The 72,089-nt window shown below is 33.4% G+C and overlaps 1 protein-coding gene and 1 pseudogene across 1 annotated transcript; both read right to left on the reverse strand.

Annotated features, from left to right (window-relative positions):
* Nucleotides 1-496: 496 nt before the first annotated feature.
* Nucleotides 497-25,732, reverse strand: LOC118051689 (GDSL esterase/lipase At1g29660-like; annotated as a pseudogene).
* Nucleotides 25,733-32,111: 6,379 nt separating this feature from the next.
* Nucleotides 32,112-33,935, reverse strand: LOC118051687 (GDSL esterase/lipase At1g29660). Its single transcript, XM_035062416.2, has 5 exons — nucleotides 33,601-33,935; nucleotides 33,371-33,495; nucleotides 33,012-33,254; nucleotides 32,652-32,904; nucleotides 32,112-32,578 (listed from the first exon to the last, which is right to left on the reverse strand). Exons 1-5 carry the CDS (start codon nucleotides 33,851-33,853, stop codon nucleotides 32,316-32,318), a joined length of 1,137 nt encoding a protein of 378 aa, XP_034918307.1. The 5' UTR covers nucleotides 33,854-33,935; the 3' UTR covers nucleotides 32,112-32,315.
* Nucleotides 33,936-72,089: the final 38,154 nt, after the last annotated feature.

A 72,089-nucleotide genomic window follows, 5' to 3' on the forward strand; every position in this document is an offset into this window, starting at 1 on the left:
AAAAAATCATGAGGAAAAGGAGTTAAGAAGGGCTTAAAATACATCAAAGTCATGCAGCACACGATCAGTTTAGAAATTTGTTGAGATAGACTTCACATCAAGTTGGAGACCTTGATTTTGTGTTATCAGTATAGGAATTTGTAGAGACATTAATTAAAGCTAGCAGCAGAAGCCATGATCTTTAAACCTATCATGACCACATACGAGATTTCACAGATATAAATATAAAAATGAAGTTGTTTTGGTTTATGCAAGTACGTATGCATCCTTCTTTCAATTTTAAGGGCAAGAGTATCTCCGAATCGACTTCTATACTTTAAGAATAAATCCTTCTATGAATGGAGTTTAAGTATGATATCCAAATGATTTAGTCATTATTATTGCTTCTTGGGACTAATGCCTAAAGGCAAATTTTATTGGAATTATATTGTGAAAGGCTATAAAAAGACAGTGGATATGTCTTTCCATTGTTCTTACAGTCACAATATTTTATTCTCTAAGAACTTATTGGACAATCATCTTCTCCATCCCAGTACACATGGTCACTCCTGTTGCTACATGGGACGGAGAGAGATGCACATGGGACTGAACCAGATGCTACCTCACAACAGCTCTCACGGGTATATGTAAAACCTGCAAGCAAGAAAAAGTAATATTGGTATCGGAGGCGTAACAAAAAAGTCGTCTTAAACCGAGAGAGAGAGAGAGAGAGAGAGAGAGAGGGAGGGAGGGAGAGGTAGAGAGGGGATTCGTACCTGTATTTGGCTGATCATCAGAATCAATTTCATAAGAGTTTATGTAGGTAAACACAGCATCAGCATGCTTTTCATTAAGTTTATGTAGCAGTGTTGGAAGCTAGCTTGTCGTTGAAAATGTGAACATCACTGTTGAACTTTTCTACACATGAAGAAGATGCATCTACGTCATCGGGATGGTTTTGTATTTTGTGCGGCATACATCCTACCCGAATAAGTCCGAACACAGCTATCTTTCTTGCTCCTGAGCAATACAATTTCTGGCAGCAAGGAAAAAAAAAAAACGGAATGAAGTGACATTAAGTAGAGATTAAGTAGGGCTAATTATTGTTTCCACTCACGTCTTTGTTTGTTTCCAATCACGTCAAACATTAATTGTTGTTTTACAAGAGACATTAATTAGGGCTAACCTCCAGCTGAGTTTCATAATTTTCAATGACAAGTTGAGCAAATTCTTCAGGAGTATGTAGCTTGCTGCTATTGTAGTCGTCCAAGAAATAATTGTTGAGGTAGTCGTTATGGCCCATATCAGACACATAGATGCATTGGCTCAAGTACTTCCTAGCAACTTCCTCGCTTCCCAAGATCTTGGAAATTCGTGAAACCGTGATATTGTGATTAAATAACTGAGCATTCATTGTAAATAGTTCTCCCTTCACATACTCAAAAGAAACATATGAATAGTTAGCGTTGCCGAAGCAAACAAGATTACGCAAAATTCATACGGAATAATACAAGGTTTTAGTTATGAGAGGCATATGATCAGTAATCACCGCAAGAGAGCCAGTAGAATCAAGGATGCCAGCTCCATTAGATCCATAATTTACACCATCTAGAAAATTAGTGCAACCTCCGACACCAAAATCCGTAATGTAACTGTCGAAACCTAATTGCTCAGCTGAAACAAAAGAATAATAATTAAGATCATAACTGCCCACATTACTAAACTCGGTTATGTTCAGACCGTCGTAAATTTATGTTTCAAGGTATACAAGAAACAAAAGAACAAACCTAATCATCCTTCTTCTAATAAATTATGTAAATTTCAGCAACAAAAACATTAGTACCAGACTTAGCAAGATTTCTAATTGTAATTTAATAAAACGATCACAACTATCTAGTTAGAACATATTTATTTTATATATTATAGAAAAGGAAATTAATATAGGATGTTGTAATCATTACAATTACTCATGTATCTATCAGAACAGGAAATTAATATAGGATGTTGTAATCATTACAGTTACTGCAGTGTTTTGCTGCCTCTATGTAAATAGAAAGGTTTGTTAAGGCACAACCCAACACATTCCATTATTCTTAATTTGGTATCAGAGCCACGAAACCCTAAAAAAAATTAAACCTACTTTTCTCACAGCCTCCCAGCCTCCCTTCTTCAATCGAACAGCCGCTACATACATCTTAAAATTCTGCAGCACCAGCAATCTAGCTTTCTTCTTCTCCGGCAATGCAGCCCTCTTCTCTTGTAGCGCCTCCTCTGCCATGGCTGGTGAACGCCTCCTCTTGCAGCCCACGTTTGCTGCCTTTACTGCCTCTACTACTGCAAGCATTATCTCCCTTTCTCACACTCATCAAGTCATCTCCCTCAAATTAACAAACACCAATTATTTATATTGGCGTATGCAGATGTTGCCTTATCTCCTAGGCCAAGGAGTTTTTGATTTTGTTGATGGCTACAACATATGTTCTTGCCTATGATGGTATCTCTCTTCAAGTATGTCATAACCTAATTTTTGACCATTTTTATTTTAATTATTATTATTATTTTATTTACTAAAAAAACGATAAAAATGATGATAAAAAAAATAATAATAATGATGAAAAAAACAAGTAAAATGAAATAAATAAAGAATGAATTAAAATTTGGGCTAAGGGCAACATGATTGGAAGTTTTAGGGTTTAATTAAACTTTGGAATTAATCTAATTAAGTTTGGAATTAATTTGTTTCATCCAATCAAGGATTTAATTGGAGAATTGATAAGTTTTCAGACTTAATTAAGCTTGGAATTAATTTAATTCATCCAATCAAGGGTTTAATTGGAGAATTGATAAGTTTTGAGACTTAATTAAGCTTGGAATTAATTTAATTCATCCAATCAAGGGTTTCATTGGAGAATTGATAAGTTTTGAGACTTAATTAAGCTTGGAATTAATTTAATTCATCCAATCAAGGATTTAATTGGAGAATTGATAAGTTTTGAGACTTAATTAAGCTTGGAATTAATTTAATTAATCCAATTAAGGGTTTAATTGGAGAATTGATAAGTTTTGATACTTAATTGGACTTGGATTTAATTAAATTAAGGAAATCAGGGACTTAATTGAAGAAATATTAACGATTGGGGTCCAAATTGCGAAATTAAAATCCAAGGATTACATTGAAAAAGGCGCGCAAATGCAGGGGGCTAATTACCGTTTAAACCAGGGGCTTAATTACAACAGTTTTGAAACTTCGAGGGTCAAAGTAAAAATGGCCACTGCTGTCTCCAAAACGGCATCGTTTTGAAGACGCTGTTCATCTTCTTCTTTAAACCAGCAACCGTTTTCCACAGTAAAGGAGGCCGAACGTTGCAGCAGTAATGGTCGTCCGTTGGCCTCAGTTATGAGCGTTTAATGGTGGCCGTTCTTCAGCCTACGACCCGTTACCAACCCACCAAGTCCTATATAAACCGAGCTGCACCAAAGAGCAAGGGGCTGGTTGCAGAGTTGTAGAGAGAGAGGAAACCAAAACCAAAAACGATACCAATACAAATAAACCAGAGAGGCTCCTAAGTTTTTTGGTTAAACCCCAGACCAGGAGTAAACCTTTTCCCAACCTATACCAGCTTAAAACAGGAACACATAAACGAACCGAGAGGGACTAGAGAGAATTTTAAAAAAACAGAGCACGGGTGAACTTTTCGGACGAGGGCAGAGGAAACAGAGGGCAGTTAGGCAGAGGTAGAAGGAGGAATTCTGGCTTACTATTGACGGGCGCCACCGCTGATCATCGCCCGACACGCTGACACTCCGGCGAAGCAACCTGCAACAAGGTAAGCTTCCTCTGTTTTCTTCGTTCTTTAACTTTGGAGATTTCAGTGTCTTTTGCTTACCAAAGAAAGAGATTTCAGTGCATTTTGGCACGGTGCGAAGGTAATTAATTACCTTCGCACGGTGCCATGCACGCATGACGTTGGGTCATGCGTGCTGTAGCCCAGCCGGGTCACTGGCTTGGGCCAGTGACTGGGCTGGGCTGGCTGGGTCTAGCCCAGCCCATGTGGGCTGAGCTGAGCCAACAAAAAACAAAATAATAAAAAATAGGAAAATATAGAAAAAATAAAAAATAATAAAAATAGGAGAAATAAAAAATAAAAAAAAATATTTGTATGCATGAATAAAAATAATATAAAACTTACTGGTTTATTCACCAACGCCAGAGTCGGGAATAAAATACTGGTTGAGTTTATCTTATTTTTATTCATTATTTTTTTTATTTAGCAAAAAAATATATGTGCATGTATAAAAAAAAAATATAAATTTTTTTTTTTTACTTATTTATTCACTGACGCCAGAGTCGGGAATAAAATAAAAACACTGATTTTATTTTATTTTATTTTATTTTTGTCCTTTTCTATTTAATTATATAAACAAAAATAAAAAAATATGTGAATGTGTAATTTTAGTTTATTCACTAGTTTTAGAGCCAAAATCTAAAAATATTAATCTAAATTTATTTTATTAACTACGTAATAATTATCAACGCCAGAGTTGGAATTATCCGTAGTTAGATATTCACTAACGCCAGAGTCAGGAATATTGTGAATAAATCGTCAAAACATAAACCAATAAAAATTTAGCAATTTAAGACAAAAACAACAATGCAGTTTGCCTTAGGCAGAACGTTTAAGGGGTGATAATATCTTCCCTTTTACGTAACCAGTCCCGAACCATAGAATCTCTGTTGACCAGTTAGGGTTTCTAGTGACCATAATACTAGGTGGCGACTCCTTAAACAAGTTTTTTTCCCAAAAGAACCAGATGCCAGAAATCTGTTCTTTTTAATAATTTAGAGAATTATTTTTTGTGGTCGCCGTGATGTCGGGTGTGACAGAATGGCGACTCCGCTGGGGACTTTAGGACTAAGCTTTGTTTCTTTGTTTCTTTTATTGCTAAAAATTTTTTATTTTTTATTTGTTTTTTTGTTGGTGCTTATCAAGTTATCTATCTATTTATTTATTTATTGTTTATTATGTATTTTTTGTGTATTTTATTTTATTTTTTGTTTTTATTTTTATTTTGTTTATTTTATTTTATTTTATTTTATTTTTTATTATTATTTTTACTGTTTTAGCACGTGTAATTATTCATATTTATCATGCATATATAAGGATATCATTCAAGCTCATTTTATATATATATATATATATATATATATATATATATATATATATATATATACACGTGTGGTACCAACTTTAAGATAAGTGGAGAAGTAACGGCACCCCAATGGCTTTAGCCTGGGTAAGGCTCGTGAAACTATCCAACTCTCGCATGATTTGTTTGCTCGACAGTGGTTGATATGCCAAACTGATTTTACTCAGGGCCTCTATCTTCACGCTGCTTGTAAAACTCATATCAACCTTTCGAGGATGATCACTGAGCATGCGAAAGACCTTTGAGACTAGATAGCAAAACTACCCAGATGTATTTAATGACTAGAACCTATTCTTTAGGTTGGTCCCTATATAATTTCATTGAGATGAGCATAACATTTAAGCATTTTCATTACAGGACTTTCGGGTGACATAATGACCGTCATTCGTGAGGTAACCACTGTTGAGTATGGACTCGAATATGAATCTTTGCAAATGACCGAGGGAGACTGCCCTAGACCAAATGCCAGTGGGACACCGCTACTCAAAGATGTCAGGTGCATAATAAATGACACTAGCAGATTGTTTTCACTCACGAAGTATCAGATAGATGAAGCAGAATTTGCTGTGAAGTATGGGAGGATTTTGCACCTTTTGAAAGTGCCAGTTTTACCATCAGCTATAAAAGCCATGATACATTTTTGGGATCCTGATTACCGACGCTTCACTTTCTGAAATGTTGACATGACACCTACCATCGAAGAGTATAGTGTGTTGACTGAATTCCCCGAAGATGCCTACAAAGTGTACTTCCGCCAGAGAATCGACGACACCATGGATGAGCTTGCCAAATTGCTAGGGATCCCTCAACTAATACCGTATAGAGAAAAAGATAACTCTGGGGGTCTTAGATGGAAACGACTAGAGGAGTTGCTGGTTGCTAAAAAAGCTAACCCGGATGCTAAATTAGAGAAACATAGAATATTGGCTTTGGGAATATTTGGTTTGGTTCTATGTCCCTCTACTACGGGAATTATCAGTTTGGAAGCTGCCAATTTGTTTATGGAATATGAAAAGACAAAGATCAACCCGTGTGCCGCGATTTTGGCGGAAACCTTCCTATCTCTTAGTCATTGCAAGAAAACGGGTAAAGGTTCCATGAGGTGTTGTGTCTCTTTACTATTCATCTGGTTGTTAAGTCATATAGAAACGGAGACACCAATATTCAATAATTTCTGGTGGTTTGACCAAAAGCCACTCGAGTTGTTCGTATCAAAAGAATGGGAGAGCTTTTCGGAAGATGATTGGAGGGTAAAATTGCAAAGGCTTCCATTAAGCACTTTTAATTGGAAAGCTCCTTGGATGAGGAATATGACAAGCTTGATGAGTTGTGGAGAAAAGCCTTGGGTACCATTAATTGGAGTAACGGGATACATCAGTTCTGCACCTGCTTTAGTTGCAAGGCAGCTTGGGGGCATACAAAGTGTTCCAAGGACAATTGACATAGCTCAATTTACCGGGGTCTATAAAGGGGCCGCCATGGAAATGTTAGAAAGCATTAAGCAGGATTGGAACTTTTTGTTGTTGATAAAGAAGGAGAATGGATCAAGAAATCCCACAGTTAGTGAAAAGTATCCTGAATGGCGTGACAGAAGAGTCTCCGACATGGTAGAAATTTCAGAATTCGTGGGCACCCGAAGAAAGAGGGTGAGTTGCGAAGAAGAACTAAGAGAGCAAGTACAACGATTGCAAGCCGAGCTTAAAACAAAGGAGGATTTGAGACTATCATTAGAGCATCAGTTGGGCAAAGAAAAAGCTATGAGGAAATTGGCTGAGGAAGAAAGGGACTTGTTGGGCCGAGATCGGATGAAAGCAATGAATGACTTAGAATCCATAAAAGTCATCAATGAGGAGAAGATGCTTCAGGTGGAAAAGGCCCAGTATTGGGAGGAATTGGCCGTCAAAAATCAAGCTGTGTCAAGCAAGCGTTTAACAGATCTGAAAGAACTCAAGAGCCAGTTAAAAGATGTTGAATTGGAATTGGCTAAATCTAAGAAGATAGTCAAAGCCACGCAGAATTTGAGAACTGAACTCAATAGTAGTAAAATTGAAGCGAAGGCATTGAAGACTAAATTAGCAAAGGGAGAAGCAAAGATCGAACAAATGCTAGAAAGTCAGAAAATGTTGGAGAGTCATGTTCAAATACTAGATACGGCTAATAATTCTCTATCCAGAAACAACTTGATCAATACTGAAAGAATAAGGGAGTTTCAAGAGCAAATTGATCGAGCTGCGACCGAGGCTCATTGGCTAAGGGTAGAGGCTCGTCAAGTTGGAGGGGACATCGCGAAGTATCGAGGGAGCATGAACAACACTGATATGTTTCTAAAAGCTATATCTAATAGAGGCAGTGCCTTTCCCCCTGTAATAGATTAAGATGAATAATTTGTTGTAATGAAAGTTTTATGGGTTAAATAAAAAAGGTGAAGACCTTTATTTACTTTTATTCAAATAAGTGTATAAGGCTGAAAGCTCAGATGGTAAAAGGTTAAACAGATCTCCTCTCGGCATTGCAATAAGTATCGGATGTAGATCTAACCAAGCATCCGAAGAATAACAGTTGTTATGTCACCCTCCCATGAAATAATCCATGTCCAATATGTTGCATTCACATTCATGCATTTTGAACATACACTTATGAATTGTCATAATACTTCACACAGGTGAAATATAGGTCCCCCATTAAAACACACTCATAATACACGGTTGCGGAAAAAAATGGAAAATGAAGAAAGAACTCAATTGGATGCCCAACATCAAAAGGAGTTGAACAGTCTGAAGGAAGATGTCGCTAGGCTTACTAGCCTACTCGAACAAGCTCTGAGATCTAAGTCGGGAGAAGGGACATCCTCTCAACCAACATTTACCACTCAGCTACCACCGACGCCTCCGGTGTTCTTCAACCTACCAAACATGGGGGCAAGTGGATCTTCGCCGGAGCCTCAATATGCTACGCATTTCCCAGCTCAACCTATATACCCAATGAGGATTCCTCATGCTGATGAGTTAACCTTGGAGGGGTCTCATAAGGACAAAATGATAGGAGCTGAAGGTTTAGAGAAGTGGGCTGCCCTAGAAGAGAGGGTAAGGGCAGTTGAAGGAAATCATTTGTATGACCTGGTGAAAGCTACTGAGATGTGTTTGGTACCTAACATAGTCATTCCTAAGAAGTTTAGGGTGCCAGAATTCATCAAATACACCGGAAATCAATGTCCAATAACCCACCTTAAGTCGTATTGCAATAAGATGGCCGAGGTGGTGCAAGATGAGAAATTGTTGATCCATTTCTTCCAGGATAGTTTGAGTGATGTCGCGCTCACTTGGTACATGCGTTTGGACAACACCAAGATAAGGGGATGGAAAGACCTAGTTGATGCCTTTATTAAGCACTATAAGTTCAACATAGACATAGACCCTGATAGATCAAGCTTGCATTCATTGGAGAAAGGTTATAAGGAATCTATAAGGGAATATGCACAAAGGTGGCGTGAAACGGCAGCACAAGTTAATCCGCCACTGTTGGAGAAAGAAATGATCGGTTTATTTTCCAACACCTTCAAAGCTCCATACTTTGAATACTTGGTTGGAAGTTCTGCACAAAGCTTCTCTGATTTGGTTGTTATAGCTGAACGAATTGAAAAAGCCATTCGAACGGGTAAGATCACAGACCCTAGTGAAAAAAGGGGTTTTGTTGGACACAAGAAGGAGGCTGACGTCCACAATGTCGAAGGTGAAGGTAAGGGAAGAAAGCACAATTTCAGGCCAACCATGACCATCCCCCCCACATCTAACATAAAATTCACCTCACCTTATCTAAATAACCCCACAAATAACCCAAGCAACAATACCTACCGCCCAAGAAGAAATTTCTCAGAGGAACAAGTACAACTTCCACCATTGCCTCTAACTCTCGCCGAAATGCATAAAAGGCTTCTGAGCATCGGCCAAATAGCACTTGTTCCTTTACCCCCTTTACAACCACCATTCCCCGCTTGGTATAAACCTGATCAAAAATGTGAATACCATGCTGGAGCCCTTGGTCATAACATCGATGGATGTATTGCATTCAAAAGGAAAATACTCCAACTTATCAAAGCGGGGTGGATTTCCTTTGATGATTCCCCGAATGTGAAATCCAACCCTTTACCAAACCACGCTTCAGGAAGTGGGGGAGTCAATAGCTTGGAGGTGGGAAAAGAGGGTAAAACAATACTGAAAGTCACAATGGATAGTTTGTATAAGATGTTAAAACAAGCTGGGTATCTCAAAATACCAGTCAATGTGCAAGCTGTTGGAGGCATGAGCGAATACTGCAAATATCATCAGCAATTTGGGCACAATATAGACTCTTGCGAGGAGTTTAATTATGAGGTGGAAAGTATGATGACGCTAGGGGTGTTGAGATTAATGAAACATGAAGAAGATGATTTGGTAGGAACATTGACTGGTTATGACAATAAGGAGGAAGTTTGTCGATACCAACCAACTGAAGGGGGTCCACCTAAAATGATCCTAACTAAGCCTCTGAATACTTCTAGCGGAAATTATAATGCTTTGCCCTATAATTATGGTTATTCCTTTTGTAGGCCGAGTCCTACTCCAGTTTTCAATACCGAGGTAGGAGGACTCACCAGAAGTGGGAGATGCTTTACTCCCGAAGAGTTAGAAAACCATAAAAAGGATAAAGGGAAGAATGTGGTAGAGGCGAAGGAAGTTAATAAGCCAGTAAGTGATGAAGAAGCTAATGAGTTTTTGAAATTGATGAGGCATAGTGAATATAGCATGGTGGAACAACTTAAAAAGACGCCAGCTAGGATTTCCTTGTTATCACTGATATTAAGTTCAGAACTCCATCGGAATGCCCTTCAAAAGGTTCTCAACGAGGCATATATTCCTCAAGACATCACATACGATTCTATAGAGCATTTGGTGGGCAGAATTCAAGCCACCAACTATCTTTACTTCACCGATGATGAGCTTGATCCTGAGGGGGCCGGCCATAATAAGCCATTATACATCACCGTAAAGTGCAAGGATTGTGTTATTGCGAAGGTGCTCATAGATAATGGCTCTGCCTTAAATGTGTTGCCAAGGCATGTGTTTGATAAAATGCCAGTTGATGTCTCTCATATGAAGCCAGGTACATTGACAGCTAGAGCATATGATGGTTCGCCAAGGCCGATTATGGGAAATATTGATGTTGAGCTTGTAATCGGCCCCCAACCATTCCAAGTAACTTTACAAGTGATGGATATTCATCCCACATACAACATGTTGTTAGGAAGACCTTGGATCCACACAGCACGAGCTGTTGCATCCTCATTACACCAACGGGTTAAGTTTATCATCAATGGAAACCTGGTGACAGTAAGGGCTGAAGAGGCTTTAGCTATGGTGAGAAACGTGTTGATTCCTTATATAGAGGCTGAAGAGAGTAAAGATGGAAACCTACACGCATTTGAGGTAGTAAATGTTGAATGGGTACCTGAGAATACAGTGCGAAGGAAACCAGAGGTTTCTGAGGCTGCAAGGATGGCTGCTAAATATTTTCTGAAGCATGGATTGCCATTCCAATATGACCCTATCACAGGAATGCCCGAGAGGATCAATGTAATAAAGATGAAATGCGCAGATCAGAGGTTTGGTTTAGGTTTTAAACCTAGAAAGGAAGATTTCAAGAGAGCGGCTGAGTTTAAAAGAGAAAGGAGGTTAGCCCGAATCGAAGGAAGGGAGCCTAATGAAGGTCGAATCCAGATCCCTCCAATTCACGTAACATTCCCTCGACCTGCACAAGTGATCAATGCTGGGGGTGAAATTGAGAGGATGAGTAAAGAATTTAGCGGTGCTACCATCCACTATCTGGAAGAGATCAACAAACAAGAACCCCAAGGGGGTTTTGAAGACGAAGAGAGCCCTTATGAAGAACTACCCCAACTGACTGTGAGTGCTCTGGAGGATGGTTTACCCGAGTTTGTGAGAAGATTAACTGAAGGGGAAGAGTTGAACAATTGGGAAATTCAAGAAGTCCCAGTTATCTTTAAAAAGTAAACATTTGTTGCTTGCTTGCTTTTTATTATTGCTGCATTTTGTTTGAATAAATTTGCGTTGCCAGTAATCGTGGCTCAAGATATTGGCAACAAGATTTTGTTTTGAGCCCTTCTATCATTTCAAGTTTTAATGAGATCATGCTTTGTTTTTCCCTTCATCATACCTTCTAGTTTCACCTTTTCATTATGCACTCATAACAAAGGCACTTTCCGCTTTCAGGGAATCTGAAAGCGGGACAACGATAAACTTACAAACCCATTGCATTGAGAATAATTGGCCTAATTTTGATAAAACTATAACTTCAATGGATGAGGAAGAAGATGGTGAAGATGACATTGAGGAGTTCAAGAAGATTATGAAGCAATCTGAACATGCATGGGAGCCTGCAAAAGAGGAATTAGAATTAATAAATGTAAGTACCGAGGATGACAAAAAGGAGTTAAAAATAGGGATGTTGATCACTACAGCTATGAGGAGTGAATTGGTCGCCCTTTTGCGGGAGTATGTGGATATTTTTGCCTGGTCATACGCTGACATGCCCGGTTTGGATACTAAAATAGTAGTGCACAGGTTACCTTTGATTGAGGGTTGTCGTCCAGTCAAACAGAAGCTAAGAAGAACAAGACCTGATGTATTGCTTAAGGTCAAAGAAGAGATAACAAGACAGTGGGATGCAGGTTTCTTGGAGGTAGTAGAATATTCTGAATGGGTGTCTAACATTGTTGCGGTTCCCAAGAAGGACAACAAAATCAGGGTGTACGTGGATTTCCAGGATTTGAATAAGGCAAGCCCGAAAGATGATTTTCCGCTACCATATATAGACGTATTGGTGGACAATGCTGCTAAGAGTTCCACTTACTCTTTCATGGATGGTTTCTCCGGCTATAATCAGATTAAAATGTTTGAAGCAGATAAGAGAAAAACGACATTTATCACCCCATGGGGAACTTATTGTTACAAAGTAATGCCATTCGGATTAAAGAATGCTGGAGCAACGTACCAAAGGGAAATGGTAGCACTTTTTCATGATATGATGCACAAGGAAATTGAGGTCTATGTGGACGACATGATCGCGAAGTCCAAAGATGAAGAAAGTCATATCCCAGCTCTGAGGAAATTGTTCGAGAGGTTGAGAAAATATCAATTGAAATTGAATCCTGCAAAGTGTACATTCGGGGTGAAATCAGGCAAATTATTAGGATTTGTGGTGAGTAATAAAGGCATAGAAGTGGACCCTGACAAAGTAAAAGCCATACAAAACATGCCCGCTCCAAAGACCGAAAAGGAAGTTCGAGGTTTTTTGGGGCGCTTGAACTATATTGCTCGTTTTATCTCACAACTTACAGTGACATGTGAACCGATTTTTCAATTACTCCGAAAGAAGAATCCTGGAACATGGGATGAAGATTGCCAAAAAGCTTTTGATAAAATCAAACAGTACTTACAAAAACCACCATTGTTGGTTCCGCCTGTACACGGAAAGCCACTCATCCTGTATTTAACTGTGACCGAATCAGCTATGGGTTGTGTGTTGGGGCAACAGAATGAGTCAGGAAGAAAGGAGCAAGCCATCTACTATTTGAGTAAGAAGTTCACCGAGTGCGAATCTTGTTACAGTATGGTTGAGAAGTTATGTTGTAGTCTGGCGTGGAGTGCGAAGAGGTTGCGACAATATATGTTATACTACACTACCTGGTTGATCTCAAGAATGGACCCATTAAAGTATATCTTTGAAAAGCCATACATGTCGAGTAGAATAGCCAGATGGCAAGTACTGCTAGCTGAGTATGACATCATCTACATGACCAGAAAATCAGTAAAAGGAAGCGCAATTGCGGATCATTTAGCCGATAATGCTATTGAGGATTATGAGCCATTGAACTTTGACTTTCCTGATGAAGATGTGCTAGTAACAGAAAAGGAGGAGAAGAGTGGTTGGTGGTCTATGTATTTTGACGGCGCGGTAAATGTATCGGGCAATGGGGTAGGTGCTGTAATAATTTCCCCAGAAGGAAAGCAATATCCTATCTCAGTAAAACTGCACTTTAGTTGTACAAACAACACAGCTGAGTATGAATCTTGCATCCACGGATTGAAAGTTGCGTTAGAGATGAATGTAGGGAAATTAGAAGTATATGGAGACTCAATGCTAATAATCTGTCAGGTAAAAGGTGAATGACAGACAAGGGATGAAAAATTGAGACGATACCAGGAATACCTCTCCAAATTGGCTGAAAGCTTTGATGAAATAGAATTTACTCATTTGGGGAGAGACAAAAATCAGTTTGCCGATGCGTTAGCTACCTTAGCTTCTATGGCTATAATTGATTGTGGTGCCAAAATTCAGCTTGTAAGCATCGAGATCAGAAATTCTCCCTCGCATTGTTGTTTAATAGAAGAAGAAATAGATAAAGACCCATGGTACATGGATATAAAAAGATTCATCCAGCATCAAGAGTACCCGTCGGGAGCCTCGAAGGTAGATAAAAGGACCTTGAGAAGAATGGCCATGGAATACTATATAGATGGGGAGATTTTGTATAAAAGGTCGTTTGATGGGACTTTACTGAGATGTTTGAGTGATCTGGAAGCCAACAAGGCCCTACAAGAATTGCACGGAGGAATTTGTGCTACCCATGCAAACAGACACATGATGGTTAGACAGATGCAAAGGGCAGGTTATTTTTGGTTGACCATGGAGAAGGATCGCATAAATCATGTTCGAAGGTGCCACAAATGTCAAGTGTATAGCGACAAAGTCAATGCGCCTCCTACACCCTTATTTAACATGGTGTCTCCTTGGCCATTTGCAATGTGGGGAATAGATGTGATTGGGCCTATTAATCCAAAAGCCAGTAACGAACATCGTTTTATCCTTGTAGCGATTGATTACTTCACCAAATGGGTAGAGGCTTGCTCATATGCCCATGTGACTCAGAAAGTGGTCAAGCGGTTCATCGAGAAAGATCTAATCTGCAGATATGGTGTACCTGAGAGAGTGGTGACTGATAATGCTCAAAACTTTAATGGAAAGATGATAGCGGAGCTATGCACAAAGTGGAAGATCAAGCATTCCAACTCGTCCCCTTACAGACCCAAGAAGAACGGCGCTGTAGAAGCTGCTAATAAAAATATAAAGAAGATTGTTCAAAAAATGGTGATTACTTACAAGGATTGGCATGAATGGCTTCCTTATGCTCTCCATGCGTATCGAATAACAGTGAGGACATCAACCGGGGCTACACCATACTCTTTAGTATATGGAATGGAGGCAGTGGTACCATTGGAAGTAGAAATTCCTTCTTTAAGGGTCCTCATGGAATCTGGACTCGAGGAATCTGATTGGGTCAGGCTACGATACGAACAGCTAAATATGATCAGCGAGAGAAGGTTAGCAGCAATTTGTCACCACCAGTTGTATCAAAGAAGGATGGCTAAGGCGTATGACCGAAAAGTTCGGCCAAGAGAACTCAAAGAGGGAGATTTAGTATTGAGGAAAGTTCTATCACTACCAGGTGAAGATCGCAGTAAATGGGCGCCCAATTATGAAGGACCCTATGTAATGAAGAATGCATTTTCAGGAGGGGCATTGATACTAACAAGAATGGATGGGGAGGACGTAGTTAGGCCTGTGAACTCTGATTCTGTAAAGAAATATTATCCATGATGTATAAGTCTTTATCAAATCAATAAATAAGATTGGGCCAATTATTTCTCTTTGCAAATTTTTCATAAGGGGTGCCTGCAAAAAAAAAAAAAAAAACCAAAAATATGCCCTTACAAACTTCGCATGATCTCATAGACATAATTGATCTCTTTTACCAAAATCCACTTCCCTATTGGAGTTTTTGAAATAATTGATCTGGCATTTTGATTTCAAAAATAATTTGATGTTCATTCAAAAATGATATTTTTAACATTCTACTTATAGAATGACAATTGAATCAAGCAACTCCATCATTGAGGTGACTAAATTATAAACAAAAAAAAAAGAAAAGAAAAGAAAAAACAAATAAATAAACACCCTTACCCATGGCTCTTGAATCATTTGTTTTTAAATGTATGAATAATGGTATGTAGTACGCTCGTTGCTCATGATCCATGAAATGCATCTTTGCAAAGACCAAACCATCACATTAAATGAGGTCAAAGTTTATTGATCTTAACTGCTTGCGCTTGAAATGAGGAAAGGCCATCTTTGTTATTCCTTTCACATTCTAAAATAAGTACATCCCTTGCTATCCCTTTTTGAGCCTGAATAATTCTTCTTTCATGAAAAAAATCCCGACTAAGATCACACCTTACACTGGGGGCAAGTGAAATTTCAATGATCAAGAAAGATGATAAAACCGTGAGAAAGCCAAGAGGCAAAAGAGTCCAAGAAACTCAAATGCTAGGGGGCATGCCCAAATCACAAGAAAAAGTGATAATCAAGATAAAATGAGTATGCTCTAGCAAAGCAATGAAAAATAAAAAGGGAGCAAATCAAAGAAGAGCGGCAAAAGAAAATATGAATGACGCCAAAAGTCAAACTATTGATCGTGATCTTCAGTCTTTGAAACCTTGAAACACTCTTTGAGCCTTATGAATCCATTTCTTTCATAGCCAAAAACCACAGCCTACGTTACGTGCCTGTAGAAGTCCTTTCTAATCAAGCAAGCAAGCAACCTAGAACAATAAACAATGCTCTCAAAATGCAAAGAACACTTTTTCATAAGATTCATGACATCAAGAATAAGCTACTAATTATTATTCATGCTAATAAAAATAAATGTTCAAAAAGAGACAAGTTTTTCTCATATAAAACCTCGAGCTTTTTTCTCGAGCCCTTCACTTTGAAACAAAAGGTCATCTCATGACTGAAGATCTCATTGCCAAACACAAGAGCAAATAACCTTTTTTTTCCAAGAAAGAAAATAACCAAGGAGTTGCAAAGATTTCAAAAGCAAATTGTTTTAGATTCACATCGAAATAATTTTTGTTTTCAAAATGCAAGATCAAGATTTCAAGATTCATTCTAGACCCATATTCCTTCACCAAACTGAAAATGAGAGAATGGCCTTCTAAAACCATTATTTGTCTAAGTCGCTGACATAGCAAACTTAAGGGCAATAACTAGTACAAGGGGGCAACATTGTGTTTAAGGAAAATCTATCATTCCTTACAACAAGACAAAGGGGCATTTTGGTTTATGAAAGACAGTTTGATCCTTTCAACAAGTGATACCAAATGTTTTTAGCAGTGAGACGAGGGGTAATGAATGATCCTCTCAAATTATTTGACGAGTCAAAAAAATCTTTAGCAAGCAAGTGGGTCACGATGGGCACCACAAAGGCTGAGTTGTGCAAACAAATCTAGAAATAGATTTACATGGGCTAACTCGAATGGGCTAGAAGCCAAGTGACAAAGATGACCCGAATTAGAGGTAGCAAGTCCTCATCAGTCAAGCAACAAGAAGACTAAGAAGAAATGGGGGCCTATATTTCAAAACAGGTAAAGATGCATGCATATCATCTAAACTTCGAGACATTGAACAATGAGTTTTGCAAATTTCATATGAGAAAGTTCCAACGAAATCCATCAAATGGAAGGCCAACTTGAAATGGGCAAGATTGAATTTGCTTTTGAAAATTTTTCATTTTTTGAGAATTTTTCATCCTGGGCAGGCCGCCTATGAGAATTAGGCCACTTGAAAAATCTCTGTGTTTTTCCACCTTTTTCGAGCGCGCATTCGAGCCCTCGACCATCAAAGGTAGTGCATTTCCTATCCTACCTCCTTTTGAGTGAGCCTTCGAGCCCTCACCTCATTTCTTTTCGAGCGCGCCTTCAAGCCCTCGACCATCAAAGGTAGTGCATTTCCTATCCTACCTCCTTTTGAGTGCGTTTTCGAGCCCTCATTCCCTTTCGAGCGTACCTCTGAGCCCTCATTTCCTTCGAGCTTCCATCTTTTGGAATAGTGCGCCTTCGAGCCCTATCATGTCATTTTTTCCACCTCCTTCAAATCTATGTGAATTAGACCATTTTTGAAAAATCCTCGTATTTTTTCTCACTAGGCAGGTAACCCATTACAATGTGACCAACTGGGCTGGTAACCCATTATAATATACCAACTGGGCAGGTAACCCATTACAATGTGACCATCTGGGCTGGTAACCCATTACAATATACCAACTGGACAGGTAACCCATTACAATGTGACCAACTGGGCTGGTAACCCATTAGAATATACCAACTGGACAGGTAACCCATTACAATGTGACCAACTGGGTTGGTAACCCATTACAATATACCAACTGGGCAGGTAACCCATTACAATATGACCAACTGGCAGGTAACCCATTACAATGTGACCATCTGGGTTGGTAACCCATTACAATATACCAACTGGGCAGGTAACCCATTACAATGTGACCAACTGGGGTGGTAACCCATTACAATATACCAACTGGGCAAGTAACCCATTACAATGTGACCACCTGGGCAGGTAACCCATTACAATGTGACCAACTGGGGTGGTAACCCATTACAATATACCAACTGGGCAGGTAACCCATTATAATGTGACCAACTGGGTTGGTAACCCATTACAATATACCAACTGGGCAGGTAACCCATTACAATGTGACCATCTGGGCTGGTAACACATTACAATGTGACCATCTTAAAAAATAAAAAAATAAAAATAAATAAAAAATCATCCTCGTATTTTTTTTTCAATCATTGGGAAGGTCGTCTGGAACAATTAGACCATTCGCGAAATTCTTCGCGTTTCTTTTATCATCGGGCAGGTTGCCCAAAATAATTTGATCCATTTTAAAAAAAAACAAACAAAAAGAAAAGAAAAAAAAAACAAAAAAAAAGGTGGGTCGTCTTCCAAATGACTTGTTTTTTAATTTCGATATCTCTCTATAAAGGTCGTGTGTCAATTTATTTTTTTTGAAGTTTTCAAGTAAAAAGAAAAAAGAAAAAGTTCTCTCTGTATCTACTTTTCTTTATAAATTTACTACACAAAGCTAAAATAAAATAAAATTTTCTAATTATCTTTGTATAGTAAATATTATAAAGAGGGGGCAACTGTCATAACCCAATTTTTGACCATTTTTATTTTAATTATTATTATTATTTTATTTACTAAAAAAAACGATAAAAATGATGATAAAAAAATAATAATAATGATGAAAAAAACAAGTAAAATGAAATAAATAAAGAATAAATTAAAATTTGGGCTAAGGGCAACATGATTAGAAGTTTTAGGGTTTAATTAAACTTTGGAATTAATCTAATTAAGTTTGGAATTAATTTGTTTCATCCAATCAAGGATTTAATTGGAGAATTGATAAGTTTTGAGACTTAATTAAGCTTGGAATTAATTTAATTCATCCAATCAAGGATTTAATTGGAGAATTGATAAGTTTTGAGACTTAATTAAGCTTGGAATTAATTTAATTCATCCAATCAAGGATTTAATTGGAGAATTGATAAGTTTTGAGACTTAATTAAGCTTGGAATTAATTTAATTCATCCAATCAAGGATTTAATTGGAGAATTGATAAGTTTTGAGACTTAATTAAGCTTGGAATTAATTTAATTAATCCAATTAAGGGTTTAATTGGAGAATTGATAAGTTTTGATACTTAATTGGACTTGGATTTAATTAAATTAATGAAATCAGGGACTTAATTGAAGAAATATTAACGATTGGGGTCCAAATTGCGAAATTAAAATCCAAGGATTACATTGAAAAAGGCGCGCAAATGCAGGGGGCTAATTACCGTTTAAACCAGGGGCTTAATTACAACAGTTTTGAAACTTTGAGGGTCAAAGTAAAAATGGCCACTGCTGTCTCCAAAATGGCGTCGTTTTGAAGACGCTGTTCATCTTCTTCTTTAAACCAGCAACCGTTTTCCACAGTAAAGGAGGCCGAACATTGCAGCAGTAATGGTCGTCCGTTGGCCTCAGTTATGAGCGTTTAATGGTGGCCGTTCTTCAGCCTACGACCCGTTACCAACCCACCAAGTCCTATATAAACCGAGCTGCACCAAAGAGCAAGGGGCTGGTTGCAGAGTTGTAGAGAGAGAGGAAACCAAAACCGAAAACGATACCAATACAAATAAACCAGAGAGGCTCCTAAGTTTTTTGGTTAAACCCCAGACCAGGAGTAAACCTTTTCCCAACCAATACCAGCTTAAAACAGGAACACAGAAACGAACCGAGAGGGACTAGAGAGAATTTTAAAAAAACAGAGCACGGGTGAACTTTTCGGACGAGGGCAGAGGAAACAGAGGGCAGTTAGGCAGAGGTAGAAGGAGGAATTCTGGCTTACTATTGACGGGCGCCACCGCTGATCATCGCCCGACACGCTGACACTCCGGCGAAGCAACCTGCAACAAGGTAAGCTTCCTCTGTTTTCTTCGTTCTTTAACTTTGGAGATTTCAGTGTCTTTTGCTTACCAAAGAAAGAGATTTCAGTGCATTTTGGCACTGTGCGAAGGTAATTAATTACCTTCGCACGGTGCCATGCACGCATGACGTTGGGTCATGCGTGCTGTAGCCCAGCCGGGTCACTGGCTTGGGCCAGTGACTGGGCTGGGCTAGCTGGGTCTAGCCCAGCCCCTGTGGGCTGAGCTGAGCCCAGCAAAAAACAAATAATAAAAAATAGGAAAATATAGAAAAAATAAAAAAATAATAAAAATAGGAGAAATAAAAAATAAAATAAAAATATTTGTATGCATGAATAAAAATAATATAAACTTACTGGTTTATTCACCAACGCCAGAGTCGGGAATAAAATACTGGTTTGAGTTTATCTTATTTTTATTCGTTATTTTTTTTTATTTAGCAAAAAAATTTATGTGCATGTATAAAAAAAATATAAATTTTTTTTTTTACTTATTTATTCACTGACGCCAGAGTCGGGAATAAAATAAAAACACTGATTTTATTTTATTTTATTTTATTTTTTTCCTTTTCTATTTAATTATATAAACAAAAATAAAAAAAATATGTGAATGTGTAATTTTAGTTTATTCACTAGTTTTAGAGCCAAAATCTAAAAATATTAATCTAAATTTATTTTATTAACTACGTAATAATTATCAACGCCAGAGTTGGAATTATCCGTAGTTAGATATTCACTGACGCCAGAGTCAGGAATATTGTGAATAAATCGTCAAAACATAAACCAATAAAAATTTAGCAATTTAAGACAAAAACAACAATGCAGTTTGCCTTAGGCAGAACGTTTAAGGGGTGATAATATCTTCCCTTCTACGTAACCAGTCCCGAACCATAGAATCTCTGTTGACCAGTTAGGGTTGCTAGTGACCATAATACTAGGTGGCGACTCCTTAAACAAGTTTTTTCCCAAAAGAACCAGATGCCAGAAATCTGTTCTCTTTAATAATTTAGAGAATTATTTTTTGTGGTCGCCGTGATGTCGGGTGTGACAAAGTAAATCCATTTTTTCAAACCTGGAAACAACAGGACCAACTCATTCTAAGTGCTTTTCTTTCCTCCCTATCTATGGAAGTTTTGCATCTTGTTGTTGGCTGTTAAAGTTCTTGTTCAGCTTGGGGCACTCTTGAGTGAGCTCTCGCTTCCACCTCCAACTCTCGTATTATGCAACTTCACGACTCTCTTCAGGATCTTCGACAGTTTATGCAAAAAGCAAAGGCCTTATTTGATGAATTGATCACTGCTGGTCGGCTAGTTTCGCTTGAAGATTTCAATTTATATGTGTTTCGTGGTCTTCGGGGAGAGTTTAAAGACTTAGTTACCAGTCTTATTACCAAGGTTGAACCTTTATCATATGCAGATCTTCACAACCATCTCCTCACACATGAATTTCTTCACAAATCTTCTGCTGCCATACATGCTCCTCTGCTGCCCATCTTCTGCTCTTGTTGCGCAACGCCAGACTTTTGGCAATTATGGCCGCAGCAGGGGCCGCTTCAATGGTGGCTAGTGTCCTAACCAGTCCAATAGTAGAGGCAACTGATTTGCTGACTGCAAACCTGATCACCGCAGCTTTCAAAACTCCTTCTTTGGTGACAATAGGCAGGGCTCTTGGCAACGCAATAGGGGGCAGAATCCACGCTGCTAACTGTGTCAAAATTTTGGCCATACAGCTCCCCATTGTCCTCAATTCCAGTACCGAGGTTATGGCCAACAACCTACTGCCAATCTGGTGCAGCGCAATCTCTCCTCAACCAGTTTTGTTGATTAGTTTCCAGATATCGGTGCCAATCAACACGTCACACCTGATCTTGCCACCTTAATCGCTTCAGAACCGTATCTTAGTAATGATAATTTGCATGTTGGTGATGGTAAGGGCCTTCCTATATCTCATCTTGGTCATACAAAAATATATACACCACATCGTTCTTTCACCTTATCTAATGTTCTTCATGTTCCTGCAATCACGAAACCTCTGCTCTCTGTTTAGAAATTGTCTTGATAATAATGTTTATTTTGAATTTCACCCTCGTGTATTTTATGTCAAGGATTTCAAGACCCATGAAGTCCTTCTCTCAAGTCAAAGTAAAGATGGTCTCTATGCCCTGACCAAGTCTTTCGTCACGTCAGTTCCTCCAGCCTATTGGTCTCCCTGCACTTCTGCCTCTACAGATTTATGGCATTGTCGACTAGGTCATCCTACTTCATGTATTTTTCAATTGTTAATCTCGAAAAAGAAGATCATTTGTAACAACAAATGTCTTAATTTTCAATGGCAAAGTTGTCCTTTAGGAAAATCATAGCGTTTGTCTTTAGGACCTACGAGTCACAAAACTTCTACTCTATTTTAATTAATTTTTAGTAATGTATAGGGCCCTGCTCCTCTTTTTTCTTCAGATGGCTATCGTTATTTTGTTATATTTGTTGATGCTTATACTAAATATGTATGGTATTATCCTCTCGTTGCCAAGTCTGATATTTACTCTATTTTTCATCAATTTCAGACTGTTATCAAACGTCAATTTTCATTAAAAATAAAATTGTTCAAATTGATTGGGGCGGTGAATACCGAAAACTATCCATATTTTTTCAGACCATTGGTATTCATTATCGTCTAATTTGTCCCCATACTCATGAACAAAATGGAACAATAGAGCGTCGTCGTAGGCATATTGTGGAAACAGGTCTTACTCTTTTAGGGCAATGTAAAACACCTTTTCGATTCTAGAATTATGCTTTTGAAACCTCTGTTTATCTTATAAATCGCATGCCTACTCCTGTTCTTGCTCATCTCTCTCCATTTGATTGTTTATTTCAATGGTCTCCTGATTATCATTTTTTACGAACCTTTGGGTGTCTCTGTTTTTCTTTTTTACGTCCATGTAATAATCATAAATTGAATTTTCATTCCTCTCCATGTGTGTTTTTTGGATATAGTTCCTCGCATCTTGGTTATCGATGTCTTGACATTGCATCTCACCGTATTTATTTGCTAAACCACCCACCGCCACCCACTTTCACCAACCACCCAAACAACCCACAACACTTCGTTCTGCCAGTCCAAACAGCCACCCGACAATAGCCTCCACCCATCCCTTGGCCATCATCCCATGCTTGTTTATCTAACCCTTATGATGCAGGTTCAGATCGTCAATTGGTCTCTCTCCTCATGGTCTTGGGGCACTTTCTAGTCCCTCCTCTGCTTCGCCCTCCCTAGCCAGTACTCTTACAGCTTTAGTCTCTGCTTCCAGCCCCTCCTTTGCTGACAGTCCTGTGCTTAAGGCTGAGCTTTTTTATCATCCTCTCCCGCTGGTCTGCAACTTATGGTTGATTTGTCTTCTTATCAGCTGCCACAGGTCTCCTCGCTACAACCGTCTTCCCCTGCGTCTCCACCAGCACACAGCAGACATCCTATGACTCTTAGACCGCGGCAGCCGAAAACAACTAATGTGGTTGCTTCCACTGCCGCTACTTCTACCTCCACACGGGTACTGTATTCTCCCTCTTTTGAGCCTTTTGCATTCTCTGATGCTGACCAGTATGCAGTTTAGCATAATGTTATGTGTGATGAGATCGCCGCTTTATGCGAAAATTGCACTTGTTCCATTTTATCCTTCGATGAATGTTGTTGGCAGTAGATTGGTATATCAGATCAAACGTCGTGTTGATGGTAGTATTGAGTGCTATAAAGCGCACCTTGTTGCTAGAGGTTTTACCCAGCAGGAAGGTATTGATTATTCTGAAACCTTCAGTCCAATTATTAAGTGGGCCACTGTCCAATTGGTTTTCTGTATCACCGTTTCGCGAAATTGAAAGATTCGTCAGTTTGGTATTTATAATGCCTTCCTCAATGGTGTTCTTACTGAAGAGGTCTACATAAAACAACCTCAAGGTTTTGTTGACTCTTCTCTTCCATCTCATGTGTGCAGATTGCACAAATCAATGTATGGTTTGAAACAAGCACCGAGAGTATGGTACACTAGTCTAAGTGATTTTTTGCTTTCCATCGGTTTCCGAGCTTCCAAGATTGACACCTTCCTGTATATATTATCTGATGGTACTAATATCTTTTATCTCCTGGTGTATGTTGATGATATTCTGCTCACGAGTAGTAACTCTGCTATGCTCCATCACCTTATATAGTTACTCAGCTCTGAGTTCAAGCTTCATGACTTTGGTGTTGCTCACTACTTTTTGGGTATTGAAATTCAGTCTACCAGTATAGGTTTAATGTTGTGTCAGCATATATATATTCTTGACATCCTCACCCGAGCTGGTATGATTTCCTGCAAACCAGTTGATACTCCAGTCTCCCCTTCGAAAGTCATTTTATTATCGGATCATTCATTCTCTGATCCTACACGATTTCGTCAAATCATGGGTGCTCTTCAATATCTTACCTTCACCCGTCCAGATATATGCTTTGCTGTTAACAGAGTCTATCAATTTATACATGCTCCTATAGATTCTCATTGGGCCGCTGTCAAACGTATTTTACACTATCTTAAAGGTACGACATCTTATGGTTTCCATATCACTCGAGGCTCCTCTTTTTCTCTATATAGCTTTACAGATGCAGATTGGGCTGGTAGTATTGATGATTGCAAGTCTACGGGCAGCTATCTTGTCTTTTTTGGTTAGACGTGATTTCTTGGAAATCCGGCAAGCAACGTACTGTTGCTCACTCCTCTACTGAGACTGAGTATAAAGCCCTTGCTGATGGTACCCTGAAGTCATTTGGCTTCAATACTTGTTAACAGATTTGCAAGTTCCCTCAGTCTCTGCTCCTACCATTTGATACTCCAGTTGATACTCCAGTCTCCCCTTCGAAAGTCATTTTATTATCGGATCATTCATTCTCTGATCCTACACGATTTCGTCAAATCATGGGTGCTCTTCAATATCTTACCTTCACCCGTCCAGATATATGCTTTGCTGTTAACAGAGTCTATCAATTTATACATGCTCCTATAGATTCTCATTGGGCCGCTGTCAAACGTATTTTACACTATCTTAAAGGTACGACATCTTATGGTTTCCATATCACTTGAGGCTCCTCTTTTTCTCTATATAGCTTTACAGATGCAGATTGGGCTGGTAGTATTGATGATTGCAAGTCTACGGGCAGCTATCTTGTCTTTTTTGGTTAGACGTGATTTCTTGGAAATCCGGCAAGCAACGTACTGTTGCTCACTCCTCTACTGAGACTGAGTATAAAGCCCTTGCTGATGGTACCCTGAAGTCATTTGGCTTCAATACTTGTTAACAGATTTGCAAGTTCCCTCAGTCTCTGCTCCTACCATTTGGTGTGATAATCTTGGTGCTACCTATCTCTTAGCAAATCCTATCTTCCATGCTCGTACTAAGCATGTTGAAGTGGATTATCACTTTGTCCGTGACCGTGTTGGCAAGAAAGAAATTTAGATTCGTTTTGTTCCCTCTCGGGATCAACTTGCCGATATCTTTACTAAACTGCTTCCTGTTGCATCCTTTACTGCTTTTCGGTTCAAGCTTCGGGTTGATCCCCCACTTAGCTTGAGGGGGCATATTATAGAATAGAAAATTAATATAGGATGTTATAATCATTACAGTTAATCATGTATCTATTAAAATAGAAAATTAATATAGGATGTTGTAATCATTATATTTACTACAGTGCTCTGCCGCCTATATATAAATAGGAAAATTGGTTAAGGCATAACTCAACACATTCCATTATTCTCAACTTTATATGTTAAAGAAAACTAAAACACTATATTTTGTATTATAAGATAGGAGAGAAAATAGCAGACCAATGGTGTCAGCTATGTTGAGACCATTGCTGCACTTTCCTGAAGCCTAGTGTCAAAGTCTATCCCATAAGGAAGGTAATTAACTTTAGCTGATTTGTCAAGGTAGTTATTGTTTTCGTTATCAAAGAGAGAATCTCCAAAGACGAAGTAGCAAGGAACTTGAGGTACGACCTTTCCATAAGTCTAGTGTTGCCAGTTTGACACCAACAACACCGAGGACAGCACCCACAATGCCTTCAGCCCATTTTCCATTGACAAGTAAAATGAAAAAAGGAAACATATACAATAAATATAGAAGGAAGAAGTGCGTAGCCAGGGAAGAGTGGTTTGAAGTAGAACAAACCAGGTCTATTTATAGAGTGGAGATCTAGCTATCCGGTGCTTCTTGTGTTGCGAACATCATAGTCACGCAACCCACACACAAAAACATTAATTTTCATAAAGCAAAGTAACTTGTACTTAGGCACCAGTACTTTTAGAAACGGAAACCTACACCTAACAAATATTGATTCGTGAACGAGAAGTATAAGAATGACACCACGAAGACAATTGTTCTTAAATAAGTTGTTTTTTAATTTTTTAAAGAACCATAAAAGAGAAGTATTTTGTTGCGCTAATTCATTGCATGAGCTCATGACTCTTCAATTTTGGTCAATCATGAGGGTGAAATTACATGGAGTTAAAGAGAAACATAGGTCTTTAAATTTACTTGAAATATAACTTCCACACTAACCCTTCAACTACCCTATAATCCATTAGCCCTTCAAGTCTTAAAATATGCGAACCATTAGAGAGAAGGAATGAAGGGACAGAGTTGATTTCATATGAAAAATAAAATAAAATTATGAAACAAGGTATACAGAGGATGTCCCACATTTTTAAAATATTTTTCCATAACTTACCCCCCTTCATGTAAACATAAACTTCGCCAAGTCTTAGCTTCAAGACAATATATCCTATGAAGGTGAGGGTGGTAAGAACATAATTAAGGAATAGATAGAGAGGCGTTATGAGAGGTAACTCGACATTCTCAATAATGATTGCCATTCTTTATTATTTTTGTGAAATAATTTCTTAGAGAAACTTCATTCTGCAATCTTCATTCTTCATATGGTAATTAACGTAATAGAAATTCCAACATTGTCACTTATATCAAAATAATCTAAAAACATATAAAAAATTATTTTAAATAAAAAAATATTTAAAATTTTAGTTAATATGATTTGCATTGTGTTTTGAAACTGGATCTAAATAAGAGGGCACGTGCAGTATTATGCCATTTAGCTTTTTACAAACCTTAATTTTCACAATATCTTGTAAGATCACAACAAAAATCATAATTCAAAAAAACTAAAAATATAAAATATAAAGCGATCAATACAAAGGAAAAAGGGCATGGAATTTGATATTTTTGTTATTATTTCTTAAGAGAAACTTTATTCATTAGCTGTATGGGCATAATTATAAGTGGTGTTTATCAATCACTTATAAGGCGTCAAGGCCCTCATGAAACACACCATACATGCATAGTATGCCACATAAGAAGAAATTTTTCATAAATATAGCATGGTGGTCGAACTCCGGTTTTCTTTTTTTAGAGTTCTCATGTTTTGAGATAGTTGTTGAGAGAGGTGTAATTAATAATTAAAAAAATTTAATCATTATTGTGCCCAAGAACAGAGCAAGAAAATAAAATTAAAAGGGATCAAATTAGATGAATTATTTTAGAAAGGCCAAGATTTTAGTTGTTTCACTACTAAAACTATAAATATTATTAAGGAAGGGGTTGGAAAAAAAAACATTTTCCTGCAAAGACCGGGGCTCTTGCCAAACCTACTGTCTCCGCCACTGATTGTACCCCACATATTTTTCAATCATTGCTATCACTATTTAATGCATATTTTTAATCCTTCTTTTTTATTTTAAGAGATAGGTTACTAATTCTAAAAAATAAATAAAAATAAAAAAAACTTATTTTGAATTTAAATTTTTTCTCATAAATGTTTCGATTTTCTATTAAATACATCTCTAAAATCATATCATTTTTTTTAAATAGTATGCCAATAATACTATATACATAAAATTTGAAATTAAATGCTTAACTTCTTTTGTTTTTTATCTTAAATAATTGACACAAGAAATTTATAGAAACAATAAAGTAATTTTTTGAAAACAAATTAGTTTAGATGTCAATAATATGTGTTAAAACCTAATTATAAAAGAGGCATTGTTTTTATTTTTTTTTAAAATGATGTAGATCTAAAGACAAATAACTTACTAGTTTGCCATTAATTTAATGTGTGATGGCGATAACTACTATGTTAGATGACAATAATTTTACCGAGGGTTATGATGTAAAAGATGGGTGGCTTTTCTGAAGTAGTTGATATCTCTGCATGGTAGTGAAACTTTTTATTTTCTATTGGAAAAAAATTATTTTGTGATACTGAATTAGCCCTTTTACTCCAAATCTAGAAGATTATGTCATTTAAATAAGGGTTTAGAAATTGAGTTTTGTTATCATATACGAATGGACTGATCGTATTATTTCAAGGACGATCAATTTAATTTGATAATTGAATATACTATAAGGCTGAACCGAAAGGACTGTTGGCAGTAAGAAAAATAGTATATGATTGAATTATTTTGGATTCTTGAGCATAATGAAGCAATTCGGTTTTAAACCTTCGGCTACCATAAGTACTGCGGACTTGCAGGCATGTGGCGGAGGTGTAAGAGCCGTTCGAAGAAAAGCACCTTGTGTGCTCAATTTCATATCATTGGTATGAAAAACGTTCCAGAAAATGAAAAAAATTAGGCAATTATCATACAAATTAAATAAAAAATAATGAATTAATATAACATCAATTTTTTTTATATATAATATAACACATTTTTAAACATCATTGTTGATAAAAATAATATATAATTAATATCATATTTTTGAAACATGATATCAATTTAATTAAAATTTTATCATCAATAATTTAACTTTAATAAAAAAAAATTAATTAAATTCTTGTCATTTTTTATTATATAATAAAGTATATTTATTGAATTCAGTCTTAATAGTTTAAGTTTAATAAACATAGCATAGCATGACTGAAAAACATGAAAGGATATCACTCTAATTAATATTTGAAAGGCATGCATTTTTTATTCGCATAGACCACTCCCCTTTTATTTCACAAGCCTCAACTTTTCTCGAGTAGAAGTTTCGATTTATGAGGTCATTAAACAACATCTAACCAAGGTTGTCAATTCCGTTCCGTTCTGTTCGGAATGGCCGAAACATTCCATATCAATTCAAAAAACAGAACAAAACGGAACAAATTTCATCTCATTTTAAATCTCGGTCCGTTCCGGATTTTTCGGCTAAATTCCGCTCGAAACGTTCCGGTTTCATTCCACATGTTCCGTTCCGCTCTTGAAAAACCATTGAATCAAATTGAACCTTGCTTAATTTCATTAATTAAACCACCCGATTATAAAAAGCTATTTTTCATTACTATTTTCAATAGAAATGATATTAATAATAATATTGAAAATTATTATTACTATTTTCATTAACAATGATATTAATTTTTTAAAATTAGATTTATTACTAATGTATATGGTTTATATTCATGTTGTTTTTTTTTTTCATTTTTATACTTTGTAGGAATTTGAGCAAAACAATGGATGCTTTAGATTTCATTAGCCACTTGATAACATTGACCTAACTTTATATTAAAAATATTTTTGTTAAAACATTTTACTTTCATAATATTTTGATATTTTGTTTAAGTTAAATTACTTTAAGTTAAAGATCTATTTAATCTTGACTATTTAGAAATATTTTAAATTTTGAACTTATATTTGTTTGACATTGTGCTTGTATTGCATAATTTATAATTAATTTATCTTGAATTTAAATTATGTTTGTTGAATATATATATATATATATATATATATATATATATATGAACAGTACAACCTCGAAACGGCATGCCGAAATACTCCGAAACTGAAACATTTTATTTTAATTGAAAAAACGAAACACTCACCGAAACGAAATTGACAACCTTGCATCCAACACCTCATTAACCAATGTAATTATTCATTAAGGTGTGGTTTGACCACCTAATTTTGAATTTCTAAAGTCAACAATCCTAAAGAAATTGTTTGTTCTCTTTTTTTTTTTAATTAGTTATTTTTTAAATTCAAATCTAAGGACTAGGATCCAGGAAATTTTATTCATCAATTTTATTTCCCTGCATGTTTTCCACATTTCAAGTATTATTATTATACTTTACATATTCAAGCATTCTGAATTAGGTTATCTTAATAATGAATAGGTATTTATTCTTTGTTATAAAATTGAACACTCTTACAGGGTGTTTATTTTGCATAATATTTTATATAAAAAAATATTTTCCTGGTTTTCCAATAATTATTTTTCATAAAATATTTCATGGTTAACTTTTAAATTTAGTTCATGTGTTGTAAATATTTTCAGCTTATGAGGTTTTTTAAAATATTTTATAGATAACAATTAAAATATCATGTAATAACACCATTATTATCATGTGACCTCTACCAACCTCTTACCCTTATCCTTACACTAGCCATCAATACTGCTACGAGTGTGTTTGTTTTTTATATAGTTTTTGTGGTTGTGATTTTTAAAAAAATAAGTTTTTTTAAAATATATATATAATTAGACATGATTAGTTGTATTTAGATACGTGTTTGGTAAAAATTATGGTTAAGATGTATGTGCAACAAAAAAACATATATAAAATGTTTGGATGTTGTTGCTTTTTAAAAGTGTTTTTTTACTTGGAAATGCATCAAAATAATCTGAAAATACAAAAAAAATTAAGTAAAGAAAAAAAAAACTTCAAATTTTGAAAAAAAAATGCTTTTGAAACGCAAAAAACAAACATAATTTTACAAAACTCGGTTAAAAAAACATGTAAAAAATGCTTCACAAAAACTGTGTTTCAAACTCAATTTTTTGATGGCCCCCACAATATAAAATATAATTTGGTGTATTACCAAACAACTAACTATGTTTTTTACTCCGCAAACACAAAAACTAAGACTAAACAAACACACCCTTACAACTATTGCTATCATTATTTTATCACCTAAATATATCATTATCATTTTACTACCACTATATTTTTGTCACATCATTATTTATAAAAAAATATTATGAAAATACTATCCATATAAAATGTTTTATATGTAAAATATTTTATATTGGCAAAAACAATTCTCTCTTCTATCAAAAATTAAAAGTCACAATTACATAACTACATTGATAAAAAAAAATTCACAATTGCAAATTTAATTTATATTAACTACTTGGATAAATGATTTTTTTCATATATAATTCAAATAAATTAAAACACCAAGTTACCAGAACAGCAGTAACAAGATGAAAACAGTGCACACGTAGAAAAAAAAAATGATAAAATACATGAAAAGAGAACCAACATTAAAACACCAAGAGCCTTTCTATTTGCAACCAATTCAGCTTGATTTGAATACATTACTCGGATCATGATTGAAAATAGTTATTTCACAATACAAATTCCAAAACTAATTTTTCATTTAATTATATGTAATTAAAAAGTATTTTTTTTTAAGGGATTTAGATTTTGAAGAAGAAAATATATTTTTTAAATTGAAGTCCCCATTCCTTATTTATAATCTTTTTTTTATGAAAAAGATCTTTTTATTAATTATATTATTTTTTAAATAAAAGTCAAAGTAATTAAAATAAATATTCATAACAATCTCAATACTTTAAGAAGGGAAAAAATTATTTCTTGGGGAAAAACTTTCATTTCCTTATTGTTTTTTTCTTACAAAAACATGTCGTTTTAGGAGCATATTTTTTAAAATAATAACTTATTTTAATCTAAAGAGCAAGTTTCAAAAAAAAAAAAAAAAACTCATGTCTTCATTGAATATTCATATACAATTTTTTTACAGTATTGTGCATATTACTCTCATAAATAATTATTAACAAAGTTATTACAAATGTAACTATAAAAAGCTATCATTTTATTTAAAAAAAAAATATGGCATAATCAGAATTTTTTTTAAATATCATTGTAAATAATAATTTAAAGCAAATTTTTTTAAATAAAAACAAAAGTATTTCTTGGCTCAGAAGGTCAGGCTAGCATGGCATTTTTTCTTTTAAATTAAAAAAAAAAAAAAAACTTTAAGAATTCATCGATAACATTGCTACTGCTGAACCAACTGTCATTTGCACAGCATGATGGCCAACACTTTTAAGTTTCTCCTAACCTGTATAGTATCCTTGTATCTGAGCTACCACGTCTTGCTTGACTGCGTTCAAACACACTGTATATAAGGCGTTCACATATACAAAGGAAAAAATAATTCTTTTGGTTTATGTACTTACATATGTATCCTTCTTTTGATTTCAATGGCAAGTGTATCTCCGAATAGACTTCCATACGTTAAGAATAAATCTCTCTATGAATGGATTTTATGTGTGATATCCACATGATTAAGGAATTAAGTAATTGTTATTGTCTTCTTGAGGCGAATTCCCTTCTAGCAGGCATCATTATGAATTCATTAATTAAAATCATAACAACTTTCGGAATGCGTAAATGCAAATTTTATTGGAATTATATTGTGCAAGGCTATTGAAAGACAGTAAATATGTCTTTCAATTGTTCTTACAGGCACAATATCTTATTCTCTGACTTGTGCAAGGCTATTGAAAGACAGTAAATATGTCTTTCAATTGTTCTTACAGTCACAATATCTTATTCTCTGACTGCTTATTAGACAATCGTCTTCTCCATCAGAGCTGGGCATGGTTGATATCGTAAACATCAGAATCATCAAACTTCAGCTTAACTAGTTCGCTGATATCATATGGATAGGCGTCCTTTGGTGACTGACGTTTATATGCTCTTTTTCCGAAGGCCCAAGCTTTAGCTTCAGTAAAATGGGCTCCATCCCAGTACACGTAGTCACTCCTGTTGCTACATGGGAAGGAGAGAGATTTACATGGGACTGAACCAGATTCTACCTCGCAACAGCTCTCACGGGTATATGTAAAACCTGCAAGCAAGAAAAAGTAATATTGGTAGGAGTAACAAAAAAGTAGTCCTCAACCGAGAGAGGGGATTCGTACCTGTATTTGTCTGATCATCAGAATCAATTTCATAAGAGTTTATGTAGGTAAACACAGCATCAGAATGCCTATTATTAAGTTTTCTGAGCAGTTCTTGAAGCTTGTGGTTGAAAATTTGAACATCATCATTGAGCCTGTATGCACATGAAGATGCATCTAGCTCATTGGGATGTTTTTGTATGTTGGACGGCATACATCCTACCCGAATAAGTCCGAACACAGCTATCTTTCTTGCTCCTGAGCAATACAGTTTCTGGCAGCAAGAGAAAAAAAAAACGGAATGAAGTGGGGGTCTTTGTTAGTTTCCAATCGCGTCAAACATTATTTGTTGTTTTACAAGAGACATTAAGTAGGGCTAACCTCCAGCTGAGTTTCGTAAGTTTCAATGAGAAGTTGAGCAAATTCTTCAGGAGTATATAACTGGCTGCTATTGTAGCCGTCCAAGAAATAATTGTTGAGGTAGTCGTTATGACCCATATCAGAAACATAGATGCATTGGCTCAAGTACTTCCTAGCAACTTCCTCGCTTCCCAAGATCTTGGCAACTCGTGAAACCGTGATATTGTGATTATATAACTGAATATTCATGGTAAATAGTTCTCCCTTCACATACACAAAAGAATCATATGAATAGTAATTAGCGTTGCCAAAGCATACAAGATTCATAGTACTGAATAGTATAAGGTTTTAGCTATGAGAGGCATATGATCAGCAATCACCGTAAGATAGCCAGTTAAATCAAGGATGCCAGCTCCATTCGATCCATAATTTACACCATCTAGGAAATTGGTGCAACTTCCGATACCAAAGTCCGAAATGTAACTGTCGAAACCTAATTGTTCAGCTGAAACAAAAAACAAGCTAGTGAGAACATGTATATTTTCTTTTAAAGAAAACTAAAACACTATATTTAATTTTGTAATACAAGGGAGGAGAGCAAACTGCAGACCAATGGTGTCAGCTATGTTGAGACCATTGCTGCACCTTCCTGAAGCCCCAGTATCAAAGTCTATCCCATAAGGAAGGTAATTAACTTTAGCTGGAGTGTTAAGGTAGTTATTGTTTCCGTTATCAAAGAGAGAATCTCCAAAGACGAAGTAGCAAGGAACTTGAGGTACGGCCTTTCCATAAGTCCAGTGTTGCCAGTTTGACACCAGCAACACCGCGGACAGCACCCACAATGCCTTAAGCCCACTTTCCATTGACAAATAAAATGAAAGAAGGAAACAGAAACAATAAATATAGAAAGAAGAAGTGCGTAGCTAGGGATGAGTGCTTTGAAGTAGAACGAACCAGGCCAATTTATAGAGTGGAGATCTAGCAATCAACTTGTAAGCCACCTGTTCTACGGCAAGCCACCTGTTTTTTTGCAATCTAATTATTTACTTGCTTTAATAATTTTTTCAATCTATTGTAAGCCACCTTATAGATCTGATAGTACTTATCATGTCTCCTTAGACTTGTCACTTGCAGTATTTATTTACCTTTATTTTTGGGAGTTTGCTTTCTCCTTCAAATTGATCAAATATCTCTATATTTAATATTAAATGAGTACTCTTTATTCTCTGTACCTGCTTTAATAATTTTCGCTTCTTTGATAGTAGCCTTACGAGCTCTTTTCAAATTTCTTAATGTAGTAATTTCAAACCATTTTTCCTTTTTTAGTTCTATGACAAGTATAAGTTATTGTTTTTTTTTTTCAAACTTTTCTTCAAAGTTAGAATTGGTAATTGAATAGGCAATTACACTTTCTTCAAATAGCCAACTAGGTATATCCCTTTATGTGGTTTTTTTTGTTTATTTTGTAAAAATATATTTATATCAGGTAACATCATCTATAATAATGTAAATATCTGAATACCTGATTTTAAAAATGTTTTCTAAAGGTTCAAATATATCACTTTCAAAATTAACTTAATACCTTCTTGTTTTGCTATGGTTATAGTGCATTTTGTTTAGAAAGTCTTAAAATGAATGTCATAACTTCTATGCACTCACTAGGATCTTTGACTATCCTAGCCAAAATAGTTAGTGTTACTTATGGTTTTGTTCTATAAAGGGGTTCGTGAAAATAACCCCCCATCTCTTTCTGCTTATTAATGGAGTTAGATGGTAGTACAGAGGAACTAATGAGAGGTAGCTTCACAAAAGGATTAGCAACATCATTATCATACTAATTAGTGTGTTTGGCGATATGTTCCCTTGTTGGTTGGTTATGCTTTTTTAAAAACTATTTAAAATTAATTATCTTGATTTTCTATAAATTGGTTGCAACTTATCAATCTACTTAGAATATGAAATGATTATATGAAGGTATGGTTGTGTATCCAACTTCTAAACCCATCTATCTTAAGTTTTGGGCTAATTATATGACTATTGAGTTTACCTTATTGAAAGGTAGCTTATAGGGGATTAAACAACCTTTTTAAAGGTTGTGGTGGCTATAGATAAAATTCTTAAACAATGTACGCTTCGAGGGTAAGCCATACTTCATAAGTAATCATGTCCAAATTGGGTTAAGCTTGTTGTGGTGCCTTGTGTGTAGGAATGTAATATTCAAAATGAGTTTGAGAATTTTTAAATATTCCTATTGGAGTTCTTATTATTGCAGAATATCCTAAGACTTAACCTTAGGTGACCAAATAAACAACGTGCCCAATTGACTCTTTCTTAGTTCATTTAAATTTTATTGGCTATGACTTGTATGGTTTTGCTGACTACCATAATATTATTATGATAAGTTGTATTAATTGTATTTACCATACAAACCAAATAGTCCTCAAATCAATGTTAGATATGTTTAAAATATGATAAAAGGTTTTTCCTTTAAGATTGCCCTCAAATAGGTGTTAAATAGATTTGATTAAGTGATTCTTTCTTTTTCTTCTCTAATTGATATTGCAGTCCACCACCACCTAATAAAAGAGATAGGGATGAAGGCTTTTTCATTGCTATTGTATACTATTGTTGCTATAAGAAAAGATTGCTGACATAGATATTTGATTTCTTACTTTACATGATCAATCATTTTTTAGTTATTTTTCTTAGAGGCTAATGGTTTAAATACAAACTTGATTAATAATTGATGTTTAACTAAACTTTTTGTCTAGATATGGCATCTCATCAAAGTTCTAAGTGAAACAATCCTTTTAAGTATGCAATAATGATACTATAAATTCATGATGATTATTAAAAAAATTCCTACTTATATAGGCTGGTTTAAGGTTATCTTTGGTTCTTATGTTGACTTTAATTAATGGATCCTAAACCTTAGTCTTTCTATCATCCATCTCTGATGGTGCCAAATAAAGATTTGTTATATCAGGCATTGTAGTTGATCGAACATCTTCGCTTAATTTTGTTAAACAAATTATGTTTCTATACTTGATCTTGTTATAGGCCTTTATATAGGTAAATATATCATTGTCTCTCATTTAATCTCGTGTTTCAAATTATTGTCAAACATTTTCTAATTGTAAAGAACTTGGCGTAGAAAAATTGATTGTTTGTCAGCTTATTCAGAAATTTTCTTACTCATTAAAAGATTGGTTGTTAGTCACCTATATGGTAGATGCCTATGAACTAGACTAGACCAACATTGTTCTTGTAGAGCTATATTTGTGCTATATTGAATTCACCATAAATAACTTGTTAATAGCTTTGATGATCTTAATGGATCCATTTAGTAGCCCATATATCAATGTTTGATTTAATAAGGATGACATACATATATTAATATGTACCCCATCTTGCCCAAGTAAGGCTTTATAGCTTCTATTTGTTTTGACTAGAAAGACTTTATATAGAACTTGGACCAAACTGCTAAATCCACTTGCATCATCCAATAAAGTATCATTTACTCTACCGATAAAATCTAACATTACTACTTTAAAAGGAAATATGACAATATTATTGTGACTAATATTTTTTATCAATGTCAAAACTATGGAATTATATGGAGCATTATACCATTATCAACTAACACCATTTGTACTAGTACTCCATTAAAACTAGTTATTATTTACAAGAGCTTAATGTACCAACTTATAGCCCTTATTTTCTTAAAGAATGACAAGCTTAATCCCTACTTGATTATAGGTGATAACTAGTTGATCTATATAATTTTTACCTTCTCTTCCATACTATCTCAATAGCCATTATCAAGATTATCGCACGTCACCCGCGTGACTTCGGCGGTGATTTTTTTTGTTATGCATTTGCTTGATTCGTTCGTTGGGAGTCATCACCTGGTATTTCATTAAGGGCTACTAAGAAACCCGAGTGTGCTAGTCTTGTCAAAGATTCATGGGTAAGGGACTGGTTGTAGTTAGGGAAGGTAATAGCACCCCTAATGCACCCTACCTAAGGTAAGCTGCTTCGTGGCTTTGATGTATTAAAGTTTTAAAATTTTTGATTTTTCATCAAATATTAGAAATACGACTTACGTATAAGTTCGTAATTCTTTATCGTGAGCAAATCAAAATATTAAATTCTTTTTTCACCTTTGCAATTTTATCATGCAAAAAAAAAATCCATAGATAAATAAATAAAAATTCAAAACACACACACATTCACTTTTACTATATATTTTTTTCTTGGTTTTTTTTGTTTTTTTGCATCCACATTTACAAAATACAAATTATAAAAACTAAAAACTAAAAAAATATTACATTAAACAATTTGAAAATTACAAAATAACCCAAAACAACCCAGAACAGTGTTAGACCGACTTCTGGAGTTACCGGAATAGTGATGGTGCATTGGCCTCACGCATCGCCGCTAGATGACAGGGGAAACAGGGGGGGCTGGTCTGCTTTCTTCTTCTTTTCCCTCCCCTATTGGCGGTGAGGATCCCAGTCACCTACAAATCCATGAAAACGCAACAAATGAAAGTTAATTTTAGTTTTTTCTTTCCTTTGTTTTCAGATCTGCTTCTCTCTTGGTTTCGCCTTCTTCTCCATTTTAGGCAGCCGACTTTAAGGTCAAGGCGTCTGTGGCTGTGGTGCTTAGACTGCTTCTAGAGGTCAGTGAGACGACGTTGTTACGATTGAAGGTGAAAATCACGAGTCTGTGGTTGTTGAAGTTGTGGTGGAGATGGGAACAACTGTTGAGCAGGGAAGCTAAGATGTGGTTGCCAGTCTATACTAATGAGGGAAGATCCATTATGGTTGACGGTGAGGGAAGAGACAATGATATATGGTCTAGAAGGCGGCGTCCTCAGTGGTAAAGAAGAGCAACAAGGAAATAAGGGGAGGATAAGATGTAGGCGGCCTCTATGGTCGGTTGGTTCTCTGTAGGGGGGAAGGTTGAGAGAGGAGAGGATGTTGGCTTTGTGAGATGGGAGGCTGTGTTTGGGAGAAGACGCTGGAGGTGAGGGCTTTGTGTTGATGATTGTTAAGAGGGAGATCAAATGTCGTTGGGCAAGGGGGGAGTGGCCTGTTGGCTAAGGGAGAAGGAACGGTTGGGGATGGTAGTAGGCTAATGGAGAGTGGGAGGAAGAGGATGATGAGCAGCGAATTCGGAGAGAAAACCAAAACCATGGGGGGCGGCTCTTTTGTTAGAGATAGGTTTAGGTTTAAGTTTAGGGTTGTGTTTTTTTTATGTGTTTTTTCTTTCAAAATTGCCCCCTCCCACCTTTTTGTGTGTGTTGAAGGCTACTATATATAGGTAAAATATTGTTTGGGCCTCAAAATTGGTCCCTCAAGTTTCATTTTTTATAAATTTGACTTTTCTTATTTTTTTGTATTTTTTTAAAAACAAGCAATATCAACGTCGATCAAAGAGGAAAATTAATGATTTTAAAAATGATGCGTGAAAAGTCAAACGTGTTCGAAAGATTTGTAAAAAATAGAAATTATTTTTTTAGACGACGTTGAAATTGCTTAAAACGATGCAAATATATTTTTTTGGATTTTTGTTGTTTTTGTTTTGCTATTTTTGGATTTTCCAAAAATTTTATCAAAAAGATGGGTCAAAATTTGGGTAACAACATATGCCCACTCTTTACAATGCTTACGAAGCAAAACTCCTCAATGTTTTGCATAGTAAGCTTTGTAAAGAAAAACTTGTCTTCTTATCTTCCTAACTTGCTCAACAGCCACTCATCTAAAGACCTTACTTTTTTTTTTGTTTCTTTCTCTCTTCATTCTCTTTTCTTCCTCTTCTTTCTTTCTTTCTTTCTTTCTTTCTCTTTGTTTTTTCTCTTTTTTTTTATTAACCTAAAATCCCATCTAGCGACCTCCTTTAACCAAAACCAAAGAATGTGTGTAGCTCGGTCAACCTGAAATTCCATCTGGCTATTCCCTTTAACCAAAGCTACCTAAGATCCCATCTAGCGACCTTCTTTAACTAAAACAAAAGAGCATATGTAGCTCAGTCAACTTGAAATCTCATCTTGCGATTCCCTTTAACCAAAGCTACCCGAGATCCCATTTGGCGACCTCCTTTAACAAAAACCAAAGAATATGTGTAGCTTAGTTAACCTGAAATCCCATCTAGCAATTCCCTTTAACCAAAGCTACCTGAGATCCCATCTGGCGACCTCATTTAACTAAAACCAAATAATGTGTGTAGCTTAGTCAACCTAAAATCCCATCTGGTGATTCCCTTTAACCAAAGAAAGTGAGGGCTCAAAGGCGCACTCGAAATGAGGTAGGGTTAGAAAACAGACTACCTAAAAGGTGATGATGAAACACCGATCTAACATTGTTGACAACCATGTATTATGATCAATATGCATGTACACGTATCTAAGAAATATAGTTCCCCATTTCTTTATGGTGTCTTTTTTTCCTCAAAAGTTGAAGTGTTGATAGTAAACATTGATGGTTTTGTCCCTCTTACTTACTTAAGTCATATCCTGTGATCTTGACCTTTAGGACGGACTTGATATCATCATACTTCTTTTTCCTCCACCCATGATCTCAAGGGTTGTCAATTTTTCCCAACACTTTTCTTAGGAAGGGAATCCTGGAGCTAGCCCTATCATGCATTTTTTTTATTGCCCCCTAGCTTAATCATGCCCCCAAGTATTCAAATCAGGTTTGGGCATAAAGCTTTGCGAAGAAATGTTTGAGAATGAGTTGTTTTCATGTAGAAATTTTTGGAATTTCAAAGCTATTCCAGACACAAAAATCATTTTGACATCGATTCAAAGCGAACTCATTCTGAAGAAATTCAAGTGATTCCTATTAAGAGGTTTTCAGAAGTGATGAAAACTTCTATATTTTGTTTTTGGTGAACAATGTGAAGTGACACTTGGTTGGTCAAATATGGTTCAAATTTCAATTTGAGGGTTATAGAGAACCGATTTTCAAAGCATTTATTTTATTTGCATGAATAATGATTCAATTCGCAAGAGAAAGCACTGCCTATCGATCCAAATCGCTTGCCTTTGATTAGAAAAGGCTTGATTAGGCACATAATGTAGGCTTGGGCTATTGGTTATGAAGAAAAAGGATATTTACAAGCTTAAAAAATGTTTAAGGGATTTCAAGACTTAGGATCACTTGTGCTTGTTTCTTGACCATTTGTCTTTTGAATTGTCTTTTCAAAATGGTATATCGTGCCCTTTATTGTTGGGCTTGGGTTCTTTCTCTTTGCTTTTGTTTTCTTCATATGGTTTTGAACATCATCATATTGTTTTTTTTTATGCTCAAATTTTTTTTGATCCTTTGGATTTTTCTTCATGCCCTTTAGATTTGTTCGAGCACCTTTGATGATTGAAAATTTTCTTTTATGCCCTCTAGTGTTGCTTAGGCACTTTCAATCATTGAGGTTTTTTTTTTATTATGTCTCTTGCAGTTGCCCTAAGTGTGAGGTGTGATCCTAGCCAAGGTTATTTTCTCAAGAAAAGCATTAGGCTCAAAAGGGAAACACACCCAAAGATTCTTGGTGTAATGGTTTCATGCTTAAAGGTTATGTTCAATGTGTTATTTGCATGAAATAGCAACAAAAATGAAGGCATGTTATAAGCACATGATCTTATTAACAATAAAGGCTCATTTGACAAGGAAAGTCTTGTGGAATTTTGAGCCAAATTACCAACAAAAACTGGAATAGGTTGAAATAAAATCAAGAAGTTTTATAGGGATGATCAAACAGAGGTAGTTTTTTTTTTTTTTTTTGTAGAACAAGAATAGGCTCCAATATGCACCGGTGGTGTAATTCCCCTTTGACTAGCCTTCCCATAAAAGCTTTTTGCAGAAATGCTGGATTGTGTCAAGGCTCTTGACCACGTTTGCCCCCAATTTCTTCGGGTTGAGTCGTTGTTGGGTTTTGAACAAAGATGTTAGGTCAGTTGGAAGGAACTTCCCTAGAGTTATTTTTCAGTATTTGCTCGAGTAAGCAAAAGGCGAGTCACACTTGTCTTGAAAAACTCCAACTCTTCTTAAAAATAGATGTTATGATGAGCACACACTTCATCTTCCATGTTTTTTTCTCAAAGTTGGTTGTTGTAGACTCGTATTGGACCTATTTTTCATTCTAGTGCATGCATGACAAATGCATGAACATGTAATCTATATGATGAACTTGCCCTTCGAGGGGTGACGATCATTATGTCACCTACAAGTCTTGAGTTCAAGATGCTTCAAGAAGCGTTTGCCCTTATGCAAATAACGATAGCACATACAACCTAAGGACATGTTCTATTCATTATGTGAACATGGGTAGGTTTTCTACCTAGTCTCAAAGGGTCTCATATATGCCTAGTGATGATCTTTGTAAAGACAATATAGGAGCGTTGCGAGAAATGGTTAAGGCATGAATACCCACCATTACCAAGTAGGCACTTAGCTATAAATTGGGTGTTTCACGCACTTGAACCCTGACCAATAGTCTTAGGTAGATCACTAGTTCCCCACCTAACCTAGAAACTTGTGTGTGCTTTTAAAATTAAAACAAGTGATGCATGAAACAATTCTAAAAAATGCATGGAAACAAAAACATTAAAAAAATAGATAAAATTACAAAAAATTAAACACATCAAATACACAAAGCCTAGTCCAATATTGTCAAAAACAATACCTCTCCTTAGTGGAGTCGTTATTCTGTCGCACGTCACCCGCACGACTTCGGTGATGATTTTTTTTGTTATGCATTTGCTTGATTCATTCCTTGGGAGTCGCCACCTAGTATTTCATTGAGGGCTACTAGGAAACCCTGGTGTACTAGTCATGTCAGAGATTCACAGGTAAGGGACTGGTTGTGGTTAGGGAAGGTATTACCACCCCTAACGTACCCTACTTGAGGTAAGCTGCTTCATGGCTTTTATGTATTAAATAAGTTTTAATTTTTTTGTTTTTTCATCGAATATTAGAAATATGACTTACATATAAGTTCATAATTCTTTATTGTGAGCAAATCAAAATATTAAATTCTTCTTTTACCTTTGTAATTTTATCATTGTAAAAAAAAATCCATAGATAAATAAATAAAAATTCAAAACACACACACATTCACTTTTACTATATATTATTTCTTTTCTTTTCTTTTTAATCCATATTTACAAAATAAAAATTATAAAAACTCAAAACTAAATAAATATTACATTAAACAATTTGAAAATTACAAAATAACTCAAAACAACCTGGAACAGTGTCAAGCCGACTTTTGAAGATGCTAGAACAGTGGCGGCGCATGGGCCTTAGCACCACCACCACTAGCGGTGCGTGGATCCACACGTCGCTGATAGATGATAGGGGAAACAGGGGGGCTGCCTTGCTTTTTTCTTCTCTTCCCTCCCCCGCTGGCGGTGAGGACCCAATCACTTGCAAATCCAAGAAAACACAAAAATGGCAGTTTATTTTAGTTTTTTCTTTCCTTTGTTTTCAGATATGCTTCTCTCTTGGTTTTTCCTTCTTCTCCATTTCAAGCGGTTGACTCTGAGGTCAAGGTGTTTGTGGCTTGTGGTGCTTGGACTGCTGCTGGAGGCCGGTGAGGATGGCGCTACTGCGACTAACAATGAAAACCGTGGGTTTGTGCTTGTTGAAGCTACGGTGGAGATGGGAATAGCTATTAAGAAGGGAGGTTGAGATGTGGTTGGCGGTCTGTACTGATGAGGGAATATCTGTTGTGGTCGATGGTGAGGGAAGAGACGGTGATTTGTGGTCTGGAAGGCGGTGTCCTCGATGGCGAAGAAGAGCAACAGGGAAATGAGGGGAGGCTAAGGTATGGGCGGCCTCTATGGTCGAATGGTTCTCTATAGGGGTAGGTTAAAAGAGGAGAGGATGCTGGATTTGTGAGATGGTAGGTTGTGTTTAGGAGAAGACGCTGGAGATAAGGGTTGTGTGTTGATGACTGTCAAGAGGGAGATCAAATGTCGTTGGGCAAGGGGGGAGCGGCCTGTTGGCTAAGGGAGAAGGAACGGTTAGGGATAGCAGTAGGCCAAGGTAGAGTAGGAGGAAGACGATGATGAGTAGCGGCTTCAGAGACAAAACCAAAACCATGGGGAGCGACTCTTTTGTTAGAGATAAGTTTAGGTTTAGGTTTAGGGTTGTGTTTTTTTTCTTTCTTTCTTTCAAAATTACCCCCTCCCTTTTTTGTGTGTTGAAGGCTACTATATATAGGTAAAATATTGTTTGGCCCTCAAAATTGGTCCCTCAAGGTTTTTTTTTGTAAATTTGATTTTTCTTAATTATTTTGTATTTTTTTAAAAATGAGCAATATCAACATCGACTCAAAGAGAAAAATCAATGATTTTAAAAATGATGCATGAAAAGTCGAAGGCTTTCAAAAGACCTATAAAAAATTGAAATTTTTTTTAGACGACGTTGAAAATGCTAAAAATGATGTAAATATATTAAAAACATATTTTTTTTGGATTTTTGTTGTTATTTTTTTTTCTCCCTATTTTTGGATTTTTCAAAAATTTTATCAAAAAGGTGGGTCAAAAATTAGGTAACAACAAAGATAATGCAATTGTCTAGGTTAGGCCTTAAATGAATATGGTAGAGCTAAAACTATATTTCCATCATGGTCACTCATATTTATCTCAAAAAGGATTTATACCATGTCAACTTCCTTTATTGCATCATAATGATTTCTTTATTAGATTAAAATTACAAATTCATTAACTTCCTTTTCTTTATACCATATTTTAGCAAATATAATTTGTGCTTATAATTGCTCGATCATATCTACAAAAGAACTAGTTTTTTATGATCCTAAAACATGTTCTCTTGATATGATATATAGTTTAGCTTCATATTTCCTCACTTATTTGTTTAGATGTTGCATCTTAAAATTGACCATTACACTATATTATTAGTATGCTATAGTGCACGATTAGGCTTAATCCTATCTGGCACTTATTGTGTGTGTGGTTGATCTTTAGCACCATGTGGTAGCAAATATAATAAATGTTTATAATTGTTGATTGTTTACCAAAGAACCAGTCTTTTCTGATCCTCAAACATGTTCTCTTTATGTGTTCTGCAATCTAGCTTCATCGTTCCTCATATGTTTATTTAAATGTTGTTTCCTTTTAAACTAGGTCTTGGTAAGTTAACCTTATTTTTACCTTCTTTCCAAGTATAAGACATGTTGGTGATCACTTGATAATTTTTCATCCTTATTATTTTGTTGGGATGACTTATGTTGTAGCTAATGTTTATATCATTATTTATTAGCAAAAATTTTAGGTCTAAAGGTCTTGGACCTTTATTGCTTGATTTTTTAGCTTTGACCCTAATTGTTCTCCTTTAGTATGAATTGTTCGAATTGCAATGTAAAAATCAATGAAAGCTAGTCTTATTCAATAACAAACCAAATAGTCTTGATTTCAAAGATAGATTAACAAAATTGTATTAATCAATACTTGGTGATGTATTCCCTTATTAAATGGATATTCTACCTAGAAAACTATTTGAAATTAGTTATTTTTATTCTTTTAGGAGTTGAATGTAGCTTATCAATCCATTCAAGATTATGTAAGCCAAGTTATATGTCTAATATTTAACCCCTTTTTACTTAACTATTATTATAATCCAACCTTAGCAACTCTTCTCTTTGCTTGTTGGTCTATAAAAAGTTCTTAAAGTATAGGAATATTGAGATTGTCTTACTAAGAAAAACTTAAAGGGCACTAAACTATCTAAGTATAGGCTAAACTAGTTATAGATAAGATTGTTGGACCATGTAACTAGCCTAAAGGTACCTATTTATTAGGTTAGTGGTACCTTATAGGAGATCATGCTTAAATTAGGTTGAACTTATTGTTGTGCATTTTGTGTGGGCATGTGGTACCTAGAAAGTGAGCTAATAACTTCTAAATATTTCTATTAAAGTACTTGTTATCAAAATATACCATTAGACTTGATCCAAGATGATCGATTTTTTTTAGCTCATTATGCATTTGATTAAATAGTTTAGCTATAGCTTGCACAGTCTTAGATATACACACACACACACAGGTTCTAATAAAATGATGTACCTTCAAACTAGTTATGATAATCTGATCATGTTATCAAACTTCTAAAATGGATAACCATGAGTTTGTTTTAAAGGTATATAATCAATAGTATACCTGGTAAAGAAAATGACATTGAAAAAGATAGTAGTATTGTGGACTATACAAAGACAATGTTGTTTTATCTAGTTACAGTAATTTAATGATATAGAAAATTAGATAATGAAGAGCCATTATGTTGTGCATGTTATTAAGACTACTTAATTGGCCTATGTGTTTGAGTTATGCTTGAACTTTTTATGGTCAGGGAAATGACCTCTATAAGTTGCATGGAGTGATTGATCATCAATCATTATATTTTTTTATATGAGTACTACTTTGTTAATCGATTCAATAATCTAACTATGATAAAAGAAAAAATATTGGTTTCATCAGGCATGTTAATATGTTGATCAATCAAATGATTTTTTTCATTTATATATTACCTGTTATTCATTCATTTTTTCAAATGAGGAGAAACTATACTAAAGAACTTAATCTTGAATAACAATACGTAAAAAATTTACAAATCAAATGGAATGTGCATGTTTTTTTTTTTTTTTTTTTAATATCAGGTTAAGGGATGAAGAGGTGTAATGCCATAAAATCTACAAATTAGGTAAAAAAAAAAAAAAAAAACAATAAGGATAAAAGAATAGCTATAAATTGTCATAAATAATAGAAAGTTATAAATTACATAAGGTTTTTTTTTAATCAAATTATGGAGATCTAAAACAAATCACTTACTAGTTTGACGTACAAGATACAATCAGAAAGATTTTTTTTATTAATAAAAATGCATTAATGCAGTAGAGGAATTTTAATCTTTTTAAAAACAAATCACCAACGAGTACGTTTAAAATCCAATTAAAAAAAGACCTAGACTCGTATTCAAAAAACTATATCAGAAATTTTAATATTTTTAAATCTAATTTGTAGGTATGATTCTTCTTTTATATTGTAAATTTTTAACTAAAAAATATTGAAGATTATGTCATTTAAATAAAGGTTATTAATAAAGTTTTAGAAATTGAGTTTTGTTATTCAAAAGAGATAAACTTTTATCGTAATGTTTGATTATTAAATCTTTCAACAATGAGATCTCGTAACGGGATTTGTTTGATTAATTTATGGTAATGAGAAACTCATTTGTGTTTGAATTGAAAGAAAAATCTTCTCTTAAAAAATCCTGATAAAAAAAGTTCAGAGAACTTTATTTATCATCTATGAAAAGACTAGATTTTATCTGGAAGATCATATTTTATCAGTAAAATTAAATATTTTTCTATAACTATTCTCTTGTAACAAATAAATCATATTTTTATTTAACTTTTGTAAAAATAATAATTTATTTTGTATCAATTTAATATTAATAAAACTATTTATATTTTTTTTTAAAGAATAACTAGTCCTATTAACTGTAAATAATTATATGAATATTGTAAATACGTATCATATACTAAAAGTATTATTTCAAGGGCTAGCCATGTCAAGGAATACATCATTTTGATAATTATTATTATAAATAGCTAAAAGAGCTCAGTCTTTTACTGTGGACTGCACTGTGCAGTCCATAGTTATTATAAATAGCTAAAAGAGCTCAGTCTTTTACTGTGGACTGCACTGTGCAGTCCATAGTAAAAGACGAGCTGCCATTTTTGTTTTTTTTTTTTTTACTTTTTGCTTTTTGTTAGGTTGTTTTTTCTTTATTTTTCTGACTCCTTAAACACTGATTCTTTAGGTGGTTTTTTTTTTAATTGTATTATTTTTTTTAACTATTTTTTTATGTCTTTTGGGATTTTTTTTGCTTTTTTCTTTCTTTTTTTTTCTTTTAACAAATTTTTTTTATTAATTTAGTTTATTAATGTTAAATTTTTTTATTTAGTTATCAGACTTTTATGACATGTTTTTTGGATTTAACGGGTTAACCTAGTTTGACAAATTAACCTAGAATTTTTTTTTTGCTTTTTATTCTTTTTAATTATTATTTTTTTGTTTATTTTAGTTTGTTAATGTTAAATTTCTTTCTATTTAGTTATTAGACTTTCATGACACATATCCTAGGTTTAACGGGTTAACATGGTTTGACGAGTTAACTCGAAATTTTTTTTCTTTTTAATTAATTTTATTTATTTAGTTCAGTTTGTTAATGTTTATTTTTTTTTTTATTTAGTTACCAGACATTCATGACACAGATCTCGGGTTTAATGGTTAACTTGGTTTGACGAGTTAACCTGAAATTTTTTTTTGGCTTTTTTTTTTCTTTTTAATTATTTTTTTCATTTAGTTTGGTTTGTTAATGTTAAATTTCTATCTATTTAGTTTTTTTTCTTCTTTGAGGTTTTTTTTTCTTTTCTTTTTTATTTTTACTTAATTTTATTTAATTAATTTAGTTTATTAATATTAAATTTTTTTCCAAGTAGTTCTCGGCTGATACCTTTAGTTTTTCTTTTTGTTTTTATGCCTTTGACTATGGATTGCACAGTGCAGACCACAATGAAAAGGCTAATGCCTTTTGTTTTTTTTCTTTTTTAATTAATTTTTTTTTAATTTCAATTATTAATGTTAAATTTTTTTCTATTTAGTTATCAAATTTTTATGACACGAATTCCAGGTTTGACAGGTTAACCTGTTTTGACGAGTTAGCCTAGTTAATTCTAGGTTAACCCAATATTTTTTTTTTCTTTTTTAATTATCAAACTTTCACGATGCGAATTCAAAGTATGACGGGTTAACTTGGTTTGAAGGATTAACCCAATTAATTCATATATTTTTTTCTTTTTCTTCATTAGTTTTTTTCTTCCTGTTGGTTTTTTTCTTTTGTTTTTGTTTCTTTTTAACTAATTTATTTAATTATCACACTTTATGACACGACCTTGCAGCCAGACCCACGTCCAATGCTATTGGATCTGGTATTGCAGTCCAAACACTTTTATGCTAAGGGTTAACCCAAGTTTAATGTTATTATTAATATTATAAATATTACTCTTGGGTCAGGCGTTGCAACCAAACATAAGACTTTTGGGTATAATTTGCAAAAAAAACCTAACACTTTTAGATCTTGGCTTTTTTTTAAAATGCAAAAAATAATTGACCCGTGGCATCGCGTGGAGCATGTAACTAGTACATATACTAAAAATAAATAGTTTTTACTGTAGAAATGACATAGCTGAATTTTGTTTTAGCTTTTCACAGTAGTGGGTACTGTAATGAAATGATGATAAATTGAATTTAAAAAAAAAAAAAAATTTTTTTCTCTAACTTTTTTTATCATTTTATACTTGACATATTTATCATTATTTTTTTTAATCTTCACTTTTTTAAATATTTTTTTTTTTTTTTTTTTTAGAAAAAAAATATTTTGTTCACTCTTTACAATTGAAATATTTATTATTTTACACTTTATCTATTTATGCTATTTATTATTATTATTATTATTATTATTATTATTATTATTATTATTATCATCTTCATTCTTCTATAGTTTTTCCTTTTTTTCTACTTTACATTCTTTTGAAAAATTATTATACAAAGAAGAAATTTTTTTTCAATGTAGAAATTGCAATATTATTCTATTTTTTTTACTACGTTAAAAATGAACTTGAAATCTTACATATTTTTATTAATGTATGTAATTTTCATTATATTTTATATAAATATCAATTTTTTTATTGATAATTATATTTTTTTTTATCTATTATCAAAAAACACATAAATAATACATATACATTAATTCACTTGCATTTAAAATAAATTATTAGCAATGTTAATATTTTATTATATGTAAGTGAATATAAGCATTAATGTTTTTAAGATTTTTATTTATTGGTATAAATAGTTTTTGATTTATTTAATTAAATGCATATACAAATATTTTGATTTATAATTAAAATTTTTATTATAAAAAAACACATTTAAAAAAATTTTATATTACGTTTTTTACTAAAAAAGCTATCCCATTTGTATCAAAACATGAGTAGAGTAGGAGTAAAATAGCTAGTTTATTATAATACTATAAAACCGAACCGAAAGGGAATGGGGGCACACAATCATTTAATATTCTGGTTGGCAGTAGGAAAAATAATAAATGCTACATTATGGCACTTTCTGAAATTGAAACGATTGAATTATTTTGGATTCTTGCGCATGATGAAGTAATTCGCTTTTATTTCTTCATCTACCATAATTACTTGCTGGTCGGGGTAAGAGCCGTGCTCAATTTCATCATTGTTGTTAACAACGTTTGAAGATAAGAGATAAATTGGGCAGACAAATTAGAAAGAAATGACGAATTAACACGGTAAAAAAAAATTATGAAATAATATATTTTAAATACCATGGTTTAGAAATGTTACATATATTTGATATCATGGTATTGAATCAATGTTTTATTGCTGAACTGTAATATCAAGTCATTTTCTTAATGTCTCTGCTTGAGTCAATAGTTACTATTACATCTATATAATATTAATTGCACTAGAGCAGAAATAATTAAATAGTTACTATTACATCTATATAATATTGCATGAACACCCTTTAAAATATAATTAAATGATTCTTTGAATTTTAATTGAAGTTATTTATAAAATATTAGGCATAATATCAATGATATCCTATAAGTTCACACTAAATTTCTTCTACTCCATTCTTTATTGCTAAATGTTTATGTAATATTATACAAATACATGTTCAATCACTAGTAACATGTAAACAAAGAAAATACAATCTCTAATTAAAATTATTTTCTTCAATAATTGCAAAAATCAATGGAAATATCCTATTATTTGCATAAAAAACAACTACAATAAAAAACTTTTCATCATATCATCCCTACAGTATTTGAAACTTTCAATATAATATCTAAATGACCAAAATACTCTAAAATAAAATAAAATAAAAAAGGATCGTTTGTAGGTAGAGTTGAAAGGGATGTTGCTTCACCTAGTACCATCGGGTGAAGAATTGTATGATATGGTCTCACAATACGAGAGCATTGTATTTGGTTTTTATTATGGTAAGAACAAATTTCCTGGTTTTGTTGTGACCGATAATTAGATAAAGCAAAACATTTTTTGAAGCTTTCTTATTAAAAAACTAATCTCATATGCCATAATTTGGATGTCCTGTGTGTGTGTATATATATATATATATATATATATATATATATATAAACATTGTTGAAAATATTTTTACCATGGTGATGGACATTGACAAAGGATAACATGAAAGTTAGAATGAATACTTTTTTTTTTTGTCTAGAGTTGGTTTCTGATGCGTCATGGGTCGCAAATTTTTTTGTTTTATGTGATAACTTTGCTAATAAATCTATATGTGATTATATTATCAACGAAATGACTAAAGAAATATATATTACCGATAATATGTTTTTTATGATATTTTTATTTTTTATTCTATCAATAATTATAGTTTTGATGGAATCAGGCTTTAGACACCAATGGAATATTCCGTCTGTGTTTTGATATTTTATGGTAGTGAATATGTAGTGAAAGCTGCAAAACATTAAAAAATAGTTTTTTTAACTAATTTTTTCATTACTTAACCAAAAAATAATATATTTTCCATGAATAAATAGTAGCTAAAATAAAGTTAACAACAAAAAATAATTACTATTTAAAAAAAAACTTCATAACTAAAACTTCTATTTTCTCGCTTATTTTCATTACCCAATTTGAAAAATTATTTTCAATTTATTTTTTATGAAATATTAAATACAAGAAAGAAATTTATTTTCTTGAAAATCATTTGATGTTCATTCAAAAATGATATTTTTAACATTCTACTTATAGAATGACAATTGAATCAAGCAACTCCATCATTGAGGTGACTAAATTATAAACCAAAAAGAAAAGAAAAGAAAAGAAAAAACAAATAAATAAACACCCTTACCCATGGCTCTTGAATCATTTGTTTTTAAATGTATGAATAATGGTATGTAGTACGCTCGTTGCTCATGATCCATGAAATGCATCTTTGCAAAGACCAAACCATCATTTGTTTATATATTATGTTTTTTATTAATAAAATTATTGGACACGTGATAAAAACAAAAAATCGAGACAAATAACTAGTTTATTATATTACAAAGCTGCACCGAAAGGGAATGTGGTCACCATATCATTTAATATTCTGGTTGGCAGTAGGAAAATAAGTAAATGCTATTGGGACTTTCAGAACTGAAACGATTGAATTAGTTTGGATTCTTCTGCATGATGAATTAATTCAATCTTCAGCTACCATAGTTATTGCAGACTTGCTGGCAGTGTTGTTAAACCATAGTTAAATTGGGCAAACAAATTAAAAAGAAATGATAAATTAACAGGGTAATAAAATTTTTGGTGAAATAGTATATTTTAAATATTATAATATAGAAATGTAATATATATTCGATATTATAGTTTTGAACCGATTTAATTAATATTACATTTTTAAACCGTCATATCAATTTAATATCACAATTAAGAATCATAACATGATTTAAATTTCAGTAGCCATCCCAGTTGTTCTATAAAAATTTACAGTAACAAATTTCCTTTACATCTAAGTCCAACAAAAAATGGTTGTTATGATATTTATTATTTAGTTTTTTAGTCTTACATTTAATTTAGTTAATGATTTTAGAGAGTAAGAAATTTTATATTTTTAACAAAATTTAGGCAAAGTTTTTCTTATTTAGAAACTATACCTAAAATTTTATCCAACTTAAAATTTTCTACAAAGAACCATAATAACCAAAAACAACAAATTATTAAATTTTATATTCACAAGTAGCTTAAGGAATAAAAATATAAACATATTTAATAAACATATAGACATGTGAAATGAATATCAAATACTTAAATAATAGAACATTATAGTAATTGAAGTCTTAAAATATATCAACATAACTCATCTATCTATCTATGTCTATATCGCCTAATGAATGAGCTCGGCTGATCAATAGCACAACTGCATCCTGCTCCTGCTTGAGGAGCCTTGTCCTTTGCAATAACATTATAAAAAATTAATCTCTCTCCAAAGATATCAAGTCCTTTATGGAAAACATTGAACCACTAAGATGAATATGTCTATTCTTTGTTCTTTTTCGTCAATATTATTAAGCATAGATGCAGTCTCTCGACCCTTTCATAGCAACAAACCAACCTAATATTAATAAAATATTAATGTGCGAATGATGTTGAAATCATTTTGGAGCATCTCCTTATGAAGTTTGTGACTAATACATTACCAAATAGATGCAGTATATATGATCTGACATACCAACATAACACATTAAAATTATCACACTAATTCATGCTAACTTAACAAATAATCAACACATTTAAATAAGAATTTAATTGAGAACTCTATAAGACCTCGTCATTAGCATCATCTGGTGGTATGGTAAATGTCTTTTCAATTCATTTAAAAAGTATGCTACCCCTTTAATTTAGAAGAAGGGGGTGCCAATCAAAATGCATGCTTGTGTATCTCAATCTAATTACGCACATTGATAGATATGACTGTCCATTGATAAATAGGAAGTCCAAGAAAAACGATCACGTCTTGTAATGTCGGTTTCATCTCTCCATGCCTAATATGAAATGTGTGTGTCTCACATCTTCATTTCTCTATTAAGGCATGAATCAAGTCGTGGTCTAGCTTAATGTGCTCTAGACAACTAATGTATAAAAAACAACTTGGAATGCATATGATTGAACCCTTTCATGTAGTTTCATTCGCTTAAGTATCTGATAATAAGTCATGGTCTCATGTTATATAACAATTTAAAATGTAATTACATAAATATATAAAACTTGTAATGTTAAGTAATGAAAAAAAAATTAAATTAAATATTCTTATAATCATGGATGAAACATCCTCCAATCAATGTCTTTCCTGCAACGGCAAAACAAAAGTGTTAGCGGGCCTAGTAGACATGTGCTATGACTATGACTCAAACTCTCCATGAAAATATTCATGCTCTCCATGGATGTCATCATCATGCTTTCCGGGAATGTCATAGTCATAATGTGATTGCTCAACATGAGTAGAAGATTTGTCACTTTGTGTACGTAGGATCCTATATAAGAGTACCAGTGTTTAATGTGAAATTAAATAAGTTTACTATGCTTTACAAAAATATCATAATATATTTGACTAAATATTTGTTTTTTCATACATACGTTGTTGATTATAACATATTTTTCTATTATGGCTTGTGTCATTGCATACGCCATACTTATAATGTGCATAACCTTCTCTTTCATTCATCTTGTTGTACAAACGAGTAGACATTCATCGACCACACCTGAATTTTCATCTAGATGAGTCTGCTTCAACTCAAGATCTAGTGTAATAACTCCTTTATAACTCGTCTAGTAATGGATGAAATTACATGTTATATGTTTATTTGTAGCTTTAAACCATGTAATGATCATCAACAAACTATGTAAAGTTTAAGTGATTCTCAGCACAACATGTAAGAATATATGAACATTAACATTAGAATGTTTACAATTTATGACATATTCTATCATTCAATCTGATTGACTCGTTTGAATTCTTTTAGAAAACACATTTTAATAAAGGTCTTGACTTGAAAAACCTATTGCTCAAAGTCGAACAACATTGCAGTATGATCTTTTGATCTATCCCTACTCATTACCAATTCCACTTGAATTGATGAGGGCCAAATTATTCTATATTGAATGAAATCATTTGCTTCACGTTTCCGCTAGACCCTATAACTATTACACTTGTAAAATGTTAACTGCACTAGAGCATATAAACAAACTTACACGAGCACCTTTTAAAAGATAATTAAATGATTCTGAAAAATTAGTTGTCATATTACCATATTAGTGATTGCCATCATAATATAATGCCTATTTTTGTTTTGGTTCATGTTCAAGCCATTCATGATATGCTAAGTCCAACTTACATATTCTTTCATACCACAAATCAAATTTGCACCTTGAAGGTTCATAAAACATCCTCATCATATATTTTTTCATAAATGAGTCTTTAAATTTATAATTGAAGTTGCTAACAAAATATCGGGCACAATATTGATGGTATCCTATAAGTTCACACTAAATTTCTACTACTCCATTCTTTATGGTTATATGTCAATATGATATTATAGAAATACATATTCTATCACCAGTAACATGTCTCTGTAAACAAAGCAAAAACAATTCCAATTAGAACTATTTTTTTAACAATTGCAAAAGCCAATGAGAATATTCTATTATTTGCATCAAAAGCAATTGCAATCAATAACTTCTCATCATATTGCCAATACAAATATATGCCATCAACGCTAATAAGTGGTCTACAGTACTTGAAACTATCAATACAAACTCTAAATGACCAAAAGACTCTTGATTAGTAATTAAAAGTGTATTTTTATTGAAGTTTTATATCATCATATTGCACTTAAAGTATCATTAAATTCCCTAACTTAAGCATGTTTTATAATAACAAGTCTGATAATATAAGATACCTTTAATTTATGGTAAATGATCATTTTAAATACAGATGTATCCTATAACTTAAAGGATTGATGTGATTAGCTATTGAAATTAAGAAGACAAAGAAAGGGCTAAGAGAAGAGATGCTGGTTCAATTTAAACTGAAACACCATTCAATTATTGGATCATCTTTGTCATAACCCAATTCTGGGTTATTCCCGCAAAATAAATTCCCCCAAAATAAAATAATAATAATAATAATAATAAAGACAAAAAAAAATAATAAAGGCTGGCAACATGGAGAAAGTATGCTGGGAAATCAAATTGCAATTTTTGGAGGAGATTCAAGACCTATTGGCGCCCCATTGTGCCCAAAATTAGAGAAAAAAAAATGCAAATTCAAGGTTAAATTAAATGATTATTGGACAAATTTGCATAAGAATTAAGTCCAATAACATAATTAAATTTTTAATAGGCCAATTTGATTTAATCATGGGCCAAATTAAATTTTAATTATGTTTAAGAATTAATTTAGGTCCAAATGAAGGATTTAATTAAGTGCAAGGACTTAATTATACTTTAAATTGGTCAAATTAATTTTATTTGGGGCTTAATTGGTGAAAAAAATTAAGTTTGGGAGCCTAATTTGGGCTTAATTGAGAAGATTGGAATTTTAAGATACCAAATTTAATTTTTACCAAGTTGATTGATTGAAATCAGGGGTCAAATTGAAAGAAAATTGAAGTTTTGGGGCCAATTAGGGGTTAAATTGACAAAATCCAAAACCAAGGACCAATCTGCAAAAGGTATCAAACTATAGGGGTCTAATTGATAAAATCCGGGGGTCAAATTGAAGAATTTGAAAATGGCACCGTTTTTGTGTTTAAAAAAAAAAGGGGCGGAAGGGACTAGGCGACGCGTCGCCTGGTTACTGTTCATCTTCTTGCCCACAAAGCTACCCGAGGAGCTGCTTTCCAGGCGCATTTTCTGACTCGTATGGCCCCCAAATCCGACAAAGCATGCACCAACATGTCCACCTGAAACCCCTTTATCCCGGGGAATGGTCTATTCGGGTCAACAAACTTTGAAACAACTCCGTTTATTGGCCCAAAGTGGCCACCTCGGACAGTCTACAGCCTTAGATTGCCAAATTTGGCAGTTCGAGGTGCACACTTTGAACCAACAGCTTGGATTCCTCGAGTCGAATCAAGGGCTGAGAATTTTTCCCCGTTAAATACCAGATTACCCTCTTTCGATCCCTATAAATAGGAGCCAATTTCATGCTCAGAAAAAGGAGAAAACTGACCTCAAAGTTGGCCGAAAACCAGCCTTCCCTGCCCAGTTCCTGCAACCAGCCCTTTCTCTTTTGTCTCTCTCCGCCTGACCTTCCCTTCCCCCCTGGCCAAAGAAGGAGAACCAAAGCCATTTGACCCATCATTCCTTCTCCGACAGCCCGGTCATCAAAACACAGCTCCTCCACCCGAGAAGCCCTGCGCTCTAGTTCTCTGATTGAGCTCCCTCTGCCAAAACAACCGACCCACAACTATCCCATCATCAGCTAGTGGTCAAGGCCTTCCTTTTCAACATAGAACAGCCTCGCCCTCAGCCACCACCACCATCATCATTCGTCTTCTCACTGTCATCTCCTCCTCAAGCAGCCATCCAAACGTCACACACGGTGGTTGCACCATCTCTCTCTCTCCTCTGTAAAAAATTTTCAAAAAAAGAAAAATAAAAAATAAAAATAAATTTTTTCTTTAAAATATTTTTCTACCAAGTTTTGCTTAATATTGGGTTGTATACTTACATTGTAAGATACAAATTCGGTATTAAAATACCCGGTTTTTTTTGAAAAATATATATATAAAAAAGGGAAAAATATTTTATTGCATACGGCTAAGCCGTAAAAATTTTCCAAGCATGTTTTTTTCAAAAAAAATTACATGTTTCTCACGTTTTGAAAATCCAAAAAAAAATGGATATCATAACTAGTTTATGATTATCCATTAGGGTTTGCCCAAAATATCAAAAACCTTTTTCCATTTTTTTTCTAGGATCCAGATGTAGACTTTAATATTTGGAAGGTGTAAAATTACATGATAAAGTACACCCTCAAGTATTAAAGATACAAGGGGTAAATAAATGTCATTCAGACTTTAGAATGGTTAGAATTTAACCCAATAAGGTAGAGACTCCCTCACGAAGGGAGATCTGCCTTGAACCTTAGAAAAGACCAACGAATAAAGATCTTGTTTTTCAGATAAAGATCTTGCTCTTGTTCTCTTTCTTTGTAATTTTGTAATGTTTAAGTTCTGCTTTCATTAATCTATTATTTATGTTTTTCATCATAAGTATGTTCGTATCTGGTCTATTTATGTTTCTCTTATTCATAATGTTTAACTAAGTTTATTATGTCGAGGTGAAAAGGTTACACTAATGATGTAAGAATAAGTATAGTATAAACTCAACATGAACTTTAATGTTTGATTCTAACATGCTTTATATTTGTTATGAATATCTGATAATATTTACAAATATTGACATTACTCAAATAAGATAATTAATATAATTATGTTAATAATTTATAATTTGATTGGAACCTCCTTTGAGTATGGTTTCCAGTTGAGAAATAAAAGGAGTTTATATTATACTTATTTGAAATACCGTTAGTGGATCCTCTAACTTAGATAATTATTTTATCCTTGTTTAATCCTTACATCAATATTACATCTCAAAAGTTCTCTTCAACTCCTTTTCATTTGTTGTTTATAATTTTATACAGTTCACTTCCCTGTGGTTCGACCCCGGTCTTGCCGAGTTATTTATTACTTCGATACTCCTGCATTTGAGAAAAGGTATCAATCTTTTGATCATGTCAACTCTCCAAAAAAATCATTGTATTATCATCAAGATTTCTTTTATGCATCCAATTAACAACTATTCCAAGACTTGATTCTTTTAGTGCCAACAATAACCTTGGTAATTTTTCAAAAGACGCCTCATGTGAATAAAAAAGATGCTTATGCACCTTTTATTTTGCAACTCATGCTTTGGTATATGATATTTATTTTTTTTTTCATAACCCAATTTTGGTTTTCCCTTAAAATTATTGTTTTGTTTTAAAATCTATATAAAAAAATTTGTGTTTTATATTTTCACAAAATTTTTTGGGAAATCAAAGTTATTAGTATCAATATAGAAGTCAGATTGGTGTTTGTTTTTAACAAGCAAGTTTTGGGAATTCTAGTGATCTTCTATTGAGATGACTAAACACTTAAAAACCTGAAAAATAAACCAAACACCACTCAAAACAACTTTAAAACTAAGTTTTCATTGAATGAATAATGATTCATAATCACAATGAAAGAAATAAAAACTTAATAATCCTAAATGCATGCGTTTGAAATGAAAAAAAAATATATCTTCTTTAATAATCCTTTAACAATACTAAAAAATATCATTTGCGGCCCACTTTTATGCCTTGGAAGTTTTCCTTAGAAATTAACCTTAACTAGGATCACATCCCATATTGGGAGCAAGCATGAGGATTAGAAAAGCAATTTGACTACAAGATTATACAAAATAATCATCAATGATCAATGGTGCTTAAATAAAGCTAGGGGCACAGAGAAATTCAAAGATTAAAAAAGATTAAGCATGTTGTACGATAAACAAATGTAGCAAATATGATGATAATGCTTAAAACCAAGTGAAGAAAGAAAAGACAAGAAATCCAAGACCTAATCATTTTACAAGAAAACTCGTAAGGTCTGGGGCGTCAATCAAATAAAGGTTTGGGAATGAGCACTAGTGATCCATGCTTTTGAGATCCCTTAAAACACCTTATAAGCATATAAATATCATTTTTTTCCCACAAAACTTATGTTACGGGCCCAATAAAACCCTTTCTAATTAAAAGCAAACAATCTAAATTGGTAAGCGATGCTTTCCCATACGAAACAAACTTTTCAAGAAACTTCAATTATGCTTTATCATTTATATATACAAGTAAAATGATTACTTTAAAGATTTTTCCTTCCTCTAAAAACTGTTGTCATAACCTGATTTTTGAGTTTCCTAAAATTATCCTTTTCTTTTATGCAAAGATAAATAATAATAAAAAAAAAGATAGAGAGAGAGAGAGAGAGAGAAGGTTGAAAAATAAAAATACACAAGAAAATAAGCGACTTGGTTGGAAAGAACAAACTAAAGAAGGATCTACCTGTATATGAGAGATGGAGTGACCAAACTGAATTTATGATAATTTTAGAAATTCAAATGCACCATTGAAAGACCTAAATATGAAATACAATGCAAGTTCAAGTTGAATATTGGATGAATTTGCATAAAAAATAAGCCATCATTACCTACTAAAGACTTATATTTTGAATAGAACTTGATCACCAATCAATATCTTGAATTATCATCTTTTTTATCAATAATCAATAACAACTATCTTTAGTGATTTGCTAAAAAATAAAAAGTGAATAATTACTGCTCTTGACCAAATGACGCATGGTTGTTATTTTGGTATAAATAGTTTTGTAAAGTCATATAGCTGAACTATTTATTATTCTTGAAAATGCATCAATAATTACTAAAATACCTATTTTTTTATTATGATTCCTTTCTAGTAAACATAGAGATCTAATCCTTTGATAAAATTTGGAAATGATAGACATATTTTGAAAGCTCTCATGATGAATCACGTCAATTTAATAATGCACTAGAAGTGATCTCAAATAAAACATCTCTTATTCATTGAAATCTTCAAGATAAGATTTTTTAAGAAGCTTGCAAATAACATTCACTTTAAATGATTTAAAGTTGTCCTTGGGTTTTAAAGTAGAGTTAAGTACAAGGAATTCCATTATACCATAACTAAATCTAGAATTTAACTCTTCAAATTGAAATTATATTCCTAAGTTAAATATATCATAATGATGGTATTGGTAAATTGTCACCAATCCTTATGGTTGGCATGAATTGCATGTAGCTTTTTTAAATAAAGCATTCATATGTGGTATGTTAACCTCATATTATGTGCAAACAAATTGCATATGTGAAAGGAAAAGATCAAATCCAACATCTCTTAAAGCTCGAAGTAATGCTTTAGTAGTTAAAACAAGATCTATTACTTTTAAGATGATAATATATTATTTTTTTTGCAAAGCTTGACAAAGTAAATCAGTAATCCCTATTATTTTATGCATGAAATATAAAATGAATATAAATCAAAAGATCTCATCACAATAAAAAATCATTATCTTCTTCATGTATAGAGTTAAAAGATCCTTCTTGAACCATACTTTCTAGCACACTAATAGTTTCACCATAAATATCTATTAAGTTGCTAATAGGTAAATAAAACTAAAATGAAGCATATATAATTCAACTAACTATCCCTCTCACTCATCCCCCCACTAATACAAATATAGGTAAATAAGTCAGGATCTACTTCTGGATTACATATGGCACTTTAAGATCATAAAAATAAAAACTAACCTTTAAGCCCTTCCAATTATATTAGAAACAATCCAAGTGTCCATTATAAACTCTAAAATAGGTTGAATCAATAAATCAAAATACAATGTCACATGCTCCTTTTATTTTGTTTTTCACATAGTTAGTCTCGATCCAATTACTTATCCAAATCAAAAGTAATATTACATTTACAATTCATGTCAAGTTTAAATATATATATATATATATATATATATATATATATATATATGTCCATGAGAAAGACCAAATTTTCCATAAAATTTACTAAATCTGCCATTCAAAACGAGAATACATAGCTCTAATTGATTTAAATAGAATCACCACAGTAACTTAAATGAAATAACATGTTGCTTTCAAATTTTGTCTACCTTTGCTTATATTTTTACAGAGATACAAAACAACCAAGGAATTTTGCCAAGTGTGTATATGCTTCCAGATATGACTTGATTATGATCTATGGACGAGGTATCGATTATTTTAACTTCACTACTCAGATTTATAATTCCTCTTCATCATCTCAAAATCTTGAATTGCATTTTAAATAATTTTCAAGCTTTGCATTTGACATAAAAAAGTATACTAATCTTTATCAGATTCATAGATACAATAAGAAAATAAAATTAGAATTGTTGAAAGAGAAAAAAAAAACATTAGAGGGATTTGAGTGGGTATGAGATGGGTTGAGAGCCAAACATTACTACCTTGTATACCTTACCTTAGATGAGCAAGTAGCAAGCAAAAAAATGACCTGGGCTAATCTCTATAACCCAAAAACAAGCAAGCAACAAGAAACAAGCTAGGAATCTAAGGTCGGGATTAGACAATATGAGAGTGTGTTCTGAAAGTAATCTGTGTTTTACTGATAGCATTTGTGAGATTGATGATGTGGTCCATATAAAGACATTAACACTTACGCTAATTTAGTTAAGTATAACTTTGAACTGATTTAATATTGTTACTAAAGAGAAATAAAATGACAAAAGTTTGACCTAGGTTACAACCCACCCAAGCCTTCTATTTTTCTTTATGCTTGCCACTATTTTCATCATGTTAAACTCCCTCCTCCCACACTCTCCACACTTGTTGAAAAAAAATGAAATTCATCTCTAAATTTAATACCCCTAGTGATATTCCTTTTTTGCAAAAAAAAAAAAAAAAACTATAATGCGGTTGTAAGATCTAAAAGGGAAATTCACGAGTAACTTCAGAGTGTAGAAAAGCTAACATGTTTTTTCTATGTACTGTTACTATCTTTAAATAGGCATTAAAAAGATTAATATAGGAGTGATTCTTGCTATATACATGATTTGAATGATTTGTATACATATATTAAGGAAACATAATGAATGATAGATATTGAGAAGATCATAGAGAATAAATAAGGATCTCGACATATCTGTTCAACGATCACGGAGGGTAAAGAGAATCCTGTCATATATTTTCATCCCCCCTCAAGCTCAAGGCGGGATCGAACCAATGCAGAGCTTGCCATGATAAAAACATCAGCAACCTAATTAGAACCTGGAATATGTGTCAAGGAGTGAACACCACTTGCAACTCATTCATGAACAAAGTGAACATCAATTTCAATGTTTTTTGTAAGATGATGGAAAATTGGATTCTTGGCCACATTAATAGCATTGATATTGTCACGGTATAACATAGGTTGAGCAACTTCACAAACAACATAAGCTTAGTTGTAGTTGATGTTAATGCATGATATTCAGCCTCAATAGTCGAACGAGACATAATAGTTTATTTCTTAGCTCCCTAAGATATCAAATTATCTCCCTAAAAGATAGCAAAACCAATAGTGGAACGTCTATCATCCCTACAACCAACCCAATCTTCATCACAAAATCCATAAAGTACATTAAAAAGGGCTCAATGTAGTGAAGAACAATATTGAGAGTGCTCTTTAGATACCAAAAAATCTTTTTAGCAGTTGTGAGGTGGGTGTCATAGGGTGTTTGCATGAATTGGCAAACTTGATGAACAACATATGAGATGTTAGGTCTGGTTAGAGTGAAATATTGTAATGAACTAACTAGATGATGATAAAGTGTAGGATTAGCTAAGGGAGTACCATTAGCAGTAGACATTGAAATTCCCAAAGCTAGTGGAGTGCTCATAGGTTTGGTGTCATTAAGACCAAACTTTTGAAAAATAGATAGTAAATCCATTGTCTCAGTAATAGTGATGGTGGACTCATCACAAGTGATTAGAAAACCCAAGAAGTAGTGAGTATGACTGAGGTCTTTCATATGGAAAGTGGCAGAAAAATGAGTAATAAACTTGAAAATCTATGAAGAGGAACTTCTTGTTAAAAGGATATTATCAACATAAATTAGTAAAAGAAGAATTTTTGATCCTTGATATTGATAGAATAAAGATTGATCATAAGAACACTGTGTGAAACCCATATGTTGGATATAAGTATTGAATTTTAGGTACCAAACCCAAGGGGTTTGCTTTAAGTCGTGCAGAGCTTTATGGAGATGACAAATATGATCAGGATTAGAAGAATCCTCAAAACTAGGTGGTTAAGCCAAGTATACTTGGTTTTAAAAGCCACCATGAAGGAAGGCATTACTAGCATCTAGTTATCTAACAAACTAGCCTTGAGACAACCCAATGGTAAATATTAACCAAATAGTACTTGGTTTGACTACTGAACTAAAAGTTTTAGTATATTTCAAACCTAGTAGTTATGTAAATCCATGAGCCACTACTCGAGCTTTATACCTTTCAACGGAGCCATTAGACCATGTTATGATTTTAAACACTCATTTAATACTAACAACATTCATGTTTAACTATCTAGGTACCAATGTCCAAGTTTTGTTGGCACGAAGAGCATCCATTTCAGCTTACATTGCTTGTTGCCATTGCAAATTATGAAGAGCTTGTTAATGTGAAGTGGGCTTTTATGGTTAAGTTGGAAGATCAACAAGAAAGCAAGCAGGTATTGAATGTCATGAAGAAAGAAATACCTTGGGTTTCAGCTTGCTTGTTTGAGCCCATGTAATCATGTGACAAGTATGTTGTAGGGCAAGTGTGGGATAAGAGTTAGGTGCTAAACCATTTAACTCTGGTACATTAGATAGAGAAATAGGTTCAAGAATTAGAGAATTAGGCTCTAACACACCTTAGACTGTGACTGTTGGAACAAGATATATTACTTGTTAAAAATGAGGCTCTAACACACCTTGGATTGTGATTGTTGGAACATATGGTATTACTTGTTGAACTGAAGCAGGTGATGTATTAGTCACAGTTTTGAGTAACCTAAGAAGTGCTTTTAAATGACCAAATGGTTTAAGTAATGGGTAGCTAGAGCACCCAAAAGACTCATAGTGAATCATAAGTAGGAGTATAGCAAAAACAACTTCATGAGGTGACTTGTAGCCAATAATTGAAGTAGGCTGATGATTTACTAGGTAAAGGTTGTTATCTAGAATTTTATTGGAATAAAAGCATGTAATAACAATGTTAATCTAGTTTCCATAATATATTGATGCCGACATTTAGCCAAGCCATTTTGTTCAGGTGTTCTTGGAGAGGATAATCTATGATTAGTACCATTAACTTTGAAATGAGTGTGCAGAACTTGGTTAACAAACTCACCGCCTCTATCACTTTAAATTACTTTAACACAAATGTCAAATTGATTTTCCATTTACTTGAGAAATGTAGGAAAAATGGTTGCCACATCAGATTTACTATTCATAAGAAAGAAATATACATATACATATATATATAATATACATATACATATATATATATATATATATATATATTATGAACAGTGATTAAATAAAATCAAAATCAACCATATATATATTGAGAATATTCATGAATAGTGATTAAATAAAATCAAAATCAACCATAAAAAGAAACATATGCAAGACCTTAGACATTAGTGTGAAGTGTATGCAGAAAAGAAGGAGCACGCAAAAGGAAACTTTGTTGATTTTCTTATAACTCTACTTTCACAAAAGTCATTATGTTTATCCATTGATGAAAAAACATAATTTTTTAAGAATTCAAGCTTGAAGATGTCCATGTGCATGCCACAAACTATTAGGTACTTTATTGGCTAAAAAACTGATTGGAGACTTTAAGAGTTGTTGTAGATTGATTAGATATAAGCCATCCCTTATTAAGCCTTTAAGGATTACCTACTTTGTCTTCATGTCCTTGATAATAAATCCTCATGGATAAAATAGAAAATAACAATTATTTTTCCTTGTAAATTGAGAGATAGAAAGCAATTTCTTCTTAATTGTAGAAACCACAACAATATCATTCATCTTAAGATTAATAATAGGAAAAATAATGTGTTCAATACCAGTGATAGCTAAGTCATGACCATTGCTAACCATGATAGAATCGTTGCCAAGATAAGAGTCAATAGCTTGGACTTCATTTGTATCAGAAGTCATATGCTAATTTGCACTAGTATTAGAATACCAAGTCTTTTATGGAGTGTCTCCAATTTTAATACTAGTAAAAGCTTTGTACTAGTTAGTTTTTTTTTATCAAAAGCAAAGGATCCATCTGTTTTGTTATTAGGCCCCTACATCAAAAGCAAGTGATGCCACCACATCTATGACCATCACTAATTGAGAATTGTTTCTAATGAGTTCCAGAGAAACCTCCATTTGAGCGACATAATTGAGTCTTTTTAGTTTCGTGATGATGAAGCACTTAAAGTGGAATTTTAACCATTGCAGCCACAAGTACTAGGATTCACCCAAGGCATTGGGTTTGTTCAGCCATGGTTTGTATAAAAAGCAACATTGAAAGTATTTGCTCATGCTCCTTGAAGTTGGATTTCAAAATTATAGAGTTTGCCAATAACTCCTTCTGGAAATGCATCTCTAGCACTTAGGATTAAATTTAGATCCTAATCCTTGAAGAATGCAAATGATAAACTCATCATCACCCATTGGTTTTCATGTACCACAAAGAGACAAAATCATAGATTTTGCTTTGTGTAAATAATCCTCTAAAGAAGAAGTACCTTTGTTCAGGACTATAACTTGCTTTTGATTTGTTGAATACGATCCCTATGTGTGAGCACAGGCGGAGGCATGGCAAAGGCTGGGATGGGCTTTAGCCTAGGTCAAGATTTTATTAATATTTTTTAATTAGTTTTATGTAAAAAAAAATTATAATTCTCAATTAAATTATCAAAAAATTCTAAAAATCTGTGTGGAGCCTTCTAATATGATACTTTAGCTTGGGTTAAAATTTAAGAAATTTTGGAGAAATTTAGAAATTTGATGAAAAATCATAATTTGATCAGTTTTACGTTATTGGACGTAATTTTCAATCCGACCATCAAATCGAGTTGAAATTTTACAAGGGATCTTAAAATATATTGAATAAAATCTAGTTAAGAGTTTAGAATGAACGGAGTTTGGTAGTGCTAACAAAAAATAGGACCGTCAAATAAAAGCAAAATGACTCATTAAGAGTAAAATGGTTATTTGCCATTAAAAAATAAAACAAATCAGCTCCTCCTTCCTTTTATATATTGCCGACAGAGCAGAAGCAGAATAGAAGAAAAAAGAAAAGAAAAGGCGAGAGAGAAATAGAAAAAAATAAGGAAAAAACATTAAAAAAAATTCCAAGGAAAAAAATAAGAAGTGAGAGAATAACATTGTAAACTTACAAAGTCTAACTTATAAAACACTAATCTAGGGAAGAATCAAGTGAAGGAAAAATGAATTAAAAGAGGAAAAAATTTTAATTACTTTGTTTTCCAATTGATATGAGATTGTTATTTTATCCCGGTTGAGGGTTGTTAAAATATCGATTCAGATTCGATTATAGATGAATTATATTCTATAAAACATCGAAAGATATAACTTTAATGGTGAGTTTATTTTTACTTTCGCTTTAATTTTATGTACTTTCAAATTTATTTTTTTAATATTTTGGATAGTGTATTTGAATTAAAACTTTACTATTAATTTTAAAAATTCATATATATGAGTTAATAATTAACCTTAAAAAATATTTATATATTTATTTAATAGCCCCAAACAAAAAACATTCCTGGCTCCGCCCTTGTGTGTGAGTACCATAAAAGGGTTTCCAACACTTGTCAGGCATCATGAGAATATTTGTTACTAATGATTTGAGAGAGAGGACCATCAGATAGGAAACTATTGATCCATTCAAAGATCAGTTGATCAATACATAACCAAATTGCTGCTTCAAGATTTGTTTGCAACACACTATTCTCACCGATGATGATTGACACTGGGCAGGGAACCATATTCTTCACATATCCAAGAAGGCCATAACCACGCAAGATATAAATGACCTGGGCTTTCCACAAAAGATAGTTTGTTTTAGGCTAGTTTAATGAAGATATCAGGTAAGTGTGTTTTCGGAAGTGAAATCTTAAGGGCTGCGGGGACACAATTTGGATTGAGAAAGAAGATGCCATAGGGGTATAGGGGCTTTGATACCATGTAGAAAAGCTAACCTGTTTTTTCTATACTGTTATCATCTTTAAATAGGCATTACAAAGATTAATACTGGAGTGATTCTCGCTATATACATGATTTGCATGATTCATATGCAGATATGGAAATATAATGAATGATAAATATTGAGAAGATCATGAAGAATAAATAGGGATCCTAGCATATCTGTTCAATGATCAGGGAGGATAGGAAGAATCCCAGCATATCTCTTCACAGAGGGCATAAGAGCAACGCAATTTTAATTACAGTCCATAAGAGCAACGCACAGAAAATGAGATTTTGGAATTTTATTTGGAGGAAAGGATAAGAGGAGATTGATGGGAAAAACTCTAATACTTAGTGTATGGGGATTCTACTAATACTTAGTGATTGTGTGTGCGTGGTGTTCCGGGATTTTTCTATGAGTTCAAATTTTTGTATTAAACCAAATGCTGGATTTAATTTTAGGCACAGATGGTCATTCAAGCCAAGGAATTCTCTAGGTTTTATCTTAAATTCTATGGAGTCCATCAAACGTAGACAATTTGCATGCACTTCTTTAACCCTCATAAATATTTTTGTCGAAGCTCAATGAGTTCGATTGACCCCACTTTGATACGATATCTCTAAGAATTTTAATGCACTAATATGGGGTCGGATGAAACTTATAAATGCTGTTAATCAAGAGGCTATTTAATTGTCATTTCTTCTTTCATGAACAAGTGGCTCACTCATTACCATGCAAGCGTACCAATGTCCATACTTTAATCATCATTCTGAGGAAATACTTTTGTTCAGCTATTAACGTAATTTTTACTTGATGTTTTATTTTTAATTTGTTTGTAGGATGGTGATCTTATTTTCCTTTCTAGTGTGTTTAATGACCTCTTTAAAAATAAGTCAATTGAATTATCTTTTCCAATTTAAATGAAAACATAAGATTTTGAGAGAGGAAAGTTTTTTCATCTTTTAAACTTGCGAAAACACTTTCCAGGTTATACGCTACAATATTTCATATTATTATTTCAATTTATTTAAGGATTTGGTTTTCTTAGAAATATTTTGAAGTCTATTGTTCATCACTTTTTATATTATAGAAATTCTATATTTAATTCTATAATACTTCTCATCCTCATTCTCACTCTTTTTAAAAAGTTTTAAATACTTAATTTGCACAATTTAGTATAAAATAATTAATAATTGAGTTTATTTCATTCAAGATATGAAACATTAATTATATTTAAATAATTCATCCAAGTTATGAAAAAACATCTTCCTATTATATGTTTTAGGTTGATTGTTGTATTGGTTTTACAATCACTACTAGAAATTATCAAATACCAATGGTAATACGAATAGGAAACAATATTTTCGATAAATTATGAAGATATTTATTAATTAAAAGTCACATCACTTCTTTTATTGAAAATAATTGAAAGAAAAAGATCATTCAGTTAATACTTAAAGAATTACTAGTAAAAATCAAAGAATAAAAAAAAAGTAGGCAAGTAATCCCTCGTTAAAAAAAAAAGTTATGCAACAAATTTGGTGTGTTAAAATTCCTAACGGAATTAGCGATGATAGTTTAATGTCACTAATTTTTATCAGGAAATCAATCGGTAATAATAAAGTTATAACCAGCAACACAACTCTCCCCCTTCCTTATTTTTTTTTCCTTTTGTTTTTTGAGAAAACAACACCTTTCCTCCTATTTTGTCACAAATCTAGCTCTTATCTACAAATTCAGTCACCCCAATACTTATTCTATTACTATCCATGTCCTAGTTAAATTTCTTTTGAAGATTCACCATATCAAGTCAGCAAACTTGCCTATTTGTTGTTGTAGCCCATTTTTCAATGTTAATTTATTAGCATTTTTGTTTAGTATTATATGTAATTTTTTTGTTTGTTTACTTGTTTCATAACTTTTTCTAGAGTTATTTATTGTATGAATGTATGATTTGTACATGTTAGGATTTGTTTGATATTTTTTAAAAAATATATTTGTTTGTCATTTGATGAAATTGAATTTGATTTTATAACTTGGGTGTGTTATAATGAAAGAAATATTGGGTTATTTGACGAGCACGTTTCACATTTTGTCTAATATAATGAAAGAAATAGTGGGTAAGTTGAAAATTTTAGTAAATTTCAAGAAATTTGATTTTTTGAAGAAAATTAATAATAATTAAATGGTACTATTAAAATAAATGAAATAAGTTTAAATTGAACCAGTGATAGCTAATTAGTTGGGTACCGATAATGTTTTTAGTTCATATTGTAAACATAATTTTGAGCATCTGAAATTAAATAATCACACGTGTACAAATATATAATTTTATTAAATATATTAATGGGTACAATCTCTATGTAATGTAATATATTCTTTCAAAAGAATATGGCAATCCTCTGATTCTTTCCTTGGATTGGATGTATGGTGACTTGATTTATTTGAGTAATCAAGCCAAGATTTGTGCTTTGCAAGAACGTGAATTTGAACGTGTATTGCGAAGCGAGATATTGTAATTTGATGCTTTGAAGAGTACCTTGATTTGTTTTCAAAGTGTTGTTGAAGAACTCTTATGGAGCATTTTGGTTTGACAGAGTTTTTGTTCTTTATACTTCAAAGAACTCTTTGAGATAGAGTTTCCTTGCTTGAAGAGAGAGAGAGAGAGAGAGAGCTTCCTTGCTTAAAGAGCTTGTCTTGAAAAAAAATTGTATCTCTGAGAATCCCTCCATTCTTTTCTTTTTAGGTTGAGGCCCTTTATTTATAGAGATCTGTAGGGGCTCTCAATTCCTTTTTCAATGCCACATGGTATAATTTCATTGGTTGATATTTATTGACGGAATCTTGCATTTATGACAGGATATCTGATGGGATCTTACATTTATGACAAGATATCTTGAATATCTCATCCCAAGTGTCAACTTTTCATTGGTCAAGAAATACATAAAGGATTATTTATTTTCCATGTTTCATTTCTTTAAAGAATAAAATAAACACAGGGCAAAATTTGATTCGTAGAAAATTTATATTTCTACAAATGTCCCCTCGAGACAAGTTCATTTATTTTCAAAACAAGTGGGCATGTCTCAAAAAATATGGTTGAGAGGATTTTAAATTTTTGACTAAAATTTAATTTGATCATACTAGATTTTCACAATAAATAGATAAATCTTATTATGAAATAAAATATGATAGTCAAAATTGAAAATTTATGGACTAATCTTGATTGAACTTTATCAAACCAAATGATAGAGTATCCAAGTTCAATACCTCATTTGACACTGCTGCATATTTAGGACCAAACAAAATTTATCTTTATACCCGAATAGTAGCCAACATTTTGACTGGGCTGCAGGAAATTTTCTTTTTTTTAACTGGAAGCAGTCACTGTAACATCTTGTTTTAGAGATCTCATTGTTGAATCCAACGTCGCAATCCGTTAGTGATTCCGAGTAACGGTTAGTAAGTTACGAACTATTAAAGTTGTAACTCTCTTTCTCATTGCCTTAGGAACCATACCCTCCATCCTTTGTTAATTTCAATCTTTTCCTGAAAGCATTTCCAGAGGGCAAGATAACTTCTTCACGTAAACTATTTTGTTTAATTGACCTTCTTTTCTAACTGAATTGCTTAGAGTGAATTAGCTGCTTAGAGTAAATAAAAGATCCTCCAACACTAATAGCCTGACTTAGCTTAATTAACCCTTTTTTTTCCTGAATGAATTGTCCAACGTGAATGAATTATTAAGAAACAGAACACAATTTCCTGTACTGGAAGCCGACTTTGCTCTCACAGAATAAGAAAAGATTTTTTTAGATTAGGAAAGAATCACTGAGGCGGTTATAAAAGAGCATTACATTGCTCTTTTCCTGTTACCAACCACGCAGAACTTCTTGTTGCTCTTTTATTAACCACATAGCATCAACCTGGCAACCAAACGTCTCGCTTCAAAATCAATATCAAACTTTTTGGCTGCTTTGTGAAGATTGTGAAGTGTCTGTCAGAATCTACTGGCAGAATTGGTCCACGAAAAGGTCAAGCAAAACACTATCAGGTCAGGTGACTGCTTGGTGATATCATTAAACCAAGTATGGTACTGCTCAAGTTTGAATTTAATTAATGGTGCAGCCTCAACCTAGCAATACTTTTGTTTCTTCACTAACAGTGCAGGCTCCACATAGCAGTCCTGGTATGCACGTCCCCATTCCTCCTCTTGTTTTATTACAACTACACCCTTTTTTTTTTGTATGTATGCAGGATATAATTATAGGTTGTAGACAGATTCAAAAGCCTATAGAATTGGATGTATTCCTCTGTTGTAGACAGATTCCACATGATTATATGCAGAACCTCATCAAATATTGAAGTTTGGATGCGATACAGATTCCACTTAATCATTCTTCTTACTGTTGTCAGCATTGCAAAACCCTAACTTGGATGTCCATTATGGTTACAAACCAATTGGAGCAGAATTTCAACTTTGTTGTTTCAGCCTGTGAACTGGTCTCATTCACGTATTTTCTCAAGCTTTATGTGTGAATTTACATGATCTTCAAACCAGTGGTCCAGAATTGCAAATTCCTTGTTCATCAGGCATATTCATGGTTGAAGTTGTTGCAAGGGATTCAACATCATTGTCACCAGTGCTCCCTAATCACTGTTGCCCTAAATTATGATATATTCTCAGCCCTGAATTGATAGCTCATGTGGTGTTCTCTCAGCTCTGGTTTATTTCTACAAACATTGCGAGTTCAAGGCGAGTTCTCCCATTGCTCTAGAATTCATCAGACATGAGTGCCAAAGCAATTCTGCCATCTCAGCCTTATAAAAAAAAGAGCTTCCACAAGTGTTTTTTTTTCTCTCGTTTGCATCAGAAATCAACGTTGTTTTCAATGTCCTTTTCATCACCAACCAAGTTTTTATCAATGTTAATAGCATCAGATTTATGACCATCAATGTAGAATGGAGCAGAGCTGTGACCCTTAATGCCAATTGCATCAGATCCATTGCCATCAAACTTCTCATTGGTCCCATCCGGCACAAACCTCCAAGGATCAAACGATGCTAATAATATTTTTTTTGTGTGTCTTTGCAGATTTTACTTCAGTAAGCTCTACCCCTGATGATCATAGTAATATTTTGCATGGGCTCACTTTCATCTTCCCATTGAATTAACGCGAAGCTGTTGCAGCAGTAGCAGCAGAATCAACGAATCCTTCAGCTTTAAAAGCAGCAACAATTTGCAGTTGAGCTTCCACTCGTAGTAAGACAACATCAACTAGTAAAGGAAGTGTTCATTTAGATCACATTTCATCATCATCATCTATGGCCACCAAGTTCCCTAATGCATTTTCTGCATTTCCTCAAAATATGGTTCAAAGCAGCTGATATCACACCGCACTTAGTTGTATTAACCACTCCTATTGAAGTATCGAGATGATTTGTTGCATGACTTCAAGAATATTGAGAATTTTATAATCAACATCGCGGCTTCTGCAGTTCACCACGAGACCAGTGTCTATT

This window comes from Populus alba, chromosome 18 (genome assembly GCF_005239225.2).
Source record: "Populus alba chromosome 18, ASM523922v2, whole genome shotgun sequence".
Taxonomy (NCBI): domain Eukaryota; kingdom Viridiplantae; phylum Streptophyta; class Magnoliopsida; order Malpighiales; family Salicaceae; genus Populus; species Populus alba.

Coding starts and splice junctions, on each gene's coding strand:
- LOC118051687 (XM_035062416.2), bottom strand. CDS start 33,853: ATGGAAAGTGGGCTTAAGGCATTGTGGGTGCTGTCCGCGGTGTTGCTG. Junction 33,255..33,370: donor ATTTAACTGGCTATCTTACG/GTGATTGCTGAT, acceptor GTGTATGTGAAG/GGAGAACTATTTACCATGAA. Junction 32,905..33,011: donor CTTACGAAACTCAGCTGGAG/GTTAGCCCTACT, acceptor TCTTGCTGCCAG/AAACTGTATTGCTCAGGAGC.